Below are 72,089 nucleotides of genomic sequence, written 5' to 3' on the forward strand. Positions count from 1 at the left end.
GACAGCAGGGACTACTTCCTCTCCTTGCCCCCTCCCCCACCCCTTTTGTATCTCTAGCACTTAGGATGATGCATGTATAACCATTAATAAAGGTTACTTGGTTTAACTATTTACTATTAATTACCAGCACCTCTAAAAATAGTCATTTCTAAGTGTAATTAAAACATCCCCTTTGTGTATGTGTGTGTGTGTGTGTGTGTGTGTGTGTATGGATTGGGGGGGTTCTTCATCCATAAGTTTTCCCCTAAAATGTAAAAAGAAAACTCCATGTATATTTCTGCTTCTCTTCCAGCTGCATCTTCAGCTTTTGCAGTCTGGCCAGAGACCAAAGACAAACCCTAATTTTTACCCTTGAGTATAAATTAGCCCAGCACACAGACTGCAGGATGCCAGAGCTCAGCTCACACTTAGCTTGCCTGAAATCCACCATAGACTAGAGCCAGCCAGGTCTCTTAGGCCCACAGTCCAATTAGGAGAATGTCCTGGATGTAGGATTTTAAATATGAAATGTGCAGACTTTGTGTAATAGGTATGCATACAGGGAACAACTGAGAGGGGATGTGGGTAAATGTGCTTATGGAAAGATTTAAACAAGGGGCACAGTTATTTTATTTGGGAGGAGAGACAACATGGTACAGTAGGTAACATGCTGGACTTGGAGGCAGAAAGGCCTGAATTTGGATCCTACTTCTGTGCCCAGCAGTATAACCACAATCAAGTCAATTAAAGGTTCTAAGCCTCAGTTTCCTCATCTGTAAAGTGGAGACTCCAACACTTTACTTTATTTACCTTAAGGTAGTACTTGCCTTACAAGATGGTTGGAGAGTGCGAAAGAGATTTTAAATGTACTTTGTAAAACTTAAAGCATTATATGAATATCTGCTATTATTATTTTGGGAACTTATCTTCTGCAGGATATTTTTAAGCTATATTCATCTGACTCAACCTCAAAGCCTTCAGTTGAGTTCTGTTTCTGTTATGAGTCAAGTTGTGAGTAATCTCAGTGATTATTCATCATCTTTGGGATGCTCTGGCTGTTCATTTTTTTTTTCAAGGCATTTGAGGTTAAGAGACTTGCCCAGGGTCACATAACTAGTAAGTGTCCACCTAGCTGCCCCCTAGCTGTTCATTTTTAGAAAGAAACTGAGGCAGTTTTGGGGGAAACATAGTGGTGTTTAGACCTGTGATTTCTTCAATACAGAGAAATCCCAGTGTGAAAACTCCCTCTACCAACTCAGATGGACAGTTCATCTATAACTTAAAAGCTGGGAGTTGCCTGGGAGTACTGAGACATTGTGATTAGTCTAGGATCACCCAGCTAGCATGTGTCAGAAGCTGAGCTTGAACCCCAAACATCCTAATTCCAATACTGGCCCTCTATACACTGTGCTCTTTTTCAGGAAGGCAACTTTCTGACATTAACTGACTTATTCAGGCAGTGTAGACAGATAATAGAAGAACTGCAGTTCTCGGAAACACACAGAACAAAGTGGCAGAAACTGGCACACTATGAAGTAATTGAATAGTTAGTATGTAGAAAAGCAGTGTGGTGCAGGGGAAAGGGCAAGGAACCCAGGGTCATGGGATATGAGTTCAAAGCCCACCTTTGCTAGCTACTGCCTGTGCAACTGTGTACAAGTCATTGACTCTCCCTGGACCTAAATTTGCTCATCTATAAAATGGGGTGGAGGGGGTTGGAAGAAGGATTCTTTCAGCTCTGGAGCTATGATCCTTCTAGGAAATGTGGAGAAGAAAGAATCCTAGAATTACAGAGCTCAAAAGCACCTTAGAGATTAGTTAGTCCAACGTCCCTGCTCCCCAGTTTTGAGGAACCTGAAACCCAGAGAGGTTGTAATTTGTCAAATTTCACCCAGCTAGTAAGTGACTAAGACAGGACTAGACATCAGGAGTCCTGTTTCCCAATCCATTGTTCTATCACCATGCTGAAAAACTCTGTCCCCAGTTTTAATTAATGGAGGCAGGGATTCACAAAAATAATCATCTAGTTTCCATTGACATAATGATATGTTCAGCAAATAAGTAGAACTTAAATGCTACATTTATTTGTATACTGGTAAATGTTTAATAACTGACTTTCTAAAAGAAAAAGAAAACATATTGGACACACTTTTAAGTTTAATCTGAATGATTAACGTTTTTCTATAACTTTGTTAAGTTTGGAAAATCAATAAAACAATAAATCAAACCCCAATTTGTAGCATTTGCCAATTTTTGAGGTATAAATGCTCATATTGGCAATTTAACAATTGCCTCTCAAGAGCCTGTATGAGCTGGCTACATTACTCATGACAATGTCACCAGGGAATGTCTGAAATAGGCCTTGGACAGACCTTAAAGTGAACACACAACTACACAAAAACTGAACAGGAAGAATCATTAGTGATTTGGTGTCAGTTTTGGGATGTACTGAAGGACAGGCAGGCCCAAGAATCTACCAGGTGCCAGTCTAATGAAAATGGATTTTAATGGCTCCAGGAGCACATCCAACCATTCTGCCCATGGTGACAAAAAGAAAAAGGCAGAAACAAAACTCTTCTGTAGAGAATATGGTTAAATATGGTTTGCACTTTGAAAAATTAGAGAAACCAGTAAAATGAGATGACAAAAAGACAAATGTAAAGTATTCTTGTAGGAGAGAAAATCAGAGTCACAGAGGAGCAGTACTCAGCAGGGCTAGGAAGAAAGAACTGAGATTTATGGTGAATAATAAATGGAATACATGTGAATAATAGCATCTGACATGGGCACCAGCTCTGGAAGGCAGCAGTGAGAGTGATGGTGATTTTGTGTAGTGCTTGGCTAACTGAGGAGCATTCCTCTTTATAAAAGTTATAGACTGCATGGGGCGAGGTGAAAGGACAGTAGCTAACACTGTTTAAAAAAAAAAAAGTCTATAAATACAATTCCAAAGAAAAGTGAGGAGGAAATGGATATATTCAACCTGGAAGGAAGAAGGCAGAGTGGTATAGTGAGAGATTGCTGGACTTGGAGTGAAAAAGATCTTAGTTTGAATCCTCCATCAGGCACTGACTAGCCTCATGACCCTGGGGAAGTCAAATAACCTCTGTTTGTCTCAGTTTCCTAAGCTGTAAAATAAAGGGGTTGCAATCAATGACCTCTAAGGTCTCTTCTAACTCTAAATCTGTGATCCTGAGGAAGCTTACAGCTGCTTCTGGGCAAAACATACAGGCAGCTAGATGATGTAATGGATAGAGTACTGTACCTGAAGTCAGGAGGACCCAAATTTGAATCTTGCTTAAAATACTTATTAGCTGTGGGTGAGATGCTGAGCAAGCTACTTAACCCATCTTAGCCTCAATTTCTTTTTTTTTCTTTTCTTTTTCTTTCCTTTTTTTTTAGGCAATCAGGGTTAAGTGACTTGCCCAGGGTCACACAGCTACTAAGTGTCAAGTGTTTGGTCTGAGGCTGGATTTGAACTCAGGTCCTCCTGACTTCAGGGCTGGTGCTCTATCCACTGTGCCACCTAGCTGCCCCCTCAATTTCATTATAGGTAAAATAGGAAAAAACAATAGTACTTATAGTATCAAAAGGTTATTGTGAGGATCAAATAGCTGTCTAGGACCTTTTACTCAGGGTTGCTCTTGCTAGGTACTGCTCTATACTCTAGAAGGATCCCATTCTCCCTATACACCCACCAAAACTTATAAGTCTCTAGTTTTTTTTCCCCTCATGGCCTATTAGGTGACTAGGCCATCATTCTAATTCGTTATAAAATAGTAAAAAGCAGATATTTACTTATATTCTTAAAAAAGGTCTCCTGGAGAAAAGAGAGTCTTCACCCAAAGGAATACATCTCTTAAACGCCAAGGCAAGTTGGTAGATTCCATATTTAGGCTCAAGTGGGCCTCTGGTCTGCACCCTTCAAATAGTACCAAGTGGTCTCTGCATAAGCCTGGCTGGTCCTACTGACAGAAAACCTGATAATCATCTGCAAATTTATTAATCAGGGTGGATGAAAAAAACTTTGCTTGAATTCATTGAGTGCGATCATGCTTTTGTTGACTGCAGAAACATGTGCTAACTTTGGGAACTATCTTTGACCCGGAAAAAAAAGAAAAGAGTTGGTGAGGTTCCCAGCCAACAGAGAGAAGAGCCTGATTCATACTCATTGAATACCCAGACCATCGTGCTCCCAGGCTTTGGGCAAAATTGGAACTTAGTCTGACTTGGTCTTTGGCAACCTCCCAGGACCCTGTTCTAAACCCTCATTTCCCCTCTTTCATTGTGCCCACCCAAGATAGAGGCCGTAGTTCCTCTCTATGGTCACCCATATTGGGAAGTGTTGGTCAGGGAGGAGGGGGTGCTGAGAGTTTCAGTCTTAGACAGGTAGGGGAGGGTCAGCTTCAGTTAATTTGTCAGGAGGGGAGGGAGGAAGTGGGAAGGATTCCCCTAAGATTCTTGAAATGCACATCCTATTTAAAATTATAGCATTGTTAAAAATCGAATTCCAACACTTTAACAGCATTAAAGTTATAGAACATAAAATTAAATCACTCTCATGGAAAATTGGATAAAATGAATAAAAAATGCAGCATATTCTCAGGACTAACCTTCCCTGTTCTGCATGGGTTTTTGTGGATAGATATGATTTAAAAAAAATTCAGTTTGGTTTTTCAGAGTTCTATGCCTATAATTGATTCTTCTACTAGAAGGAAGCAAAGGAAAATGAGAGGGAGACCAAGTAGAGGACCATTTCCCTCCCTTAAGCTGCAAAGTTTATACTGTTCTTGTAGAGTTGTGCTTGATATTTAATCTCCACATCCCTAGTTGCTATAAAACAACTAAGGTCCTTCACAGTTTCGTTCTAGAACGTTCCCATGGTATGCTCAAAAGGGATTTGTCAATAACTTCCAGCTCTGTAGTTCTCTGATTCTCTAGGTATGTTCTTTCTCTTTGTTAATTTACATGGAGGATTCTGCTCTATACCAATCAGTGTACTCACACCCTACAAAGTACAACCTGCCCCTCCAAAGAGCGGTACATGTTAACCTGCCTACACATGCAAGACCTCTTCCCAGTGAGCTTGCAATGTGGAAAAGAGGAACAGTGGAAAAATGAGTCAATCAATAAACATTTATTAAGTGTCTATGATGCTCCAGATATAGAGTATTTGTGCCAAACCTATGGCAGAACCTTTTGAGCTTGTATTGGTTTGATCAGCCACAGTTGGACACATCATACATTGACCCCGACATAGTGATGTCATTTCGGTCCTCTTTGATTATGAAGGACAACAATGAATGAATGAGGGATGTGCCAGGTACTGTGCTAAGTGCTAGAAAGGATACTTGTATTGGCATAAGGAAACCTAAATGGAAAGCCCTGGTTCTTACACTTTTTACCTGTGTCACCTTGAGCAAACTACTTAACACCTCTAATCATCTTCTTCATCTGTAAAGTAAGGATGCTTGTGCCTGGACTATTCACCCCACCAGGCTGCTGTTCTTGTTTTATTGATGTCTTCTATCTTTACATTACAATCATTTCAAACCCCTTCCCCTACCTCCAAAACATTGAAATCTCCCTAGTGATAAAGAAAAATAATCGAGCAAAAACATCACCATCATCACCACATAATGTAGCTAGCATTTATATAGCTCTTCAAGACTTTACAAATATTATCTCATTTGATCCACATAACCACCCTGGGAGGTTGGTACCATCTTGATCCCCATTTTCCAGATGAGGAAACTAAAGCAGACAGAGGTTAAGTGACTTGGCCAGGATCTTGAGGCTAATGTCTGACACCAGACTTGAACTCAGGTCTTCTTGATAGCAGTCTAGCACTCTATCTACTTCACCACCAGCTGCCTCATCTCATATAATAACTATGTCTGAAAGTGTATCCAATACTCTGTCCTTTGTCTTATAGTCCCCTGCTTCTTGACCATGAGAAGGAACATCTATTTCACGATCTCTTCTGCAGAACCTTCAATGCTTATTCCAAGACCCAGATTTCAACTTCCTTTGGATGATCTCATTTTAATTATTGTGTGCAAGGGGCAGGGGGAGGGGATAGGGTCCAAATATCTTAGTGCCATTTTAAGCTTTAATAGCTTAAAACTTTGATGACTTTTAGAACCCCCATATGTTCTCTTGATTCTGTTTATTTTGTTCTGCATCCGTTCATAGGAATCTTCCCAAATATGTCTGGATTCTTCGCACACTAACAATATTAATAATAACAGCAGACAGATAACAGCCTGCAAAACACTCTACATATGTTTTCTCATTTGATTCTCACAACTCTCTGAGATAGCTACTATTGTTAGTTTTCAAATGAGGAAACTGAAGCTGAGACATTATATAATTTGCTCAAGTTCATATAGCGAGTAAGTATAGGAGGTGAGATTCAAACCCTGATCTTCTTGACCCCAGGTTCAGCGTTCTATCCCCTGTGTCACCTAGCTGCCCATCTTTGCCTTTTTTTGAGTAATGATATTCCATGATAATCATATACCATAGATTTTGCCCAAGGGTACCCACTCTGTTTCCACTTCTTTGTTACCACAGGGTGCTGCAATGAATACCCACACACACACATGCACATACATTCATACATTTACACAACATTGTAAGGTTTTTAAAGTGTATCTCTCACAGACTTGTGAAAAATAAGTCCTTTCATATAGCTGTATGAACAAGCACACACATATATATTTGTAATATGTACATATATACATAGGTATATGTATATACACATGAATGTGAGTTTTTCTTTTTGTTATTTCTGTGCTCTGAGGAACATAATTTTTACTTTGAAATAAGAAAGAGTTGCAATGGCTCCTCAATTCAGGTAGACAGTTTCAACTGAGTCCTGTCTGAGTTTATAGATGTGGATGCAATGACTTCACGAGGTCTTACTGCATTTCAGTATTTGAAGGAGAGTGATTTTGTCAGCCCACCAAAAGAGATCATACCTCCCACACCTTAGTAGATAAACAGTAAAGTATGGCCAAAATATTCATTATTCTTTGGCCAGCCTTGTAATAGGAATTTTTTACCTTGGTTATGATGGTCCAGACTAGTAAGGCCTGATAGGTCTTGTGCTGTGCTGGAATAGCCTTTAAGAACTCAAAATCACCTCCATACATAAAGTATCAGAGTAGAGTTAATGGAGGTGAATACCACATGTCAGTTACTGTTATAATAGTATTTTTTTCCCTTGGCATTTGAATTTATTAGCAAAAGGAACTCCTAGAGAGGAAACTCCCTCTGCCATTGCAGACTGACAACAATTCTGAACCTTTGCTGGTCTGCTAATTAAAGTCTTAGAGAGTTTCTTAGAATCACTTTGCGGTTAAGTGACTTGCCCACACAGCTATGCAGGAAATCTGATCACGAATCTATGTCTTCCTGACTCTAAGGCTAGTCTTCTAGACACTTCATCTTATTACCTTTCAGTGGATTATTAATAGGGCCATGGCACACTTGAATCATTAATAATGTCTCATTTGTATCTGTTTTTATTCTTTAGTGCAGGGAGTTCTCAACTAGTTAATCAAGAGTTCTTAGTCAATGTCTAAGCTTTATAAGTTTGGGTCAGAATGTCAGCCAGTTGATGATTTCATATGCTCTTCTCTGTAACACGTGGAGAATGGGAATGCAAAAGCTGCATCTCTAAAGGCAAGAGGTAATACTGAACATTATCCACCAAACCATGGACTCCCATAGAATCTCAGAGCTAGAAACAGTCTCAGGACCCATCTCTTCCCATCTGACCCTGACTAAGTGCCCCTCTATAACACCTCCAAGAATGAAGCTAAATTAAACTAAATCCATTTCAATTCACTTCAACAAACATTTATCAGCTAGCTGCTTGGAATACAAAAATCAATAGGAAGCAATCTTTACCCTCAAGGAGCTTCCATTCTCCTGAGAAAAACAACAGGTACACAGAAAAGCAAAAGCAAAGCAGACAAAAAACCAGTTTTGGGGGAGCTCAGTATGAACAACTGTTGCTATTGTTGTCCTTCATTCTCGAACAGGACCAATGCCATCATGAGGGTGACTTCTTGACTTGCTGGTGAATTTGATTTAAGTGAGGTAGACTCACTCTCTCCTCCAAAGTCATTGAAGTCTAGCCACGAGACAGGAGTCAAGATAATTGGCAATGGCCGAGGATGCAATTGATGGCCTTGGCCTTGCAAAGTCAGTGGTACTTGAACTGAGGTTTGATGAAAAGATTTGGAGGTGAGCAGGGAAAGCGTTTCAAGCATGGGGGAGACAGACTGTCACGTACGACAACAGCAAGTAGGGACATAGTCACTTTAGAGTTACTTTTCCAAAGCTGCCAATGATCTCTGACTCACCAAATCCAATGGCCTCTTCTCAGTCCTCATCCTTCTTGACCTCTCTACAGGCTTTGACTTTGTCAATCATCCCCATTTCTTGAATACTCTCTCTTCTCCAGGTTTTTGCGACACTACTCTCCCTTGGTTTTTCTTGTCCCTCTCTTACCATTCCTCAGTCTCCATTATTGGATCCTCATCCAGGTTGCATCTGCTAATCTTTACTTGAGGATTTCAAGGATGGAAGAATCCATCACCTCCCAAGGCAGCCCATTCCATGACTGACTAGCTCTCAATTAAAAAAAAAAGTGCTCTCTGTATATCAATCCTTGATAAGCTTCTGAGGCAAAACAGAATAAATCTAATCATCCCTTAGAGACAATGATCATGTGTTCCTATGACTACCCTTCTCCAGACTATACATACCTTGTTCCTTCAACCATTTTTCCCATGGCATGATTTCAAGGCCTTTCATTATTCTGGTTACTTTCCTTTGGGTATTGTCAATGTCTTTCCTAAAGTGTGGCACCTAGAACTGAGAACAATTTGCCAGATGTGGTCTGACCAAGGCAGAGCACTAGGCACATGATTTTTATCAGGTCATTTTATCAAGTTGTCCATGAGTGTGACTTAATTTTGTGTTCTATAATCTTTAGTGTTGTTAAGCTGTTGTAATCAGATTTTAATAGTGCTTTAACCTTTTGTTGGATGTGAATTTCAAGTGTCCTTGCCCTTTCTGAATCTCCATTACACCTGATACACATTCCACCATGATGGTATCAAACATGTTCTTCCTCCTGGTGCCCTCATGAAGCACTAAACAGATGGTTGCCACTGTGTGTGCAAAGCACAGAAGACAGTGGGAAGCCTGGAAGCTGAACCCAAGTCTCCCACCATTCCAAATTGGTTGTCATTTCACTGACAAGAACATTCTGGCTTGGGCTGACCCTGTAGGGATTTGGTCCCAGATCTTTATGGCTGAAGCAGCAGCACAGCAGAGGAGGAGGATGTCTGTAGTCTGTGGGAAGAAATGGCATTAGTCAACGTTTGCAGGCAATGTAAATTTTATAGGCTGTGTAGAATTTTTGCAGACTGAGTCTTTTTTTTTTTTTTTGCAAGCCTGATATATAGTTTTTCATTATGTAGGAAGACCGTCTACATAAAGAAGGAAGTTATTGAGCTCACATTCAGTGGCTATACTGTTGGCTGCTGGCAATGATTTACCTCACTTATAAACCCACATATAATTTAACAATGTTTAGTCCTCTTTGCATTAGTTTGTTAATCTTCTCATTATCCGTGCATGGTGGAAAGAAATAGCTCACTTCCCAGATGAGGTGCAGAGAAGTAAAAGAAATTGCCCACTTTAGAGGAAAAGGGAGTTTCTGAGCTAAACCATAGACTCAAGCTTCTCCGTCTCCTAAGCCAAGGTGAAATCAGCTAGATCAGTGATTGCCAGCACTGGTTTTACAACACCCCAAGGTGTCTCCAATAATTGTAAGAGATGCCATAGAAATCCCAAAGCAGAATTAATTTCAATGCAATTAATTTAAAATACATATAATTTAAAATACATATATATATATACATGTATACAGATGTGCTTATACACATATATTTATATGTATATATTATAACATATATATATATATAGAGAGAGAGAGAGAGAGGTACTTATATGCACTGTACACATATATTTGCATATGTATATATACTCATTTGCGGGCCCCTAGATGGCACAGTAGATACAGTGCTGGGCCTAGAATGAGTAAGACCTGAGTCCAAATCCAGACTGACACTTACTAGCTATGTGGACTTGGACAAGTCACTTAACCCTGTTAACCCTCATCTGTAAAATGAGCTAGAGAAGGAAATAGTAAACCACTCTACTATTTTTGCCAAGAAAACCTTAAATAAGGTCACGAAGGGTCAGACACAATTGAACAACTAAACAACAATATATTCATCTATAGATGTGTGTGTACATATGTTTGTGTGTGTGTGTGTGTGTGTGTGTATGCATGGATTGGGCCCAGTGGTTCGATCTTGGGGAATTCCTAGGTTTCCTGTAGAAACATTAGCATTTACTTCTAGATTTCTACAATAAAAGGAAAAGACCATCAATGTTAATATAAGCATTCAGGCCAAAATAGCATTGAATATGGGATAAACTTTATCTAGGAATCCAAAGAAAATACAGAGGCTTTGTACTTCAACCTTAAACAATTAAGAAACCTTTTTTCCTTTGCTGGAGAACCACATATATACCCAGGGACACAAATAGTCCTCCAGACTTATAATAGAGTCCCCTGAGGGCAAGAAAAAGCTATCAGAGTCATTATAGCTGATGTCACTTCACATCTCCACATAAGTTGTTATTTGTCTTTGTTTTTGAAGTGGACCATTGACATCATGGGGTGATGTTTTGACTTGCCCATGAATTGGATTCAAGTGAGGCAGAGCTGCACAAAGTCATCAGCCTCATTCTCTCTTCCAGAGTCATGGAAGTCCAGTGGCAAGACAAAAGTCAGGATGACTGTTGATGGCCTGGGATGCAGTGGATGACCTCAGCATCTTTGATGGCTGAACAGGCTTTAAGCCTCCAAAGTACCTGTTTCAGTCACCTTCGTGGCTGCTGGAGCAAATTGTTCTCATCCGCCTATTCACCTGGTAGAAGTCTTCACATGCTTGGGGTAGACATCCCCCTAACTCACTGATGGGTTTGAGGTGTGTTGGTTACCCTCAACTTGGTTTAGCCCATCTGTCAAGATGGTTTTGCCAGGGTGTGGCTGCTGGGCATGCTACAGCTTTTTGGAGCCACACAGGTGAGAGTCGGGTGACAGGTAGACACCAAAGGTAGGTGAGCAGCCCTCTTACGAGAGGTGCTGAACACTCCAAATAACATACATAACTTGTAGTACAATGAAGGTCGAACTCCTTGATGTTGTGGTTCTGTGCTTTTGAATTTTATAATTCTAGCTTCCACTTGGTTTTATTGCTACTCATTCCTTGTCAAAATTGAGCATCATTCTCTACATTGGCCTCTTCTGCTGCGGCTTAGAGGTGCTGCTAAATAGAGCTGGAGAAAGTCACCCAACTATGCTAATTGGTCCCATTCCAGATTTTTGTAATATAATCTCAACTGGGCCCTCACTGCAGCAGAGTAATCCTTTTATTTAATTTTATTTATATCTCAGAGGGAGGGAGAGAGAGACAGAGAAAGAGAGGGAGAGAAACAGAGAGACAGATAGAGAGACAGACAGAGAGGAGACAGAGAGACAGATGAAAACAGAGACAGAGAGAGACAAAGAGACAGAGACATAGGCAAACAGAGAGTGAGCAGGTAGGTAGCCTGATTGCTACAGCCTGGCCTGAGCCCAGCATCCTGGTTCAGGTTTGAACAAGTTAACAAAAGGAGGTTTACCTAGCCCTCAAATAGAGAGGATATGCAACAAGGATACAGTGTCACTTAGTTGTTGTAATAGACCCTTGCTCCTTGCATGGAAATCCATCTATTAACAGGGTAGGGTGTACTGAATTGTATGGTCCTCAGACATCTACCAGACTGGGGGAGGGTATGCCCTCAGTTGGTTAGAGAGCTATGTCAAGGGAGGCCAGGGGCCAATCAGGTCTCAAGCAGAGCTTTCTTGTCTTTTAGGGAAAAGTAATCCCTAAAAGTTAAGAGGAAAGTAGGGGCAAGATGGAGTATACCCTGGTCCTTTCACACTGACTAGTACCCACAATATATTACAATATTAAAAGGAAAGCCTCTAGTGCAGTGAGTAGAATTTCTATGAAGCTTTATATTAATAAGAGTCACAGAGTATAAAAACGCATAGATGGTGGGATAGGCCTTGTCGGAGGGAATGAAATTATTAAGAAGATCACAGATGGTTAAAGAATATCACTGGTGCTACTGGTATGTAGCATGTTGCAGGGAAGAAGGTTTAGGCTTGTTTCACTTTTCTTGAGTCATGATGAAAGTTACTGGAAAGTAGAAATTTTATATATGTATATACATACATACATATGTGTGTAGATATATATCCTGAAGCATTTTTAAAGGTATATGTTCATGTGTGTATACACATACACACACACACATACACACACACATATGCACTTTACAAACAACCAAGTTTGTAATGCCCTGGCTTTCTCATATATATGTTTTTAAAAGTATGTGCATGTACGTGTGTGTTTGTGTGTGTGTATACACATACATAAACATATACCTTTAAAAATCAGTTTTACCTGGAGGAAAGGTTTAGAGGAGAGATCATAAGATCATAGATTTAGAGCTGGAAGAGATCTTAGAGAGTTTTTAGTCCAATTCCTTCATTTTGTAGATGAAAAAACTGAGGCTCAAGGCAATTAAATAGAATGATTAGTGTCTTTTAAAAAATGTTTTATTGATTTTTTAAACATTGATGTCATTTCCCAATGACTTTTTTACCTGTTCCCCTTACTCCACAATAATAATAATGATAATAATGATAATTTTAACATGTAAACAGTGCTTAATATGTGCTAAGCATTTTATAAATATCATTTCATTTAGTTCTCATATCAACTTGGGAGTTAGATGCTATTATTATCCCCATTTTATAGATGAGAAAACTGAGGCAAACAGAGGCTGTGACTTGCTGGTAACACAGCTAATACATGTCTGAGACCAGATTTGAACTCATGTCTTCCTGGCTCCAGGCCAAGAGCTCTACCCACTGTGCCACCTAGTAGCCTCCCTTATAACTAAGAAGTAGAGTAAAGCAAAACCAAATAAGACATTTTGCACATATGAGCATGTGTCTCATTCCATACTTGTAGGACAAGGCTAGTAATGCCTTCAAATGTTTGGAGAGGGGGCAGCTAGGTGGTGTAGTGGACAGAGCATGGGCCCTGGAGTCAGGAGCACCTGAGTTCAAATCTATCCTCAGATACTTGACACTGTATGACCCTGGGCAAGTCACTTAGCCCCAGTCGCCTCTTCCCCTCCCCCCAAGAAAATGTTTGGAGAGTTGCCCTGGGGAAGAAGGCTTAGACTTTTTTTGTTTATGCCTTGAGAAAAGAATCATTAGCTATGGGTGGAAGTAAGTAACTTGGAGGTAAATTTTTAATTCTATAAAAGGAAAAATTTCCCAACAAGTTCAACTGCCCCCAAATAGAAAGGGCTATGTCATAAGTAGTGAGATCTTCATCACTGGGGGTCACCCAACAGAGGCTGGATGATTGATTGTAGAGTCTTTGGAGGGGGAGGGGAGACTTTTTGTCCTTCTGGGAGGGAGTGAGTATATATGTCCCATAACGTGCCTTCACCTTCTCAGATTCTGTGACGAGGGGCCAGCAGAAGTGGGACGGCCACTCGGGTGCCCTGACTCTCAGGCTAGTGCCCTCTCTACCACATTCCATTACCTCCTTCCACAAATAAACTTTGTTGACTTTTAACTGCTGACTTAAAAAAATAAAAACCTTTAGTACAAGTGCTTTGAGAAGAAGAATAAAAGGTCAGTGTGGCAGAAAGAAAAAACTTGCTGGCTCTCAAGTCAGTGGATCAATATTTAAATCTCACTTCTAGTGCTTACTGTCACTGACTTTAACCTCCTGAGGCCTCAGTTTTCTTATTTGTAAAATGAGTTAGTTGGACTAGATTGTCTCAAAGATCCCTCCTAGCCTTAAAGCTGTGATTCCATGACCCTTTATGTCCATTCAACACATGATTTTTATGCCTTCGTATTCAAATTACTTGCAAGTATTATAGGAGGCACTTATATAATAGGTAATTAAGCAATGCTGCATAGGTCTTCTTCTTTCTGTAAATCATCAAACAGTCATTGCTCTCCATTTACCCCAGCTCTCTGCCAGATAACATGAGAGAGGTGGGGAAAAGCCAGAGACAAACAACGATTGACGACCACAATTTCACCAGAGTTGGGAATCATTGTAGTAAACCTGTCCCGACTTTTTGGCTCAGTGCCTCGTGAAGTGGGTGGCTTTGTGGCCATTATTCTGGGAACTTGATTCCTTGGGATGCCAGAGCATGTGAGCTCTCTACGTCACAGCCTGTCTCAGGATTTTTGTTTGAACTTTCTTCTGAAAGTGCCTCCTTCTATTTCTGCAATACAGATGAATATATAAAACACTGGGAAATATTTGACTGTAGCATAATCACTTCACTGTTTTCTTATAACTTTGGGGGCCAAATTCCTCCCTCTGATGCATAGACTTGAGCTTCCTGAGAGCTATGGGCCAGCATCTTCTCTGAGATCACATGGCAATGTATCATTGTCTCTCATGACAAGATGTGGTAAAGGAGAAGTCCATGAGAGCTGATGATTCATAAATCTATACTCTCAGGCCACATAAATGCTGCTCTCTGTGTGCTGTGGACTGCCTCGTTTGTGGAAATAGCCCTGGGGGAATGCCACATTGCTTTGAAGAATGGGAGGCTCAGCTATCTGGATAGTTATCCTATCTGGACAGTTCCCTACATTTTAAAAGACACCATACAGATTCCAGCTTACATGGTCTATTAAAAGCCAGTTTGCCTGCTGGATAATGCACAGGCTGTTTAGTGTGGAAATCTTAATTGAGGGGCAAGAGGAAGAAAAAAGCAAATCAACAGGGTATAAGCTCACAGGGCAACTCCTAAGCTGACCAACTTTTCAACGGAGCATTTCTTTTTAGTTACTCAGGCAGCTTTCTTCTATGTGGGATGCACAGAGGGTAGGGAAATCAGATTGCTTACCCACTCAGAAGCCCAACTGAGAAATGCTGCCAGGGTGGAGAAAAGGAGCACTAGGAGATTAAAAAAAAAAAAAAGACTTTTCTGTCACAAAAGTTCCTGATTCTCACAGAGAAAGGCCCCCACAGGCTACAGGAAAGGCCCCTAACAGGAAAAATACAACAATTAGAGGTTCTTTTGCCTCCCGGCCAGTTACCCAGGGTTTATTGGAGTGGGGCTATTTGAAGCCTTTAATATTCATGATAGATTTATCAATAAGCACTTATTGATCTCTTATTATATGCCATGTACCATATTAAACCAAAAACAGTCCCTGACCTTGAGGAATTTACATCATGGAACTTGAAAAAAAACTTGGTAAAATTTCAAAATATGCTAGTAAGTGATTAAATAGCTGGCTGGGATAGAGTGCTGGGCCTAGAGTCAAGAAGACCTGGGTTCTGACCCTAGAAGCTTGTTAGCCCTGTGACCTTGGCCAAGTCACTTAACCTTGTTGGCCTCAGTTTCCTCATCTGTAAAATGAGCTGGAGAAGGAAATGGCAAATCACTCCAGTATATTTGCCAAGAAAATCCAAAAGAGGTCGCCAAGAGTAGGAAATGACTAAAAATGACTAATCAAGAACAACAAGATTAGATAGAGAGATAGCAGACTGGCAGAAAGTTATATAGATAAGTAGATAGGTAGGTAAGTAGGTAGGTAGATAGATAGACAGATAGATAGAAGTATTTATTAAGCATTTACTATGTGCCAGGTACTGTGCTAAGTAATGGAAGTACACATACATTCAAGCAGGGTAATCTTTATCTTCTCATGGGGGAAAATGGCATGTAAAGGGAAGTTTGAAATTGGTTGGAGGAGGAGGAAGAGGATCTACACTGGCATAATGGAGCTGGTCAAGATGAAGAAGTCCAGAGAAAAAATTCAGGCATGGTGAAACATGGCATCCTCAAATGGTGGTCCTTGAGAGGGAGCCATCAATCAGAAGGGGAGAGAGCAGGGGTTAAAGGCAGAGAATTCTTCAGGGTAGCAATGCAGTCTGGGAGAAAAAAGAGGATTCTGGAGAAAGAGGATGATCATGATTCTTCAAAGTTGAAGGGTCGTAGATAAGGTGGAAAGATTGCTGGCTTTGGAGTCAAAAGACCTGGTTTCAAATACTAGCTATATAGCTTTCACCCTATGTCACTTTGAGAAAACTACTTATTCTCTCTGGACCTTTTACCTGTAAAATGAGGAGGGTGGGTTCAGATGAGCTCTAAGGTCCCTCTGATCCTATCATTTCTGTACTGGTGTCCAGGACCTGATTAATAGAACAGGGACAAAGGAAGTGAGGAATTCCAAAGATGTTTGAAATGTCAGGGACCATTACCAACAGGTACAATTTATGCCAATTGCCTCAGGTAGAACACAATATGGGGACCTGAACTGTTGGTAGATGCATGCCCTCCAATGTTAACCAAACTGTATCAGGAGCACCAGTATCTATTGATAGTCAGAAATCCTGTCCGTTGTGGTTCCCATAGGGTGGACAATGTTACCGCCAAAGTCGTCAAGATTATTAGGGACTTTATAATTAAAGGGTCAAAGATCACTCAAATTTCAAGATGGAGCTGGAAGATGAGGATTTCAGGATTTGTAGTTTACATTTTGAGGTAAAACCCTGACCACAAATTCAATGTTTTCCTTTGGTGTAAACATTTCAGGGAAGGTTTGGCTGTAGGCAACTTTAAGTAGCAGGCATTTTTAAAGAATGTTTGAAGCTAGAGTACAGCTTATAAGCAAGAACTACACAAACAAAAGGTATTCCAAAGGTCACTAGATGCTGGAGAGTGTCCAATTGCATTTTCCTCTTTTCCTTTTAGAAAAGTAGACTATTTTACTGGGGGTGCTCAGTAAACAATGATGCTGGGAGAGCTGGGGCTAGAAAACAGAATTCTGTCCATAGACTTAATCTCAATGATTTTAGTAACATGGAGTAATTGAGAAAGTCATTACTTTAAAAAATAATGGAATTTAAGGAACAATGACTCTCCATTCTATTCATGGTATTGTCATCATCCACCTTAATAGTTTAGGGGATTCTTCTTTAGTAGCCAGACATTCTCCAAATTAGAGTTTAAATGTAAGAAAACAACTTCCTTTAATTAGTTGAATGTTTCTGTATATTTTCTTTCCTGTGTTTTCTCTTGGGAAAGCAGGGGATGATTTGTGGTTTTTTCATTTCATTAATGAACACTCCAAGCTCACAACTGTGGTATGAATTCATTTAGCACACCTTTTAGTTAAAGAAGGCCCTGAACTTCCCTCTCAGCATCAAGGTGTCTGCCAGAAAGTTCATGGGAACTGGATCTTTCTAGGGAGCCTTTGAGAGCTTTAAGAGCTAGCTGTCTCTCTCTCTCTTTCTCTCTCTCTGTCTCTCTCTCTGTCTCTCTCTCTGTCTCTCTCTCTCCCTCTTTCTCTCTCTGTCTCTGTCTCTCTCTCTGTCTCTTTCTCTGTGTATGTCTCTTCTTCTTCTTCTTCTTCCCTCCCTCTGTCCTTCTCTGTCTCTTTGTCTCTGTCTCTCTGTATGTCTCTCTCAATAAGCATAAATATACTTTTCTTCCCTCTCTACTAAATACAAAACAAAACAAAGTCCTTTTAACAAATATGCATAGTCAAGCAAAACATATTCCTGCTTTGGCCATGTCCAAAAAATGCGTTTCGTTCTATACCATCAGTCCATCACCTCTCGGTCAGGACTTGGATAGAATGCTTATCAGTCCCCTGGAACAGTGTCTGGTCACCGCACTTGTCAGAATTCTTAAGTCTTTCAAAGTTGTCCATTTTCACGATATTGTTGTTCTTTTACAAATTGTCCTGCTCACTTCACTACATATCAATTCATACAAGGCTTTTCAACATTCTCTGAAACTCTTGGAGGTATCTCCTTTAAGAGAAACTGAACCCTGAGCTCAACTCTGTGAATAATAAATGCCCTAGCTCAGTGCTAGAGGATGAGAATGTAATTACTTGCAAAAATGTTGGTGATAATAGCATTTGTTTTGTTTGTTTTTTGTATTTATTTTATTTTAAAACATTACACATGTTGTTGATATCTTCTGTTTTTACACAACCTTCATGAGCCACCCCTTATACCAAAAAACAAAAAAGAAAAGAAAAGAAAATGAGAATAGTTCAGTAAAACTAACCATTATATCAATTGAGTCTGACAGTGTATGCAATGTGTGGTGCCCATAATCCTCCACCTCTCCAGCAAAGGAAAGGTACATCTCTGCTTTGGGAACAAACTGAAGCCTTTTTCTTGACCAATGCCCTCTCTCCTGACATCTTTCCCTTCTGTTTCCTTTTCCACAGCCTACACATCAGACATCTGAAAATGATCACCTGACAGCAACTAGCCTGAGCTGGTCACTAGCAAGTTATCTGGGCCAGGGTCTGCTCCTGGGAGAGGAAGGAAACTGACTCCACAGGAAGGCGAAGAGGTTCTCCCTATAAGATCCCCAGAGGGAACAGAGGCAACTTCAGCCCCCATGTCATCATTCACTGGCCTGGATATTTGAGCAGCCCAGGCAGCGGGGGATCCTGGCCAGCCCTGCAAGATCTGGGAAAGACCCTGATGAATTCATCAAACGTTTTACAGGCCTTCAGTTTCCTGTGAGGCTCTCACTCCTCCCTGGCAGTACAAAGATATGAAGTCACTGTCATTCTCTTCTAGAAAAGCAAAAGGAAGTGCAGATTATAACTTTATATTGTGAAAATGTGGATCCTTGGAATTCAAGCTGTCAGTGAAGGGGGGCTGAATTGTTATTCTTTGCAGTAATTCATGACCTGCCCCCCTTTTCCTTAACCTCCAGGTGTCCTCATTCTTTATGGGGTGGGGGGGAGTACTTTCATCTGTCTCTACTTCCCTCTCTTTCCTGTCTGGTGTCTTCTCCTCCCTAAAGGATTTTGCTTATGTTTGTGTAAGCACAGAATAGTCCTTCTGCCACCTGGAGCCGTCTCTCTGCATCTTTTCTCTTTGTTTCATTTTGGATCATAGCAGGAAGCCCCTGATTTTTCCCGTTTGGTTAATAAAAATTAAGCAATCAATTTCCTTCCCCTCTATTACTTGCAATTTCCCTCTGTAATTCAATTATTAGCACAGCACTGAAAAATTGCTTGGTGCTGCAGATAGCACAAAAGACACTTTACCAAATTAAAGGGCATTGTTCTCAGTGGAATATTGTTTACTCAGAGGAGAGACTAACTTGTTTTCCTTCTGAGAGAAGCTGTCTTTCCGTTAAAATCAAATTCATATAATTTAATTAGCATGATAAGCTTATGTAAAGACTGCCAAGATAAAGGGAACCATAGGTAATAGGCAACAATAACTCCTAGAAGAAGCATTTATTTATAATCTTGTTTCTTATCGGATAGTCAGCAGGAAGGGACTAATTAGGCCCCTTTTGTCTTTCTAGAACTATTAAGGTAAATATTTTTTGCATATGCATAAAGCTTTCCATAAAGCATCTTGAATTTCTACATACTGCATTTATCAGAATTTCTAGCTCCTTAAGGGATTTTGAATAATCATACCTTAAAAGACATATTCTATGCCTAGAGAAAGAACCTGGAGCTTTTGACATATATTAGTTCATACATGACTGTCAGGCAACATTTAAGTAGGAAGTAATTTTACAAATGGTTAGATTGCAGCCCTGACTGCTTGAGAGCTCTTAAGTGAAGGCAGGTCATGGGTGGAACCTGGAAAAGACTTGCCGGGGAACAGAAATGTCCCTAGGGGGTTCTGCCAGAGGCCAACCTCTACCTAAGGCCCTGATATTATCCTTCTACACCCAACTCCCCTCCGAAATGCCTGGATACTTTTGAAACCTGGTTAAAAGACTCACCGAGGACAGATTTTGAATGAGAAAGACAGGAAGCAGCTGGTCCCAAGGGTTCTATTTGTTTTAGAGGTTTGTTGGGGGTGGGAAGCTTTCAAACCCCCTAGATTGCTTCAAGGCTCACTTCAAGTGTTCTTTCCTGATTCTCCCAATTTTAATTACTTCCCTCCCCCCCCAACTTTCAATTTGTTGTGTTAATTTATCTGTGTGCAAGCTGTGGCAGCTAGGTGGAACAATATAGAATGCCAGGCCTGGAGTTAGGAAGACTCATTTTCCTGAGTTCAAATTCAGCCTCACAGTTAGTAACTGTGTGACCCTGGTCAAGTCACTCACCCTTGTTTTCCTCAGTTTCCTCATTTGTAAAGTGAGCTGGAGAAGGAAATGGCAAAAAACCCCAAATGGGGTCACAGAGAGTCAGACACAACTGCAGAAGGCTCAGTAACAAGTGAAAGTGGTGTCCACTACCATCACCACCATCCTGACTCCCACCACTCCTTCCCCAGTGCAATGGAAGCTTTTTGAGGGTTTTGCTTTTTCTCTCCTTATATGGCCAGTAGCATAGTGCCTAGCACATAATATAATAAGCACTTCAATGAGGCGCCTAGGTGGCCCACCAAGAGCTCAGCTTGGAGTGAGGAAGTTAAGACTAGATGACCGGAGCTGAAATCCAACCTAAGACATTTATAAGTTGTGTGACCCTGGACAAGTCACTTAACCTCTACCTGCATTGGTTTCCTCAACTGTAAAATGGGTTAAAAGCACCTACCTCTCAGGGTTGTTTTGAGAACTGGTACTTAGCACAGTGCTTTGCACATAGTAGGTGCTTTATAGCTTATTTCCTTCCTTCAATTCAACAAACTTTATTTTTAAAGTACCTATTACAATGACAAAATGAAACTGACTCTACCCTCAGGGAGCTTACATTCTTTTTTTTAATTCTTTTTTTTTTATGTTTAGTTTTCAACATTGACTTCTACAAGATTTTGAGTTCCAAATTTTCACCCCATCTCGCCCCTCCCCCCACCCCAAGATGGCATGCATTCTGAATACCCCTTCCCATAGTCTGATTTCCCTGCTATCTCTCCCCCCCTTCCCCTTCTATTTTCCTGTAGGGCAGGATAGATTTCTGTACCCCATTTCCTGTATTTCTTATTTCCCAGTTGCATGTGAAAACATTTTCCTTTTAAACATGTGTTTTTAAAACTTTGGGTTCCAAATTTTCTCCCTTCCTCCCTCCTCACCCACCCTCATTAAAAAGGCAAGCAACTCAGTATAGGCTATACATGTGTAGTTATGCAAAACACTTCCATAGCAGACATGCTGTGAAAAACTAACTCTATTTCCCTTAATCCTATCCTGCCCCCCTATTTATTCTATTCTTTCTTTTGACTCTGTCCATCCTCAGAAGTATTTGGTTTTGATTACCCCCTTTCCCAATCTGCCCTCCTCTCTATCATCCCCCTACTCTCTTGTTACCTTCCCCTCCTATTTTCCTGTAGGGTAAAACAGATTTCCATATCCAATTGAGTGTGTATGTTATACCCTCCTTAAGCCAAATCTTATGAGAATAAGATTCACTCATTTCCTCTCACCTTCCCCCGGTTCTCCTCCACTGTAAGAGCCTTTTCTTTTCTGTTTTTTTGTAAGATAATTTACCCCATTCTACCTTTCCCTTTCTCCTTCTCCTAGTATAATCCTCTCTCACCCTTTAATTTTATTCTCCAGATATGACTCCTTCATCTTCAACTCACCCTGTGCCCTCTGTCTATCTATCTATCTATCTATCCATCTATCTATCTATCTATACATACATATAATTTTTCCCCTCCAACTACCCTAATATAGACAAAGGTCTCATGAGTTACAAATATCGTCTTTCCATGCAGGAATGTAAACAGTTCAACCTTAATAAGTCTCTTATAATTTCTCTTTCCTGTTTACCTCTTCATGTTCCACTTGAGTCTTATACTGGAAAGTCAAATTTTCTATTCTGCTCTGGTCTTTTCATCAAGAATGCTTGAAAGTCCTCTATTTCACTGAATGACCATTTTTTCCCCTGAAGAATTATACTCAGTTTTGCTGGGTAGGTGAATCTTGGTTGTAATCCTATCTCCTTTGCCCTCCAGAATATTATATTCCATGCCCTGTGGTCCCTTAGTGTAGAAGCTGCTAAGTCTTGTGTTATCCTGATTGTGTTTCCACAGTACTTGAATTGTTTCTTTCTGGCTGCTTGTCATATTTTCTCCTTGACCTGAGAACTCTGGAATTTGGCTACAATATTCCTAGGAGTTTTCCTCTGGGGATCTCTTTCAGGGGGAGATCGGCAGATTCTTTCAATTTCTATTTTGCCCTCTGGTTCTAAAATATCAGGGCAGTTTTCCTTGATCATTTCTTGAAAGATGATGTCTAGGCTCTTTTTTTGATCATGGCTTTCAGATAGTCCAATAATTTTTAAATTCTCTCTCCTGGATCTATTTTCCAGGTCAGTTGTTTTTCCAATGAGATATTTCACATTGTTTTCTAATTTTTCATTCTTTTGGATTTGTTTTACAGTGTCTTGATTTTTCATAAAGTCACTAGCTTCCAATTGCTCTATTCTAATTTTTAAGGAAGTATTTTCTTCAGTAAGCTTTTGGACTTCCTTTTCCATTTGGCCAATTTTGCTCTTTAGGGCATTCTTTTCTTCACTGGCTTTTTGGACCTCTTTTGCCATTTGGGTTAGGCTATTTTTTAAGGTGTTATTTTCTTCAGTATTTTTTGGGGTCTCCTTTAGCAAGCTGTTAACTTGCTTTTCATGATTTTCTTGCATCACTCTCATTTCTCTTCCCAGTTTTTTCTCTACTTCTCTTACTTGCTTCTCAAAATCCCTTTTGAGCTCTTCCAAGGCCTGGGACTGATTCATATTTTTCTTGGAAGTTTTGGATGTAGGATCTTTGACTTTGTCTTCTTCTTCTGGTTGTATGTTTCGATCTTCTTTGTCACCAAAGTAAGATAATATAGTCTGACTCTTTTGCACTGCTTGCTCATGATTCCAACCAATTACTTGAGTTTTAAACTCTTTGTTAAGGTAAGAATCTGCTTCCAATGTGGAGAATGTACTGTCCCAAGCTTCGGGGGTTTGTACAGCTGTTTTCAGAGATACTTCTAGGGATCTGAAAAGTGTCAGTTCTTCCAAGGTGCTATGATAAGGGGCGAGGTGTTTCCTCTCCACCGCCACGCCCCAGAACTGCCCCTGAGAACTGTGACCCAGATCCAAGCATGGGCAAAGCAAAAGATTCCTGCCTCAGCCCTGGCAAAGAGATCTCTTCAATCCCCCTCTGATCAGCCACTCGATTCCCCCTCAGTCTGTGGGCTGGAAGTTCCGAAGCCAGCCGCTGCCCTCGGAGCGGCTGAGATCTAGCTTCTTCTCTCACCACAGTCACAGACTTTTCCCACTGACCTTCTAAGTTGTCTTTGGCATTTGTGGGTTGAGAAGTCTGGAAACCTCCACAGCTGCCTGTGATTCAGTCCTCTGAGGCCTGCTCCAGGGTCGCTGCGGCCTACGCGCCCACACCAACCTGCGCTCCTCTCCCAGCCCGGGGCGATATACCTTTCTGATCAGCCATCCAGGTTGCCTTGGGACAGAAATTTGTTTTACTCTGTTTTTTTGTGGGTTCTGCTGCTTTAGAATTTGTTTAGAGCCATTTATTATAGGTATTTGGAAGGATTTGAGGGAGAGCTCAAGCAAGTCACTGCTTTCCCTCCGCCATTGTGGCTCCGCCCAGGGAGCTTACCTTCTATTGGAGAAAACATGTACACATGTAAATAAATGCAAAGTATATGCAAAGTAATTTGGAGAGGGGAGGGCATTGGTGTAAAATAAAGGGCAATTTATGAATGATAGAACAGAGGTTCCAGAAGGACTCCTAACCAGTGGCAAGATAGGGGAACATGGGATAGGCCCCATCCACTTAGTAAAATGATTTGTTCTGTGAGGTTTGGATTCAGTCAAAGGGCTGCACTTGAAGACCTAGAGGGCCAGATGTAGCCTGGAGGCTGCAGATTCCCCACTCCTGGATAGGGAAAGTAGAGGATAAGTTCCAGGGATGGGTATGAGGAAACTGGGGGTGCTGATCAGGGAGGGGAGTTTAGGCTGAAGCCATTGTGCAACTCAAAAGTACAGGAATTCTAGATGGGGCTATAAAACAGGAGATCATCAGACCCTTCACACTAGTAAAGGCATTGTCAATGTGTTCATTTGATTCTTAATCCCTGAGAAAGGCTTGGAAAGTGGGGGAGAGTTAGATACAGGATAGAGCAGCTGTCCAGAAACTGGGTTTGTATGGCTGGAGAGAATTGAATTAAATTGAGTTGAATAGGGAGTTAGATTCTTAGGGGGAGGGGGATGAGGAAGGAGGTAGGTATGTTCCGATGATATCTCCTAGGTAAAGCCATACTACACAGCCATGGGATAGATACCATAAATCACTCATGAAAATTTATCACATCATGCATACTACCATTTCACTTCTTTTGTATTTTTAAAAACAATGCCTTCTACTCTCACAACCCATGGACTCCATGAATGTCTGCCTCCTCAACAGCCTAAGACCTTACCAACCCACCCACCTAGCCATCTAGTCATCAGGAGGAACAATGGATAGATCTGGGTTCAAATCTGACTTCAGATATTTACTAGTCTTGTGGCCCTAGGCAAGTTGCTTCACCTGTTTTCCTCAGTTTCCTCAAGTAAAATGAGCATAGTAATAGCACCTATCTTCCAAGGTCATTGTGAGGATCAAATGAGATAATATTTTCAAAAATGTTTAGCATGGTGCCCGGCACATAGTAGATGCTTAATAAATGTTTACTTCCTTTCTTCTCCATTCCAAGCAAGGGCTCCATAAAACATGGGATCATAAGTTTTAGAGTATGACAGGTAGGTGGTACAACAGATAGAGTGCCAGGCCTAGAGTTAGGAAGACTTATCTTCTTGAGTTCAAAGATGAATTGGCCTCAGTCACTTACTAGCTGTGTGACCTTCAGCAAGTCACTTAACCCTGTTTGCCTCAGTTTCCTCATCTGTCAAATGAGCTAGAGAAGGAAATGGAAAACCACTCCAGTATCTTTGCTAAGAAAACACCAAATGAGATCGTGAAGAGCTGGACACAACCAAAAACAACTGAACAAGATAGAGATATGCCAAAGAGAACGTTTTCTAATTCAGATTTTCCTCCAATCATGTGTGTGTGTGTGTGTGTGTGTGTGTGTGTGTGTGTGTGTGTGTGTTGTTTGAATCCTGCCATTGTCCAGGTACTGAGTCAGGCTGGGTTAGCTTTAATTTTATACATGTGGTTTGCTTGTTTTCCATTTCCTAAGACAGCTGGGAGTTCCAGGCATTTGGTGCTGTTTAAAAATAATACTTAGTAGTACCATCATTAGCAGGCTGACAAACTTTCACCAGTATTTCGATAATCTCCAACATTTATACAGCTATTATCATACTCCGCATTACAAATTAATGGCCCTAGGCTTGAGATGGGATTCAGATGTTCCTTCACTTGAGTAATTTTCATAATTTATTTTAGGAATTTTTACTCAATATTCAAAAAGCCAAATGTTCAAGTGCTTTCTTTGCCAGGCTATTATGAGCCTGTCATTCCCTGTGAGGCCTTTGTGTCAGCTTCAGAAGGGGCTCCCTGCTCCGAAGCTTAGAGCTGCACAATACAGGTAACAGTTCCTTCCTTTGGCTCGCCTCCCAAAACCACAACACACAGATGGTACCAAACAAAAGGATGCTGAGTCCACCACGTTTCAGCTGTTCTCTTAGCCCCACTCGCTCGCTGTACCTCCTGGGTCCACTCACTCTCCTCGCTCCCCTCTAAAGCTTGCCTTTATCATTCTCTAGTTAACAAAAGGTAATCTTTAAAATGCCCAAAAGGTTGGTCCAATATGTCGAACACAAAGGAAAGCAATTTCATACTACCCAGCCTCCCTATTAGTGCATTCTCCTCACCCTCCTCTCAAATGCCAGAGAAACTGGGTCCTTCTAGGTGCCAACCAATACTCCAGATAGAATGGCTACTATGGCAACTGCAGAGGGGTGAATTGAACAGTTGTGCACAAAGTTAGTAGTTGTGGTCTCTGGTTTCTATGGGTGCTCTACTACCTCCTTTTGACTTGAGATTATCTCTGTCTTTGTGCGTCTGGTACGTGTAACTGTGTTTTAGGCACAATCCTTAGTTAAGCTACTTGGTTTACTATGGAGCAAAGATTCCTGGGTGGTAGGGTGGGGCAAAAGCAGATAAAAGCTTGGGAAAATGCAGCAAATGATAAAAATAAATGTAAAAAAAAGGAAGAAAAAACAGAAATAGTACCAACTTATTAAAAGCCAGGTGCAGAAAACTAGCTTAAATACTGTGCTCAAGGTTAGACTGAAACTATGTCAACCTTGTTAAACGTATGGGTTGGTTTGAAATAAACTCCATAGTATTATTAATCTAATCCCTGTTTTGTAAGTGATGGCAGGTAATTGGGTAATTAAATAATTGAATGAGTTTGCAGACATAAAGCATGTACAAAGGGCATATTCACTGAAGGCATTTCACATCAAATATTGACTTAGTCTTTAATATTAATGATGGGAATTCAAGGTTATATCTTGTATTTACATATACAGCCATAACTGAAGAAACTTCACAATAAAGTATTTCTAGTTACAGGTAGAACTACTAAAGCCTAGATAGCTAGAATTGCCCAAAGTTAGAGAAAGAACAAAGACATAAAGAACATGAGACTTTCTTGTTCTCTTCTTATGTTTTTATCAAGGCTACCCTGGATAGGTGTGTAAATCAACTTCATAAAGATTTTAAAGAGGTGAGCACGTAGGCATACGGGTTGCTAGTTCACATCCTCTCCACTGATGATTTTCAGTAGTTAACCATATATGATTTTTCTCATTTATTCAGTGTTATCTCTTCTTTAAGTTATCTTAAGAACTGATTTCTCAATGTACTTAAAACGGTTTGATTTCTGGCACATATTTTCTCCAAGTTGAAAGGAATTTATTGATCCTCACCTAAAAATAGTTAGGGTTTGAGGGAATTGTCACTGTAGTGCAAGCAAAACAGTTGAAAGGCCTGATTGGTCTTCATGCTCTCATTCTCTTGACTGGGTACAGTTACGGGTCTGATTCATAAAAGAACTGAAATATCATTGAAGCTCTGGGCTTGACACACAAAAGAGCAATTAGCACTTCCTTGTAGAGAAGAGATAGATGCAGTCCATCTGTTTTTCCTGTCTTTAGTTTAGGGTTTTTTACATTTTTTCATTTAGTACATCAAAGACTAGAGTCCAAAAGTAATGGTTCCAATGTCATTAATAGAGAAAAAGTTTATAATGGAAAGCTGACATTTCCATTTTTTGCATCTATTTTTATTCTCATTCCAGTTTCAACTTTAAATGGTCATGGGATGATCTGCCAAACTTTCTACAAACACTCTTTTCACCTACCAATTTTTTCTTTTTTATAAGGGGATACTATCTATAATCTACTCTCTTGCTCTTTAAAATTTTAAAAGTGAGTTTATATTTTAAATCAGTTTTGTTATTGGGTACCATTTCTCTCCATTTGACAAAGAGGAGAATCAAGTATCTATTGGATGAGGTCGTTTCAAGGCTCTTTGTTGATCCTCGTTGTGTAAATTGCTTTAAATTGGTTAGACTTCCCTAGGAAATAGAGATTGTTGGTGTCAATGTCTTTTCCTTGTGATATTTATATTTATATTTGTACACACAGGGTGTCCCAAAAATTTTAGAGCAGTTCAATACGGTTAAAACTGCACTAAAACTTTTGAAACACTCTGTATGCATGCATGTCTAACAAAGCTCTAAGCTCTCCACAGCCCCCGCTTCAGTCACCTTTACATGGCCATTGGAACAAATTGTTCTCATCTGCCCATTCTACCAGGGGAAGTCTTCACATGCTTGGGGTAGACATCACAATGAACTAAAGGTCACAATGAACTATATTTTCCATTTTGGTGGAGGGGGGTGCTCTCTTATTCTACGTCAACCTTTTCATCAAAGTCATGGAGTATCAAAGTATTTGTTAACTTAATTCACAGTTTCTTGCTGAATTCTAAATAGCACTTTCCTACCTCTTCATCTTCTGCAGCAGATGTTGCTATTTAAGTAATAACTGTCTTCATTGTGACCTTTTTGCTTATAGTCATGAAATTCATGAGTCCTACAAGGCAAGATGGCTGCATGCCATAAAATGATCATGATCCGTGAAATGGGCATATGATGTAAAAGCTCTGCTGACGTTTTCATTTTTGTCTCCAAGAAGAAACTGTGGGCCATCTTTGCCTCAGCTTTTACTTTCTTATCTCTTCCAGCTTAACAATAATAAGAGCCAATGTTTATATAGCACTTTGCAAAACATTTATCTCATTTGATCTTCTCAGTACTCTGGGGAGGTAAATGCTACCATTATCTCCATTTTATAGACGAAGAAACTGAGAGTGAGAGAGGTTAAGTGACTTGCCCAGGATCACATATAGGAAGTGTCTGAAATAGGATTGATTCAAGCTTTTCAATTGCTGTTGTTCTGCTGTTTGTGTTGTGTCTGACTCTTCATAACCCCACTTGGGTTTTTTTTTTTGGTGGGGGGAAGATAATGGAGTGGTTTGCCATTTCCTTCTCCAGTTTGTTTTACAGATGTGGAAACTGAGGGAAACAGGCTTAAATGACTAGCCCAGGGTCACACAGCTAGTAAATATCTGAGGCTGGATTTGAACTCAGGAAGACTCCTGACTCCAGGCCCAGCACCCTATGCACTATGTCACCATCTAGCTGCCCACCAAACTTGTCTTCCTAACTCCAAATCCAACCCTCTATCTATTATCCACCTAGTTGCCTAATAATTAATAGCGTGGGTGTCAGTATTTATATGGCTCAGCATGTTGACTTCTTAAGTGGTTAGACAGTGATTTCACATTGAGAGGACCAAAATTTAAACATTTATAACTATTTTAAAAACCACAAGATTCTTAGAAACCTCTGCCTTCCTTTTTCTACCTCTGTACCAATATCACTGTGACTAGGCAGAAAGTAAGTAAGTTAGTAACTTTCTGAGTAATCAGAAAGGGGATCACTGTAGGGAGCTATTGTAACACCAGGTATCAGAGTAGAATAAATGATGGACCTAATACAAGTAAGACTATATATGTACATGTATATTTATGTGTGTATGTATATATATAATATATAAATGTGTGTGTATATATACATATACATATATGTATACATATATGTATATATATGTGTGTGTATGTGTGTATATATATATATATATATATATGAGCTTTCTTAGCTTGTTAGGATACAGTTATCAAATACAGAGCAAAGATAAGTGGTGATAGTCTTGGTAAGTATTGGGTCTTTCCATTGCCTCCACCCCCTTCTGTCTCCACAAAGCTAAATTCAAAATAGTGGCTGGTTGAGACGGTGGATGAGGAACCAGCCATGTCTAAGTAGTCCAAGAGCTTCCCATGCTGGATACTTTATATGTCTGGGTTTAGGACTAGCATGTCCAATATCACCTGGGCAAAACCTTTTCATAGTCTTGAAACAAAGAAATTGTTGTGCTCTAGCTACCTAGCTACCTACTTGGCAGGGCCAGTGGCCAGTAGTATTTCCTAGTTTCCATTCAACTGTAATTCTGCCTGTGCCGTAACTCAAGATCTTCCCCTTTGAAATTCCATCTGTATCACAGAGTTGTTCTCTCTCCTCTAGACATGTCATGCTGTAGCTTGCCCCAGGGCTGTGTAAGACTAAAGACCATTGAAAAAATTTATTTCTTTCAGATATGGCCATGGATATGGAATTCCATCACATCCTAGTGATGAGCTTCTCCATTCTGGGCTGAGCTGGTCCTTGGAGAGTAGGTGGAGCCAGCTGCTCACACGGTGCTGGAGACTTTCCCAGTGTGGCAGAATCTGCCGTAACTTGGGCTCCACTGGCACAGCTTTAGATGACCCAGAGTTGCTGGCATGATACAATGAAGCATTGAAGAAGGGTTTCTATGGAGGGTCTGTTGTCATGTTGTGCAGTCCAGTTAAGTACTCTGAGGCTATTAAGGCCCATATAGCTGCTTGTCCCCTCTACCAAATGGCCCTCATGCTGCATTCTCTGAGTTCTTATGTCTGCTCCCATGTTTGTAGGGGGGTAGAATGGTGTAACGAATAGAGTGCTGGACCTGAATCCAGGATTCAAATCCTGCCTCTGGTTTTTATTGGCTATGTGACCTTGAACAAGTCATGTAAATCCCATGATCCTGAGGAAACTCTTAAGACCAGAAGTAAAAAGTGGGTTAAGATTTGTCCACAAAGACAAAATTACAGATCCTTGATGTGGTAACATGTCTATTCATAAAAATATTTTTCTCTTCCTTTATTGTCATGTCAAATGTTTACTTTTCCTGCCTTTAGGCATCTGGTGGCACAGAGCTCTAGACCTGGAGTCAGGAAAACCTAAGTTCAAATCCTGTCTCAGATACTTACTAGCTGTGTGTCCTGGGACAAGTCATTTGGCCTCACTTTCCTCATCTGTAAAACATCTTATACCTCTACAACTAAGAGAATTTTAGTTCTTAGGTCATGCGCTTTAGCCAAGGGTTTTTTGTGCGTACTTGTGTGTGTGTGTCTTTGAAACGGGAAGTAGCTTTAGTGAGAAATTGAGTGGATGCTTTGCAGATTGTCATGAGGATCAAATGATATGATATATTAAAGCACTCTACCACCTTTGAAGCACTATATAAATACTAGTTGCTATTGTCGCTGTCATCACGATAATGTCTGCCTCTAAAAGCATCCATCCCCCTTTCTGATTTGCTGCTTCTAATCCACCGTAGACTGGAAGGAAAACTTGCTATCCAAGCTTATTAGGTAGGAGTGCATGTAAAATTAGAGTAAATAAGCTCTGAATGAGAACCTAAGAAATATTCCTACAAGTGAAATGTAGAGGGTCTCCCAAAAGTCTTAGTGCAATTTCAAGAATCTTAAAACTTCATGTGACATCTATATTAGCTTTTCAAAGGCATTTTCCCCCTGACTACCCAATTCTTGACTATTTTAGGGTATTGAAGTTGCTAGATAAATGATCTCTGAATAAATAAGGGGTTATTGTATCATATTGATATTTAGCAAAAAAAATACTCCCTTCTTGACAGAAGGAAAAAGAGAGTAATATGCTACCTAGAGTTCTCTTTCTTTCCTCCCTCCCCTGAATTTTTATGTAGATTCACAAGGTTAGATGGTGGAGTCTCATGTCTAGTAGGTTCCTGTTGCAGAGCCTGGCAGTATACACTGTGTGTGTTTGGTGTATGGCATGTAGCTGTAAACTGTGTGCATGTGCACATATAAGCAAGCATAATTCACACTCTGGCAATGAATGGGAACCACTGGGGGAGCTGTGCTTCAGACTGAAGGGAAGATCCTGCCCCCCAGGGTGGAATGTTGCTTTTGCTGGTTTCACCACTTCCAGGAACAGCCTGGCAGCTGGTACAGGGTCAGCTCTACCAGGTTCAGCGATTGGAGTCAGGCAGCAGGCCAACTTGCCACCTGAAGGCTGTCTTGCTTCATTGATTTGGCCACTAGCTTCTCTTTCATTTGTTCAAACTTCTCACAGAAGTCTTGGGTTGAAGCTTAGCCAAGAGGGAAGAAAAAGTCTTTGGTTATTGGAAGTGAACATGTTATGTGTATGTGATGGGGTAGAGGGGAGGGTGTAGTCAACAATTCTGAAATCCTCTTTGTGACTTCCTCTTGTGCTTCCATAAACTGTTCCCCAACATGTGTGCAGTGAGCACAGCCAGGCTTTCCATAGAAGGCCTCCAGGTGAGGGAACTGGGATGGGCCTCGTTTTCAGGTAACTGTTGCCTGGTTTCTGGGTCTGGACAACTTCAAAGCCATGGGAGAAGACTTGAGTTTTTTGTTTGTTTGTTTTTTATTAAGTTAAAGGGACATTATCAACTTTACACTAAAGCTACTGCTCATCTCAAACACAAATAAACAAGAAATCCAGTGCCTAAAAAGGGCAGAGCAATCCAAGAATAGGAAAAAAAAGGCTAAAACTCTATTCCAAAACAATAAAACAGATCATAGGCACATAGTTCTAAATAGTAGCTAGATGTCAAGAGGACAGAGAAACAGTCTTGGTGACAGATAAGACCTGAGTTCACATCCTGCTTCAGATATTTATTAGCGGGATGACCCTGGGCAAGTCATTTGACCTCTTCTACCTTCAATTTCCTCATCTGTAAAATGGGGATAATAATAGCACCTACCTCCCCAGGATAGTTATGAAGGTCAAGTAAGATAATATATGTAAAACAATTTACAAACCTTAAACACTGTACTGTATAAATGCTAGCTATTTTTTTAGAACTAGAAAGTACCTCAATGGCCATATCATACAACCCTCTCATTTTGCAGATGAGGACACTGAGTCACAAATAAGGGAGGTGACTTGGTCACAAGGTCACATAGGCAGTGGCAGAGGCAGGATCTGAAACCAGGTCTCTGACTCCAAAATCAGTGATATTCCTGTTCTTTCATGACTCGGTGTTTTTGAACCCAATCAGTTGATGAATGCTTTTCTGTTATTTACAGAAACTTTGAAATCCATATGTATGTGTGTGTTTGTGTGTGTGTGTGTGTGTGTGTGTATGATATACACATTTATTTGTTTCTAATGATAGCCATCTCTAGGGCAGGGGAGGAAGAAAAAAAAAGAAACTTACATGATCACTTTATTATATATTTAAAAGGAATAGCAAATTGTACAGAGTAGACTTGCAGTTTTATGCACAATCATCTTTTTTTGTTATACTATGCTATAGAAATGCCTGTTTTATTCCATAAATTAAAAAAAAAGAAAAAGAAAAGGCTAAGACCTATGCCCCTCAAACATCAATTTCAGTGGCAGAATATGAGAACCCAATTGTTAAAGAGCAGGGGGAATGTATTTACCTCAAACAACTAAAGAACGAATGGACTCTTGTTGCTACAATCTGTAGTGATACAGCTTCCCCTCCCCTTCATGGCTTTAATACATCAAACATCCTGGTCGATCCAAGATTCTAGGCCCTTCAACTAATATCTTCGCAAGAGAAAGGATCTAGAACTTCTCTGCAAACACAATTAAGTCGTCGAAGACAAGAACCATTTTTGAATTAAAAAGATAATTCTTTCACCTGTAACTTTGCTACATCAAATAGTGGGAAAGCAGAGCCTCCCATCCGATGGACAGTCTTAATTACCCTCATGCTGCCTTCTTTGGAGTAGGACACACCTGGTGATAGCTGACCTTGTGCTCTAGTCACAGGCTGGGACAACTTGAAGGGTAAGAGAGTTCCTGCCTCACTGAACACAGAAGAGCATCTTGCCTGGGGGTGGAAGCTACAGACTTTGCCTCAGTGTGTCAACACTGGAATGAACAATATACTTCTGGAAAGATCTTGGGTCGTTGAAGATCCTTTGCTGATTGGTGGGTTCCTCCCAGAACTTCTATTTGAAGGGCCCAGGCCAGCCCTGTCTTCAATCTTCTGCAATCTATATGCTTGGCCATCCTGACAATCTATACTTCTGGACCTTCTCTACCATGTCTTTAGCTCCAACTTTTTTTTTTCTTTTTGGTGAGGTGATTGGGATTAAGTGACTTGCCCAGGGTCACACAGCTAGTAAGTGTTAAGTGTCTGAGACTGGATTTGAACTCAGGTCCTCCTGACTCCAAGGCCAGAGTTCTATTCACTTCACCACTTAGCTGCCCAAAGCTTCAACTTTTGCTCCTCTTCCAGCATAGGTACAGAAGAAATTCTGTTAAGAAGTAATACAGAATTTGGGATCCCTGTCCCAAAGCCCATTGGTATGGGACTCTCTCCTTCTTGGTGGAGATGAACACCCTGCCCTATATGAGGAGCAGGATGGAGTTGGTGAGAATAGGAGAGCTCCATTTTCAGAAGTCCTCTTTGGGACTCTTCAAGGCCAGTCTCTTTCAGGAACTCTTGAAGCTTTGAGTCCTTTTTTTTTTTTTAGCACTTGTCAAATATCAAGTCACCTCAGGCGCTTCTGGCTTCCACTTTTGAGAGAGAAGATGGAAGAGGCCACCTCACTTCAAGTTGCTGAAGAAAAATACTCTGGGAAGATATGAGGAACAGGCAGCCTCCATTGTGTCCCTATCCCCAGGTTGCTACCATAGAGATTTGGGGGAGTTTTCCTTTGGGTGAGATCCAGGACTCTTTCTCTTGGTTGAACAGAGTTACCTCTCTCCCAATGGGAGAGCTCCTTCACTCTGTATCATCTACTATACATTCTCCCATGTATACTTTCTCTGACTTCTTTTTCGCTATAATTTGGATAAATGGGTTTCTTGGCTATTTGTTATGAGTGTTGATTGTGGAACTGGAATTTGATGGGGAAGGGGTCAAACCTTGGACATGAAACTTAGGGTCTTTCCTACCCCCAATAATGATGACAAAGCAATCAGAAGTTAGATCGAAACCAGTCACTTCCCCTAGATTAATAACATTTAGGAGAGCAGAGAGATATAATTCTAGCCTGGAACCTCTCTCTCTGAAGACAGCAGAGTGTTTCTAATTTCATAGCAGGAAATAAAATCTCCCTTGGAGAAGGGTGGGGGGAGAAGACGTTAGAGATGTCTATTCTACCTCCCTTCTAGTTACACAATGACAGCCTTCACCACAAGCAGGTCTCTCTACCCTTCCCTACATGTTGAAGAGAAGAAATGCTGCAAATGAGTGATAAAGAATTTGAATGAATGAAAAGGCAGCTTATGAAGGTCTTTCTTTTCTGTTCCAACCCACAGTTGGAACTTGGCAAAGAGATAGGACAAGAGTGCAAAGGATTGAAGGATAGCTAAATGTATATGATTGAATTGCTGAATTATTGTCTAAGCTGGAAAGAGAAGGGAGTGAGGCCCAAGCAGGGAATTAAAAAGGTGGAGAAAAATTGGAAACACTTCAGGTTCTCAACTTGTTTTTTTGAGTCCCTAAACTTGTTTTTGGTTTTTGAAAATATTTTGCAAACTGCATTTTTCCTTTCTAATCCTATATATTTTATCCTATGCATTTACAAATATTAGAAGAGAAGCACAGCTTTAACCAGGCTGCCAAAGGGGTCCATGTCAAAAAATAAAAATTAAAAAAGGTTAAGAACCTCTGAATTGATCCAACCGTTACAGAGAACAATCTGGAATTATGCCCAAAGAGTTATTAAACTGCCTATACCCTTTGACCCAACAATACCACTAGTAGATCTATTTCCAAAGATGATTAGGGAAAAAAGAAAAGACCTAAATGTTTTAAAATATTTATAGCAGCTCTCTTTGTGGTGGCAAAGAACTGGAAATTACAGGGATGCCAATCAATTGGGGAATGGCTGAACAAGTTGTGGTATATGATTGTGATGGAATACTACTATGCTATAAGAAATGATAAGATCAATGATAGCCTTGCATGAAATGATGAAGAGTAAAATGAGCAGAACCAAGAGAACATTGTATACAGTAATAGCAATATTGTTTTAAGAATGACTTTGACTGACTAAGTCATTTTTACTATTATAAATACCCAAATTAACTACAAAGGACATATGAAGGAAGATGCATCCAGAGAAGGAACTGATAAATAGAAGTACAGAATGGTTTTATGTATTTATACATATTTGTGTTTAATGGTAGCCATCTCTAAGGTGCGGAGGGGGAGGGAAGGGAAGAAAAAAGGAGAAAAAAAGGAAAGTTACATGATGACTTTAGTATATATTAAAAAAAGGAATAGCAAGTTGTACATAAATGATTTTCAGTTTTATGTGCAATCATCTTTTTTTCTATTCTACTGTGTTATGGGAATGCTCGTTTTATTTCTTAAGTTCAGAATAAAATAAATAAAAAAAATTTTTAAAAAAGAACTCCTGTTCTAAGATTCTAAATTGCAGACAAGGCCTATCAGCAGAGGAAGTTTCCTCACCTGGAATTCCCTATCCCAGCAATCACAGGCCGAATCCCTATCCCTATGCCACATGCAGACCGATGGTTTAAAACACTTAATTGCATATACTGAGATAAGCTCCAAATGGATATGTGGCCTAGATAGAAAAGGTCTCATCATAAATAAATGAGAGGAACAAGGAAGAATTAACTTTTCAAATCTATGGATAGGGGAAGAGTTTCTGACTGAAGGTGTTAGAGAGGATCACAGAAAATGATAATTTCGATTTCATAAAAATAAAAAAAGGTTTTGTATAAAGAAATCTAATGTAGTTAAATTAGAAGGAAAATGGATAAAGGGGGAAATCTTTGCAGAAAATTTCTTCAATAAAGGTTTTATTTTCAAGCTATATTAGGAACTGATTCAGATTTATAAAATCAAGTCACTCCCTATAGATAAACAGTCAAAGGGTAAGAACAAGTAGTTTTCAAAGGAAGAATTCTAAGCCATCAAAAACCATATAAAAATGCTTGAAAATACTAATAATTAGAGAAATGCAATTTAAAACAACTTTGATGTTTTATATCACACCCATTAGACCGACAAATGACAACAGAGGAAAATGACAAATGTTGGAGTACCTTCAGGAAAACAGGTACACTGGTACATCATTGGTGGAGTTGTGGATTGTACCAATCATTCTGGAAAGCAATTTGATACTATGGTCAGAAAGCCATATTACTATGCATACCCTTTGACCCAGCTATACCACTTCAAGCCCTATATTCCAAAGAGATCAAAAAAAAAAAGAAAAAGAGCCACATGTACAAAAAAAAATTAGCACCTCTTTTTATTTTGCTGTTGATGTTTAGTAATTTTCAGTCATGTTGAACTCTTTTTGACCCCATTTAGGGTTTCCTTGGCAAAGATATTGGAGTGGTTTGCCATTTCCTTCTCCAGCTCATTTTATAAGTGAGGAAAATGAGGTAAACAGAGTTAAGTGACTTGCTTAGGGTCATGCGGTTAGTAAGTCTCTTAGGCTGGTTTTGAACTCAGGTCTTTCTGACTCCAGGCCTAATGCTCTGTCCACTGTACCACATAGTTGCCCCATGTTTTTTTCTTTTTTCTTTCCTTTTTTTTTTTAGGCAATCAGGGTTAAGTGACTTGCCCAGGGTCACACAGCTAGTAAGTGTCAAGTGTCTGAGCCTGGATTTGAACTTAGGTCCTCCCGACTCCAAGGCCAGAGCTGTATCCACTGAACCACCTAGCTGCTCCTCTCATGCTTTTTTCATAGTAACCAAAAATTAAAAAAAAAAAATGGGGGCAACTCTTCTCTTGATGATTAGTTAAACAGATTATATTACATGAATGTAACATAATATTAAAGTGCCATAAGAATCAATGGACAATTTCAGAGCAAAGTAAGAAGACCTCTATGAACTGATACAGAGTAAAGTTAGTGGAATTAGGAAAATAAATTTTAATTAAAAATAAAATTAAAAAGACTAATGGTTAATGTTTATTAGCGCTAAAAATATGTTAGTAAATTTACTACTCAGGATTCTTTTTACACTTCACTCTTCAATTATGATCATTTTTGTTTGTTTGAACCAATCGTCCTCATATAATAGGTGACTATCATTTGACAGCTACCTGATTTTTATAAGCATGCACTAAGGGCACCTTGTAGACTTCCCAGCAGAGGCCCAGGCTCACTCAATATTTTCACATCACAGTCAGTTGTTTAGGTACTGTGTAGTATAATGAAAAGAATACTGATTTGGAAACAGAGAACCAGGTTTTGGATTCTGGTTTTGTTACATAGTGCCTGTGTGACCTTGAGCAAATTACTTAACCTTTTTGAACCTCTGTTTGTTGTTGAATCATTTTTCAGTCATGTCCAACTCTTCGTGACCTCATTTGGGGTTTTCTTGGCAAAGATACTGGAGTGGTTTGCCATTTCCTTCTTCAGTTCATTTTACTGATGAGAAAACTGAGACAAACAAGTAAGTGGCTTGCCCAGGGTCAAACAGCTAATAAGTGTCTGAAGCTGGATTTGAACCTAAGAAGATGAGTCTTCTTGACTCCAGGCCTGGTGCTCTATCCACTGTTCTATCTAGTTGTCCCTGTTTCCTCACAGAGCAGAGCACAGAAAAATACACAATAATTATAACTGTGCATGTGGATGGAATGAACTTATCCATCAAAATGGAAGCAGATAGCAGAGTAGATTAAAAACCAAAATCCTACTATATATTGTTTACACGAAACATACTTGAAGTAAAAAGACACATACAAAGTAAAGGTAAAGAGCTAAAAGAAAATCCATCATGCTTTAGCTGAAGTGAAAAAAAGCAAGGGTAGCAATCATGATCTCAGACAAAGCAAAGCAAAAATAGATCTAAAAAAGAGATAAGCAGGGAAACTACATTTTGCTAAAAAGGTACCATAGACAATGAAGTAATATCAGTACTAAGGATACATGTACTACATGGTATAGCATTCAAATTACATTAAATTAAAAAATTTTGCCAAACAAAAGCAATGAAGCCCAGGTTAGAAGGAAAGCAGGAAACTGAGGAAAAATTTTTATAGCAAGTTTCTCTGATAAAGGCCTCATTTCTCAAATACGATAGGAAATTAAGTCAAATTTATAAGAATACAAGTCAAAGAATATGAACAGGCATTTATAAAAATATAAGTCAAAGAATATGAACAGGCAGTTTTCAGAAAAAGAAATCAAAGCTATCTATAACCATATGAAAAAATGCTCCAAATCACTACTGATTAAAGAAATGCGAATTAAAACAGCTCTGAGGTATTTTTCCCACATTTATCAGATAGACTAACATGATAGAAAAAGAAAATGACAAATGTTGGAGGAGATGTGGGAAAACTGGGACACTAATGCATTGTTAGTGGAATTGTGAACCAATTCAATCATTATAGAGAGCAATTTGGAACTATAACCAAAAGGCTATAAAACTCTGCATACCCTTTGGCCCAGCTACACCACTACTAGGTCTGTATCCTGAAGAGATTAAAAAAGAAAAAAAGGAAAAGTACCTTTATTTACAAAAATATTTAAAGCAGCTCTTTTTTGTGGTGGCTAAGAATTGGAAATTGAGAGATGTGCATCAATTGGGGAATGGCTGAACAAGTTGTGGTATATGATTGTGATGGGATATTACTATGTTATAAGAAATGACAAGCAGGGTGATTTAAAAAAAAAAAAAACGTGGAAAGACTTACATGAACTGATGCAAAGTGAAGTGAGCAGAACCAGGAGAACATTGTACATAATAGCAGCAGTATTACACGACAGTCAACTGTGAATGACTTAGCTATTCTCAATAATCAAAGATCCAAGGCAATTGGGAAGGACTCAACAATGAAAAATGCTACCTGCCTCCTGAAAAGGATCTGATAGAGTCTGAATGCAGATCAAAGCATGCTTTAAAAAAAAAACAACTTTATTTTTCTTATTTTTTAAAATTTGTGTTTTCTTTCATAATATGACTAATATGGAAATATGTTTTGCATGACTGCATGTGTACAACCTATATCAAATTGCTTGCCTTCTCAATGAAAGCAGAGGAGCGGGAGGGAGAGAATTTGGAACTCAAAAATAAAAAAAAGTTTAAAATTGTTTTTACATGTAACTGGAAAAATATTTTTTAAAAAAGAAAAGAAGCTTCAGAAATGCAAGTGAGAAAGGGCTCTCAATACCTCCAAATAGCTTTGAAAAGTCATTGAGTTCCAAACATTTTGATGTTTTCATTAGTTCTGTTCATGTTCATCAATGCCTCACCCTCACTTTGAGAGCTCCATTTTTATTTACAAGAATGTTGTAGCAAATATACTAATGATTCTGATTTGGGCTTGTGGCTCTGCCCAAGGGAAATCTTTTGAAGTCTGAAACGAAGTGAACACCAGAGCCACAGCTTACTGTATACAAAAGACTGTTTCACTCCCATGGACTGTTTCCTGTACAAATGCTCAGCCCCAGCTTGACTATTCTCCTGGGCATGTAGAGGCATGTTCTGTTATCTAAGCTGTAGCACTCAGGCCTGAACAAGCAAGTGTTGAAGCTGGTTGTCAGGCTCCCATGACCTCTGATGCTGGCATACCCAAAGGGAGAGAAAGTGACTCAGAAGCAATTTCTTAAAAACTTTCATTTCATTTTTTCAATTAACAAACATTTATTTCTCCTCTCCCCATACCAAAATGGGGGTGGAGAGGGAGAAGCAAATCAGATCCCTTATAACAAATATCTCCTTAAGTAAAATAAATTCCCACATTGGCAATGTCAAAAAATGTATGTCTCGTTATGCACCTTGAATCCACACTGCTCTGTTAGGAGAGGTTCCTTATCAGTCTTCTCAATAGGGCTTCCTTATCATTCTTTGGAATTATGGTTGATCATTACATTGATCACAATTCTTAAGAATTTCAAAATTGTTGTCTTTAAAATGTTATTATCATTGTACAAATTGCTTTACTCTGTATCATTTCATACAAGTCTTCCCAGGTTTCTCTGAACCCATCCCTTTCATCATTTCTCATGGCCATAATAGTATTCCATTACATTCACAGATGACATTGTTCAGCCATTCCTGGATTGACAGGCATAAATTTAGTTTCCAATTCTTTGCCACTACAATAAGAGCTGTATTAATATTTTAGTACATATGGGTCATTTTCTTCATTTAGAAGGAATTTCAATAGCAAAGCTTTTGCTATACTTCTAACATGAATTCAACACTGCCAGATACCTTCAGTATTTTCTGAGCCCAAGACCTCAGGCAACTGGCAGCACAATCCAGCACACAAGATTTCCAGGAAGACACACACAAGATAAGGCAACACAAGTGAAGAAAGGGAAAATCAGACAAGAATGTCAAATCTCTGTGACAGTGCTATTTTTTTAACCAATCCTAGCTGGCTGTCACAATGCCCAGTACCTCGTATCATCCTATTGCCTCCACCCCTACCCTACCCCGCCAAGAGAATATGTCTGAAACTGAATCCAGGAGGGAGTATAGAAGACCATAATTCATATGCCTTTCATTAAATGGATTCTAATCTTCCAGGTTTTTATCACAGTTCCCTCTCTGATAGTATATACTCCTTGTGAAGTTGGGGATAGAGTGATGCCTATAGAGAGTAAGTCAGCCCTACACCCATACATGGACTCTAGTATCATTTCGCTGGTTTCAACACATAACCTTCTAAATACTCCACCAAGGGTTCCATTTGTCCTTAGTGACCCTTTAACTCTTTTGTCAATCCCAAGCATTCAAACATTGCAATCATTCTCTGGACCCCTCTTTTCCTCACTCTAATGCCACCAGAAGGCATGAACAGGACACACTCTCATCACAACTGCCAAATGCCTTCCTTATTACTACAACCACAGCTTCTCTGAAACCATCAACTGATAGACACTAGCTTTGGGGTTACTTCCAGACATTCCTAAATATACCCCTCTCTCAGAACTATACCTGCTCCCTCCCATAGGCAATGAGTTGGTAGAGTGGATAGATTGCTGGGCCTGGAGTCATGAAGATCTAAGTTCAAATTTGGCCTCAGACGCTTACTAGTTGTGTGACCCTAGACAGGTCACTTAATCTCTGCCTCAGTTTCCTCATTTGTAAAATGGAAATACTAATAGCACCTACCTCTTAAGCTTGTGAGGATAAATGAGATAATACTTGGAATGTGCTTAGCACAGTACTGGCAAATAATAGGTGCTCAATAAATGCTTCTTCCCTCCTCTTCTTCCCTTCCTGTAAGCACTTTCTGACAAGGTAGAAGAGGGGAAGGAAGTCTTCCTGTAATGGACCATGACTATTTCTCTTTTTAACTTTTAATTTTACTGCATCCCAGATTCCTAACACTGGCTTGCTCTTTTTCCTTCCAAAGAAAAGAAGTCCTGCGCGGGTACTCTGTGTTGTCAGCCTTCAAACACCAGTAGAGAAGCTTTATATATCTCTGCTTTTATATGCTGGTTTCAGGAAGCCCCAGTGTTAGAGAGAAGCTGATGCCTTCGTGCTGCTACTGGCAACAGCTGCTACCTTCTCCTTCCCACAGTTCAGTGGCCTTGCCTTCCTTATTGTCACCATAGTAAGAGGGTGGGGAGCCGTCCAAGCAGAGCAGATCTCTCATGACATGGAGCTTTGTTCTTAACTCTACTAAGGAGACAACCGAGGGGCCAGAAGAAGCTTGGAAAATTGCTACTTCCTGGTAGGTAGACAGAAGGGGAAAGAGGGTGGCCCTTCTCAAGACTCTCATTAAAATAAAACAGCATTCAAAAGGGTGCTGCTATTCCAGGGAGCAAGGGACCAATATACGAATGTACCTGTGGGTAATTCAGCCCGCAGGAGTGGATGGGGCAGTTGAGAGGATCATGGCTGCAAAGAGATACTAGTGATTGAGTAATATCATCCTCCTGAAACAGACTATATAGAACCCAGTGATTTAAGAAAGAGAGAAGTAGAGGGAGTTGGTGTCTTTATGATCTACACAAGTGGCCGTAATGTCTTCTAAGGGTCAGAGTTCACCCTACCCTTACTTAAACTAATTCTTTGCCTGGCTTGAGGCTTAATTGGACACACATGAGGTGTGTCTGTATTCCCCTTGGACATAGTGGGATCTCTGGGTTGCCACTGACCATGTCTACCTCAGATGACAGAGGCCAGTTCAGGGATGGGTGCACTGGTATCACCAAAGGCTTAGGAAAGTAGAATGATTATATACTTGTCTGCCAATTTTGAGATAGATCCTGAGAAATTATCTTAGTCTTGTTGTCTTTGGCTCCACTTAACTTGTCTTTGGATCTGAGCTGAGGGTAATATGGTTACTTTTAAGGTTGTCTCCAAGTATATTTGTTGTTTTATCTCTAGATTCAAGAACTGGGTATCTAAGTAGAGCAAGGGAGCATCCTCAGCTATTCAGGCATGGTCATTGTAAAGTAGTTCTCATAGATCCATCTATTATTGGTGCATATTGGGTATTGAGTTCTATGGGGGTGGGGGGTGGAGATCAAGTCCCACATCTGACAATTACTGGCTATGACCCTGGGCTTAGCTTAGCTTCTCAATGTTCTAGGCAACTCTCTGCAGAGAAGATGCTGACTTGCATTAGTAGAAAGAGTTTACTTAGGTGGAAATTCCCTATACCAGTGAAATCATGGGTCTACTTCCTCTCCTATCTCTATTCCACCTTTGGCAGGATAAATCTATGGTGTCTTAGGGTACCTGGAGGTTCTCTGCTCCCCCAGTTCCTTCTTATCCAGAAGCACTTCACCTCACATCCTAAAATATATTACCACTGCCAGAGGCCAGCTTCTACTTACTTTTCTGTCCTATTCATTATTTTCTCTGTATTGTCCCCAGGAAGCAGAGGTGCAAAACTTGCCAGACCCCAGGAGGTGGCAAGGATTCCTTGTTCTGAATATCTGAGTATGGCAAGAGGGACCACAGATACAGTGGAAGCACACACATAGTAGGAGAATATCCTAGAGACAGAAAGCTCATAGGTGTGGCACAGTGATGATGGAGGAAAGAGCTGATACGTGGGAGGATGCCACCCTCTCCTCCTTGCCCTTACTGCTTGTCCATCACCTCCCCCAACACACATGCCCCACTGCACACGCACTCACCATTCTTACCATCTGTTCAGAGATACAAAACCTTAAATGCTCTAAATAGCTTAAAAATCTCTAAAATGCCTAATAAAAATGCTTAAATGTATAACAGATGAGCAGGACACCTTGTGAGGAAAATGTGACTGGCATAGGACTGTCATCATGTCCCTCATAATCGCATTCTTGCACCTGCTCATCTGCTCCATACAGTGCTGCTGACAGTTGGCAATCCACTCGGGTGCAATTTGAGCAACTCAAATGTTCCAAGCAGACTTCTATCTTTCTACCCACATGTCAACCCTTTTGATTAGTCTCCAATCCTTCCCCCTGGCTTCCATGTGATCTTATTTTTTTCATCACCTTCCCTAAAGCTAATTTTTATCTGTTCTCATTTAAAAGAGAAGTAGGAGATAAATACAAGAGTAGAAAGGAAAATCCTTGATATGAGAACAAAAGCAGACACCAAGGACATTGCGATTGGGCAGCAGTGGGGAACATACGTCCTGTCCTCAAGGCCACATGTGGCCCTCTTGGGCCTCAGATGTAGCCCTTTTACTGAATTCAAACTTCACAAAACAAATCCTCTTATTAAGTATTCAATATTTATTAATGTTAATAAAATTGATAATAATTTAATAACATTAATTATTAAATAAAAGGATTAAGTATTTAATATGTATTGATGTTAATAAAATTGATAATAATTTAATAACATTAATTATTAAATAAAAAGATTAGTTCTGTGAAGTTTGGATTCAGTCAAAGGGCCACATCTGAGGATCTAGAGGGCCACATGTGGCCTCAAGGATGCATGTTCACCAGCCCTGGTTTAAGACTTTTAGATGGACAAGTATGTTTATTCTCTAATGGTCCATCACTATATTACTTGAATAAAAAATTCTGCTTGGATTGAAAATCAAATAGCAAAATGCAGGTCTGTTTAAGGATGCAGTGCTAGATGTCAATGCTGAAGCCTCAGAGTAACAATCAGATGCAAGCCTTGTGTTAAATCATTCTTAAAGAACCCCCTTACAGGAATATAATTAGGGGACAAAATAAACATAAAAAGAACTGTATTCAATCCAGAGAAAGGATGATGCTCTTAATATTTGGTCTATTCCTTTTCATCATTTCTTTCAAAGAAAGCTTCAAATTTCAACGCCGTGACAAACCTGTAATATTGGCTGCATGGGTACTTCCTCTACCTGTACAGACCAAAAGTCATTTTGTGCTTCTCATCCTGAGCAATCCTTGTGCTAAGTAGAAAGGATGTTGGACTAGGACTCAGGAAGACTCGGGTTCAAATCCTCCTTCAAACATTTACTAGCTATGCGACCTTGGAAAAGTTAATAAACCTCTCAATGCCTTAATTTCCTCATCTGAAAGTAAGGGAGTTGCAGCTGATGGCCTCTAAGGTCCCTCTCAGCTGGAGACTTCTGATCCTATGTACTTTTGTAAACACTCCATAAAGGGTTTGCGCCTGATGTGTATCTTTTCATTGTAGTATTCCATGATTCGTTTTTAGGCCTAGAACATCTCTCGGAAACTCTTATTGTATTTTTTAATGGTGGACTTTTTAGTAAGAGCAAGATTGGGAACACAGAAAGCACTATACAGTTTTTCGAATGGGACACAGACCAGTGTCCTCCAATCCAAATCTAAGCCTAGTTCAGTTTCCATCTTCAGTGACTGTCCAGAGTATTTCGTACAGATGGTCTAACTCAAGGGACTGCCCATTATACTATACGCTGCAATCTGGACAATATGTGTTTTCTATCCATTTTGTTTTTCCAGTGTAGATGATACCTTCTGTCTTTTTTAATGCATATGATCTTCTGCCGAGGCCAGTCTAAACATATAGTAACCAGACAACCAATCCATTGAACCATTGCATGATTTTGAACTCTAGGCTGTAGCTATCCTGCCCCCCCTACCCCTTTGCTTTTCTAGAGGTGATTTTATAAGTAGGTAAGAGTCACTCTTGTTTAGAATTATTAAGCTCCAGATTTATTTATTAAGTTAATTTGCTTTGGGAAATTGTGACAAGAAGGGAATCTACTAATCATTGGATTTAGCAAGATTTTTTTCCATGCCTAGAAGTCCTCTGATTCCTATCTTTAGCTTCATTCTGAATTGGCAGACAGATGGTATGACTTTGTTCTGCCACACTATAAAATAAACATTTTCTTAGGGAAAAGAAAGCTTTGTAGTTCAGGTCAAGCCTAATCTTTGTCTGTACCAAACTGAGCCCAGGTGCCAGCAATGTGCTTTCATCATCATGAGGCTTTGAAGGATTCAGAGTTTCCACAAGTCAATGAAAATGTATTTCCAATCAGTCCCTCTTGTATTTGCAACAGAGAATATTTTATAAGCCCTGTTTTTCTTCTTTGTGGGCAAAGATGCAAGTGCTTACAATTTCTATGGCTATAATTCATAGGCTTTATACTTATCTGGTCCAGGATATCTGAGGAATATTTTCTACTCACAAAAACAGTTAGACAGGAGAGAATAGAAATGCTGATGAAAGAGATGCTTCAAATATTAAAAAATTCCTTTTGAAACTGCGTAGAAAAATAATTCATCCTTATAGGATGGAATCACAGATATACAGAATTTCAGAGTTGAAGGTCCATTTAATCATCTAGTCCAGGCATACCTGAACAGAAAGCTCCTCTGCAACAGCCCTGATAAGTGTCTATTCAGCCTGCACTTGGACATTTTTTGTGATGGAGAACTAATTGTCTCCTGAAGCAGTTCAGTTTATGGGGTAGTGAAGAAAGTATTGGATTTGGTTTAAGAAAGGTCTATATTTTACACTTACTAGTTATGTGAACATGAGTAAGTCACTCGAATTCACTAAGTGTTAGTTTCTTCCTATATAAAATAGAAGTTGTAATACTTGCAATCCTTGCCTTGCAGAGTTGTTATGAGTATCAAATGAAATAATTGATGTGTATCAGCGTTGAGAGGTTAGTCGGTGACAAGGATTGTTAAACCGCTGCTATTTGCCCTTAGCTTTCTACTGTTTAATTGCCCAAGTGGGTTTCCCAGTATAAATACTTTTCCTTCAATCTAGGAAACAATGTCAAAGGATCTACAATTTTCTTTATCTTTTTGCTAGCTCCAAGCCCCCAGTCAGAAGTAGAATTTTAAGCAAAACATTTCAGTGTTAGATCCACCTTTGTTTTTTCTCTGAGGATGTTTCTTTCCCCTTCTGTTAACACATTATCTGTCCTGATACACCTCATCCCTGATTGTCCCAAGCAGTTTCACTTCCTTACTCTCGGCTCCTTTCTTTGAGGTGAGTGCTTAGACCTGCATTTTTTCTTTCTCAGTTCCACATTGTTTCTTAAAGCTTATCATTTTCTAGCTCCATGAGTCTTCTTTTTCTCTAAGAAGCTGAGTTCCTCTTCAAGTCTATTTCCTAAACTCAGTGTACTGACTTTAAAGGACTGACTTATTTTTATCCTATTGTATTGCTTCCTTGGTGATTCAGTCAAGGGACTATTTCATACCTCAGAAAAAGGATTACCTGGGGTGGCCTGAGCTTTCAATGACCATTCTCTTACAAATGTAACACAAACTTTAAAGAGATAGATAGATGGGTGGACAAATAGGTAAATATGCCAGCTATTATTATTATTGTTTTTGTCCAGTCCAGTGATTTCTTTTGTGCAGGAATCTCACAGTGAGAAGACTTCCTCTATAAATGCATATTGGTCACCTTTTGCAACTTTTGGTCTTAGAGAATTGCTTGGGTCAATGAGAGATCAAGTGACCTGCCCAAAGTCACATAGCCAGTATGCATCAGAAGTGGGGCTTGAATCAAGGTCTCTCACTCAAAGCCAGCTCTCTGGTCACTAGACTACATTGTCCCTAGGTGCTACTGATGTTGCAAATGCTGAAATTTCTCTTAATATCAAGCTGAAATCTGTAACTTCTACCCATTTTTCCTAGAATCTAGTTAAACAAAGCAAATATAATCCCTCTTAGATATGGTAGTCCCTCAAAAATATTAAGATAACTATACTTAATTCTCTCTCCTAAACTTCTCTTCCAAGTTACCAATCCCTTCAGTTGATTCTCATATGGTATCATTTTGAATCCCCTCACTGTCTTGATAACCCCCCTCTGGATGAACACTCTGCAACTTGACAGTGTCTTCCTTAAAATATGGTACCTCAGACTGAAACTAATACTCCAGACATGCGATGACTTGAGTGACATACTCTATGACTACCATTCCCCTTTGATCTAAATCTGTGTAGCTTAAGTTTGTATTACTTGGGGGGAGAGCTACCACACCACGTTACTAATAGTTATTGAACTTGCAACCCACTAAACCCAAGTCCTTTTCACATTAACTGTTACCTATCCATGCCTTAGCCAAAATATACCTGTATAGCTGACGTTTTTGAACCTAAGAACCTGTAAGACTTTATAGTTACCCCATGTCATTTTATCTTATGAGATCTAGCCTATTGATCTAACCTGTTAGGATCATTTGGACCTGAATTCCATCTTCCAACATGTTTTGTATTTCTCCCAAATTCATATAGTTCTCTAATTTGTTAAGAATTTCCTCTGTCCTTTCATACAAGTCACTGATCAAAAAATAGTAAACTAAACACAGTTCAGGACATATTCCTTGGTACCACTTTAGAATACATTCCAGGTTGACACTGATTTATTCAATTCATTCTGAATCTACCTAATTATACAGAAAACATCATGTGCTCCCCATCTAGTACCTATCTCTCCACTTTGACCATGAGAATATCATAAGAAACTTTGTCCAACGGTTTGTTGAATTTCAGGTAGACTTCGTCTATAGCATTACCTAGATTTTCTCATCTATTAACCCCGTCAGAATTGAAAGTGAGGTTAGCCTGTCATGATCACATGGCTATTTGATGAATCCATGATGATCCTGAAGTTATCACTGCTTCCCTTTCTAATTTTAGGATTTTTCCAGGAATCAAAACAATACTTACTGTACTAGAACGTAATGAATCCTCACCATCTTCCCTTAAAAACTGGAAGTTAGCTCATAAATTTTTGTGAGTATACCATGTGTACTTGAAAAGAATGTATATTCCCACACCTTATACTGAGATAAAGTCAAAATGGGTACATAATTTAGATATAAAGACTGATACTATAAGCATACTAAGAGAGCAAGGACTTCCCATGGAGGGGCCGCTATCTCTTCACTGGTGCCTTGCCTGCTCTCAGACCTGTCGTAAAGCCTAAAATTGTTAAGAAGTGGACCAAGAAGTTCATCCGGCACTAGTTCAACAGACATGTCAAGATCAAGAAAAACTGGTGTAAACCAAGAAGCAATGACAACAGGGTGCAAAGACGATTCAAGGGCCAGATCTTGATGCCCAATATTGGTTATGGAAGCAATAAGAAGACAAAACACGTTACCAAGTGGATTCAGAAAGTTTTTGGTACACAACGTCAAAGAGCTAGAACTGCTTCTGATGTGCAACAAATCTTACTGTGCAAAGATTGCTCACAATGTGTCCTCCAAGAATCGGAAAGTCATTGTTGAGAGAGTGGCTCAGCTAGCCATCAAAATTACCAATCCAAATGCTAGACTGAGGAGTGAAGAAAATGAGTAAAATACTTTGCACATTTTTATTTGTGTTAAATAAAGCTTCTAATCACTACCAAAAAAGAGAGAGAGAGAGAGAGAGCAAGGAATAGTTTGCCTATCAGATATTTGGTGAAGGGAAGAAGTTATAGAACATTATGAGATACAAAATGGATGATTTTGATTACATTGAATTAAAAAGTTTTTGCACAAGCAAAGCCAATGCAACCAAGATTAGAAAGGAAGCAGAAGGCTGGGAAACAATTTTTATAGCCAGTGTCTCTGATAAAGGCCTCATTTTTAAAATATATAGAGAACTGAGTCAAATTTATACGAGTCATTCCCCAATTGATAAATGGTCAAAGGATATGAATAGGTAGTTTTCAGAGGGAGAAATTAAACTATCTATAGTTATATAAAAATGCTCTAATTCACTATTGATTAGAGAAATGCAAATGAAAACAGCTCTGAGGTACCACATCATACCTATCAGATTGGCTAACATGGCAAAACAGGAAAATGATAAACGTTGGAGAAGATGTGGGAAAATTGGAACACCAATGCATTGCTGGTGGAGCTGTGAACTGATCCAACCATTTTGGAGAGCAATTTGAAAAAATGCATGTCTTCATAGCCCAAAAGGCTATAAAACTGTGCATACCCTTTGACCTAGCAATACCACTTCTAGGTCTGTATCCCAAAGAGATTAAAAAAAATGGGAAAAGGACCCACAGGTACAAAAATATTTATAGCAGCTCTTTTTGTGGTGGCCAAGAATTGGAGATTGAGGGGATGTCCATCAACTGGGGAATGGCTGAACAAGTTGTGGTATATGAATGCAGTGGAATACTATTGTGCTATATGAAATGATGAGTAGGCAAACTTCAGAAAAACCTGGAAATACTTACATGAACTGGTGCTGAGTGAAATGAGCAGAACCAGGAGAACATTGTATAGGGTAATAGCCACCCTGTGTGATGACTGACTTTGATAGACTTAGTTCTTCTCAGCAAGGCAAGGATCTAAGACAACTTCAAAAGACTCACAATGGAAAATGCTATCCACAACCAGAGAAAGAACTATGGAGTCTGATTGCAGATGGAAACATACTATTTGCTCTCCTTTTCATTTGTTGTTTTGTTTTATTTCTTTTTTCTTGTGGTTCCTCCCATTAGTTCTAATTCTTCTAGCATCATGACTAATGTAAAAATATGCTTAATATAAATGTATAAGTAGAGCCAATATTATATTGCATGTCTTAGGGATATAATGTAAAACTCAAAATCTTATGGAAGTGAATGTTGAAAACTAAAAATAAATAAATTAATTATTAAAAAAAAAGAATGTATATCCCCAGCCTCTCCCATTCAGTTCTCTCCCTAGAGCTGTTAGTTACAATGTACTTATTAAGTAGTTCAGATCTGTGATTCCCTTATTAATCTTTTTTAACTTGTTTTATTTGGAGTAACAAAGTTCCCTATTATTATATTTGACTATTTTTCCTGGGTTGTTGTTAATCTTTTCTAATGTATTTAATTATTGAATTGCCTAGTGAATGGAGAATTACTATTACAAAGTTTAAAACAGCAATAAATTAAAAGTAAATCAAAGGAACAGTTGAAAAGTAAAACCAGGAGTTGGCTTATTGTAACGGCACTAAAGTTGGTGTTACTAGCAAATAACTGAAAGATAAAAAAAACCCACAAACCAGCAAAGTTATATAATAAAAGGAGGGATCATTACAAACACAAATAACTTAAGAATGTTATTAGGGATTATTACACATAATTATATATCAATAAATTACATAACAGGAAAAACAGGAAAAAATGCCAAAATTGATGCAACAGGAAGTCAATAATTTAAGTAGACCAATTTTAAAAGAAGAAATAAGACAAATCATCCAAAAATTGCTTATTCACACATTTGCATGCTATACGCATGTGTGTGTGCGCACGTGCGCGCGCGCACACACACACACACACATACATCCTAGCCCGGAAAGATTCAAATATAAATCCTTTCAAATTTTTCATTAACAGATAATTCTTATATAAGGTAAGACTCCCAATACTCATTATGAGGCAGATATCATGTTAGAATCTGGCAAATGAAAAGTTTCCACTTTGCTGAGTGAAATGAGCACTGAAAAGAAAATTATGGATGAATTTCCTTAATGAATATTGATATAAAACACTAAATCAAATATTAACTAACACAATACAGCAACACATTTAAAATTATTCATCATGATAAAGCTTTTCTATTCATGATAAAAACACTAAAAAGAACATGAATAGAGGTATTTCCCCCTCAATATAATAAAAAGAGCAGCCTGGTTTAGTGGGTAGAGAGCTGACCTTAGAGTCAGAAAGACCTGGGTTCATTTTCTACCTCTGATATACTGACCTCAAGTAAATCACTTAACCTGTCAGTGCTTTTAGCCACCCTCTAAGACTGTAACTTGCAGGAGAATTGCCAATCTTCATTAGTGGAGGAAATTTTCTAATCAGACTAAGGAATCAATTTCCTAGACCAGTGAAATAACAGGTATAGTCCCCATTCTGTAATGAAAAAGTTGGTGTAACATGCAATGGACAAACATTGAAAACATTCCTACTTAAAAACAAATCTAGAATATTCATTTTCAGTGAGTTTTTTAAATGCAGTGTTGGTAATTCTAGCAACTGAAAAAATAGGAAACATATTAGAGAGATCAACATTGGAGTTGAAGTCAGAATACCATTATTTGAAGATGACATAGTTTTTAGACAATTGAGTTGTCTCAAATAAAATTTTAAAGGAGAAAAATGATTTCAGACAAGTCACAGGATATAAAATTAGTCACAAAAAATTCTCATTCTTATTTACCAGAAATAAAAATCAAGAAAACATTTGAAAAAAAACCATCTTTACTATTTACAATAATAAGAAAAAATAAACTATTTAGGAATTAATTTAACTAAAAATGCATGTTACTTGTTTAAGGGCAATGATAAAACTATAATGACTTAAATGAAAGAAGAGCTAAATGAATAGGCATTCTATTTTTATGGGTGGGTCAGAAAAATATAGTAAAAAATGACAATACCCCCTAAATTCATATGTTCCATGTAACAGTAATCAAAATACCAAAGGTTTTCATCATAGAATTATATAAAATTACAATGACATTTAGATGGAAAAACAAATGGCTAAGAATATCAAGGGGAATACTAAAAAAATTGATGAAGGTGGTTTTGGAATCCCACATTTTATAACATATTACAAAGTGATTATCATCAAAACCATATGATGCAGAACAAAATTTAGAGAATTGCTCAATAAAATAGAAGAAAAACCACATATCCAACTATATATATGTATATATTAGTGTTTGCTAAACCCATTAAAAACTCTAGAGAAAGAGATGATTAGTTAATAAATGTACTTGGGGAAATTGGTTAACAATTTGGCAGGAAGTAGATTTAGACCCACATCTTATACGATATAACTCAATGAATTCCAGCTGTGTGACTGACTTAAAAATAAGAAAAGAGCTATAAAAAAGATGGAATAAAGTGGAATAATGTACTTAAAAGTAAAATGAAAAGGGGAGTTTCTCTGCCTTGATGCATCATCATCTTGCCATCTTAGCAGTTCTGTCCCTTTTTTGATATTACTTGTATCCTCAATATAGCTTTAAGAAAAATTTCAAAGGTCCCCTTTCATCATTCTTAGAATTAATTGTCAGCTTTGTCTTAATACTGTTCTTTAATACACCTGACACTATTTTCATAGGACTATGGTGCTCTTTTGTATTCATTCTAACTTACTTGCTCTTACTTCTACCTTCTGTGTGAGTCTTTTTTAAAAAAGTCTTTAAAAGATTTTTTTCTTAGGGGCAGGCAGGTGACACAATAGATAGAGCACCAGCCCTGGAGTTGGGAGGACCTGAGTTCAAATCTGGCCTCAGACATATAACACTCACTGTCTGTGTGACCCTGGGTAAGTCACTTAATCCCATTGCCTAGCCCCCTCCCCAAAAAATTCTTATTTAGTATTTTACTTGTTCAGAGTTACATGTAAAAATGTTAACTTTTTTTTAAGTTTTGAGTTCCAAATTCCTTCCCTTCCTAATACTCTCTACCCCGACCCTGTCATTGAGAAGGCAAGCAATTTGACATAGGTTATATATGTATAGTCATGCAAAACACATTTTCATGTAAGTCATTCTGTGAAAAGAACACAGACAAAAAAAAAACAAGAAAAATAAAGAAAGTAAAGAAAAAGTATCTTTGACCTACATTCAGGCTCTACTGGTTCTTTCTCTAGAAATGAACAATACCTTTCTCACAAGCCCTACAGAGTTGTCTGGGATCATTGTATTGCTGAGAATAGCAAAGTTATTCATAATAGATCATCATACAATATTGCTGTTTCTGTGTACAGTGTTCTCCTGGTTCTGCTCATTTCACTTCGCAGCAGTTCATGTAAGTCTTTCCATGTTTTTCTGAGAGCATCTTGCTCATCATTTCTTAAAGCACTATAGTATCTCATCACAGTCATACACAACAACTTGTTCAGCCATTCCCCAATTGATGGACATCCCCTCAATTTCCAATTTTTTGACACCACTAAAAAAGCTGCTATAAATATTTTTGTATATATATGTCTTTTTCCTTTTTGTTTTTTATCTCTTGGGGTAATGCTTGGGTACTGGAAAAATTTTTTTTCACAGTAATGATTACCAATTATGTATTTCCCTCCATCCTATTTCTTCCCTGTTTGTCCTAATCTCTCTCTCTCTTTATCTTGTCCATTCTCAAAAGTGTTTTGCTTCTGACTTTAACCTCCCTCCCTTCTATCAGCACCACTACTTCCTTCTCTTACTCCCTTTACTCCCTACTTTCCTGCATGGTAAGATAGATTTCTACAACTGAGTAGGTATATTATTCCCTCTTTGAGCCAATTCTGATGAGAGTAAGGTTCATGTGCTCTTCTCCCTGCTTCCCCCATTTTCCCCCTCCACTGTAAAATCTTTTTCAGGCCTCTTTTATGTCAGACAGCCTCTCCTTCTCCCCTTCTCTCAGTGCATTCTTCTTTCTCATCCCTTATCTGTATTTTTTTTAGATAATCATACCATCACGATCAATTCACACCTCTGCTTTCTGTCTATGTATACTCCATCTAACTGCCCAAATAATGAGAAAGTTTTAGAAGTTATAAATATCATTTTCCCATGTAGGAATATAAACAGTTTAACTTTATTGAATCCCTTATTATTTCTCTTTCCTGTTTACCTTTTTTATGTTGCTTTTGCATCTTGTATTTGAAAGTCAAATTTTCTATTCAGTTCTGATCTTTTCATCAGGAATGCTGGAAAGTCCTCTATTTCATTGAATATCCACTTTCCCCTGAAGGATTATACTCAGTTTTACTGGGTAGATGATATGGTTGTAATCCTAGCCCGTTTGCTCTCCAGAATATCATATTCCAAGCCCTCATATCCTTTAAAGTAGAAACTACTAAATCTTGTTGTTATCCTGACTCTGGCTCCATGATATTTGAATTGTTTCTTTTGGACTGCTTGCAGTATTTTCACCTGGACCTGGTGAATATATACTATTTCTGGGAGTTTTAATTTTGGGATCTCTTTTAGGAGGTGATTGGTGGATTCATTCAATTTCTATTTTACCTTCTGGTTCTAGAATAACAGGACAATTTTCCTTGATAATTTCTTGAAAGATGATGTCTGGGTTCTTTTATTGATCATGACTTTCAGGTGGTCCAATAATTTTAAAATTATCTCTCCTGGATCTATTTTCCAGGTCAGTTGTTTTTCCAATGATATATTTTACATTTTCTTCTATTTTTTAAATTCTTCTGATTTTGTTTAATTATTTCTTGATGTCTCATAAAGTTATTAGCTTCTATTTGTTCAATTATAACTTTTAAGGAATTATTTTCCTTAGTGAATTTTTGACCTCATCTTCCATTTGGCCAATTCCATTTTTTAAGGAATTCTTCTCTTCAGTGAATTTTTGTTTATCTTTTTCCATTTGCCTATTTCAAGGCATTCTTCTCTTGATTCAATTTTTGTGCCTCTACTATTTGGCCTATTCTGTTTTTTGAGGTGTTCTTTTCTACAATTTTTTTTTTGTGTTTCCTTTACCAAGTTGTTGAAATTTTTTCTCATGACTTTCTTGCATCACTCTTATTTCTCTTCCCAATTTTTCCTCTACCTCTCTTATTTGACTTTTAAAATCTTTTTTGAGTTCTTCCATGGCCTAAGACCAATTTATATTTTTCTTTGAGGCTTTGAATGCAGGAATTTTGACTTTGTTGTCTTCTTCTGACTGTGTGTTTTGATCCCTTGTCACCACAGCAACTTTCTATGGTTAGAATGTTTTTTCTGTTATTTGCTCACTTTTCATCCTGTTTCTTGACTTTAAACTCTATGCTAAAGTGGGCTCTGCTTCCTAAGTGGAGGGGGCACTGTCCCAGTCTTCAGGTCTTTTGTGCAGCTGTTTTCAGAGGTAATTCTGGGGACTGGTAAGTTTTTGGCTCTTCCAAGGAGGCATGATTTAGGGAGAGGTGTGTTTACTACACTCCTATACTGCGCATTGGTTTGTGAGCAACCAAAGCACTCTTTTCAACCCTGAACTGTGACAAGGGTCCCTTCCTCTCTGGCCACAAGCTCTACTGTTCTAGGGCTCCTCCTCACACTGTGACCTAGATCCAAGTCTAGGTAATGCAACAGTCTTGCCCCTGATGCCAGCAAAGGGACCCTTGTAAATCTCCTTCTGACCCATTGTCTGATACCTTTTCCATCTGAGAGGTCTGAAAACCAACACTGCTGCCACTGATTGAGTAACCCCAAGGTCTGCTGCTGGTTTGCTGGGGCCTAGTTTGTACTGACCTGTCCTTTACTGGACTGTGTTCATCTCTTACCCTGGTGCAACAGACCTTTCCCGCCAACCTTCTAAGTTATCTTGGGCTGGAAAATTGTTTCACTCCACCTTTTTGTGGGTTCTGCCACTCTAGAATTTGTTTAGAATAATTATTAAAAGGCATTTGGAAGGGCTTGGGGGAGAGTTCAGGTGAGTCCCTGCTTTTAGCCTGTCCTAAAAAAGTCTCGATGTGTCCAAATCATTCTCTCCAGACAATTCCACCTTTGCCTCATCAGAATCTTTGTGTTTATAGCATCAGAATTTTGTTTTTGAGAATATCCCATTTGTATTGAGACAATTTCCCCATCAAACTTTAGATCATAGGACTATGCCCACATCTTCTCTGAACTCTTCGAAATTTGAGCTCCCCAAAATGCATCTGATTTTTACTTTCCTTATCTTTCATAAATTCTTAAATGGTGTGGTAATGTTTCTTTAAGTTTCTAAGAATTTTGACTTCAGCAACCATTTTTTATTAGGCAGAATTAGGTCAAGAGTAACACTTCCACTTGATACTTCCTTATATATTGAAGAGTGAAGCAATCACAAAGACAGGTAAAAATGTATCATCAGCTACATAGAAAGGATTTATGGCAGTGACTTCTGTTGTAGCAAAGACCTGGAAACAAAGTGGATAATAATAATAACTAGCACTCACATAGTACCTACTATGTGCCAAGCACTGTGCTAAACACTTTACAAATATTATTTTAATCCCCCTTGACTGGAGAATGGCAAAGAAAATTGTGGTACAAGAATCAGGGACAGATTTAGTTGAAGTCTTGGTAGTTAAATTCAAGTACCCACTTTCCTTGTAAATTCATCCTGTGGCACAGCTTCCATTCTACATGATCTCTCGAATATTGCTGACAGTGTACAGTGATCAGATCTGCCAGTTCATTCAACAAATCCCTTCATTACATTACATTACATTACATTACATTACATTACATTACATTACATTACATTACATTATATTAAGGTGTGGTTTACGTGGGCCGGATGATCAAGAGCTCTCTTACTATCAATCCACTTACCTTGGACTTCAACTCTATTAGCCATTTTTGTTCTAAAATTGCCAGTTAAAATAATTATATTCTCCTTGCCAGAGAAGCAAAATAATGGTGGTATTTCTTCCTTTTTTCTGTCATCTGTTGTCAATCAATTATTAAACACCTATTATGCACTGGGGATACAAATATGCAGAATTCTTCTCACAAGGAACTTGAATTCTTTTAACATTCTTTTTTTTTCTTTTGAGTTCCAAATTCTCTCCCTCCTTCCAGCCCTTCCCCCAATGAGAAGGCAAGAAATAAGCTACCTATTATACATGTGAAGTCCTGCAAAACATTTCCATGTTAGTCATGTTGCAAAAAAAAAAAAAGCAAGAAAAACAAAGAAAGTGAAAAACAATATGCTTCAATCTGCACTTAGAGTTCATCAGTTCTTGCTCTAGAGGTAGACAGCATTTTTCACCATGGGTCCTTTGGAACTGTCATGGATCATTGTACTGATTAGAGTAGTTAATACTTTCACAGTTGATCACCATTCCATATTGCCATTGCTGTATACAAAGAGGAAGTTATATTCTAATTATACACATATATACAGAATAAATATAAAGAGAATATATACAAGTAATAGGAAGGGCACTAACATCTAGGAGGATGGAGACAGGCTTTATGTAGAAAATGGTGCTTGAGTTGAGTATTGAAGACAGGGATTCTGTGAAGGTGGAGGTGATGAAGGAATATGTCCCTAGTATAGGAGAAAGTCAGTACAAAGTTATGGAGACAAAAGATAGTGTGTTGTATGTAAAGATGTGTTTGGGCCAGCTTACATCTGCTCGTGAAAGCCAATCATCAAATTTTCAATGTGAATATTTACAACTCTGAAATTGACAAACACTAAAAATCAAGATTTTATTTATTGTTTTCTTGATTGATGTCAGAATAGAAAAAGCATTGATAATGCATATTAAATTTAATGATGGGTCATGTGTACTTAAAAGAAAGAAGACCAATTTGGCTGAATCATAAGGTATAAGATGGGGAGGAATATACAATGAGCCCAGAAAAATAGGTGGGAGCTAGGTTGTGAAAGACTTTAAAAGAGGGGTTTATATTTTATCTTAAGGCAGTAGGGAGTCACTGTTTTGTTGTTTTGTTGTTTTGTTTTTTATTTTATTTTATTTTATGTTACAATATGTGACATGGATCCATATGTCAGGAAAATCACTTTAGCAGCTGTGTGTAGGAGAGCCTGGAGTGGGCAGAGGCCTGAGGCAGAGAAACCAATTAGGAGGCTATTGTAATAATACAGGTTATATGTCATCTGGGTTTCTAGCCAAGCCTAGGGCATTTTGCATGAGACTCTCCTAATTGCTGAAGAGAATACTAATTTGACCTTTTGGAAGGGAGAAACTTGCTTCATTCCTTCTTCAAGAGAGACACATGTGGCTCCAGACTCTCCTCAGAATCCATTCCAGGGAGGAGAAAAGTGAGATTCTCTTGCCGACATCTAGGGGAAGTCAGCTCTTCAATGTGACTCTGATTTCCAATGTTCCTCCCCAGAGACTTGAGGGAATTTCTCCTTTTGGTGAGATCAAGGACTTTCTTGCAAGACCTCACCTCACTGTCATCTAAAGAGTTCATTTGCTTTCTATATTTTCTGATATATTCTAACCTAGCTCTTCTGATTTCTATTTGCTATTTGATTGCATGTAATTAACGTTTGGTGGGAAGGAATAAAACTGGCAAGTGTAAGCTAAGGATTACCCTTTCCCCTTTAAGGAATTATAAATAGGAAAGCCATTGGCTTTTTGTTCTGAATGAAATATGCTCCTAGATCATCAATATTGTGTGTGGAGAGGATGCAGATAAAAATAGTTCTAGTACAATACCCTTCCCTCAGAGGAGGCCTGCTCTATCATCTCTTCTTCCACTCTCCTCAAAGTAGTAATCAGTCTCCCTGGGAGAAGAGGGGCAAGCTTCCAGATATATTCATCAATGCGTCCCCCTTAGCTTATCTGTTTATTCATTTCGGCATTCTATATGGATGGGACTCTAAATGAATGGAAGGAGAGGAAGTGGAGGCAGTGAGTGTAGACAGCCTTTTCAAGGAGTTTGGAGTTTTTCAAGGACTTTATGAGTCTGTGGAAAGAGAGATAAAAGATGACAGCCTGAGGGGACCCTTGAGTGGAGAGAAGGTATTTTTAAGGAAGAAAGAGAACTTGTCATGTTTGAAGGCAATAGAGAAGGAATCAGTAATTGGGGGGATGCTGAAGATTAACGAGAAAGAAAAAGGATGATTGAGTGAGAGGGCTTGAGATCAGGAGCTCAGGCAGAGGTGTTTAGCCTTGGCAAGGAGAAAGGTCATCTGACTGAGACCAGGAGAGAGAGTAGGAAATGATGTTAGAAGTGTACTGAGATAAAGAGAAGGCATTCACAGTGAATTATCTCACTTTTAAAATAAAGAAATAGTTGTGCTTCTCAGCTGAGAGAGTGGCTGGGGTGGGGTGGGGTGGGGTGGGGAGGCATGGTGTGATTGAGGACAGAAGAGAAGGTTTGGGAAAGTTTTGTGGGAAATAAGGATTGCCTTGATGCAATGAGGACCCAAATGCAATTGGATAATATGAATTTATAGTATACTCTGTAAGCTTTGTTGTGTGACTACCCCTGGCTCCATTCAGCAGGGTTTGGGAAAATCACAACTATAATAGGTTAAGTAGATGATGGAGTTGATGAGTGTTGATTTGAACTGATTAATCACAGGGTTATGATTAGCAAGTCAGAGTATGGTAATGGCCACAGAAAGTACAGAAAGGTAGAGGGATTAGAGGTCACAATAAGGGTAAAGAATAGGCTTAGGAGGAGTAAAGCATAGGGAAAGGTGGAATGATAGAAGAATATGGTCTTCTATCAGGGCCATAAGGGGTCGTGACCCACAGTTTAAGAGATGCTGAAGAGGAACCTCAGGAGTTTTTGATTAAGGAAGTAATGGTGAGATCCAGAGATGTGATCATTTTGAATGTGACTGAAATAAAGTGAAGGTATAGGATTATGGAATTTAAGGAAAATGAAGAATTGAGAGTTTAGGGAGTTTGAGGAAGCATCATTGTAGATGTTGAAGTCCCCTATTATATGGGCAGGAGTTGGGAAGGAGAGGATGTTAGTGAGTCAAGTACTACATTCCTTGAGAAAGGAAAGAGGATGACCCGGGAGCTATAGGACATGGAATAACATCCCATCGACTTTCCCCAGCCACCCTACTCCACATATGATACTCCACATTTCTCAAATATGGCTTAATCACATACTCCTATATAGTTTTTTAAAATACTGTTTTATTTTTTTCCAATTATATATGAAGACAATTTTAGCTTTTATTTTTGCAAGATTTTGAGTTCCAAAATTTTCTCCCTCCCTCCCCTCCCCCTTCCTAAAATGGTAAGTAATTTGATATGTTATATATGTGTAATTATGTAAAACATATTTCCATATTAGTCCCAATTGTGAAAGAAGAAACAGACCAAAAGGAAAAAGAAAACATGAAAAAAATAAAGTGAAAATAGTATATTTTGATTTGCATTTAGAGTCCATCAGTTCTTTATCTAGAGGTGGGTAGCATTTTCTATCATGAGTCCTTTGTAATTGTCTTAGATCATTGTATTACTGAGAAGAGCTAAGTCATTCATAATTGATCATCACATAATGTTGCTGTTATTGTGTACAATGTTTTCCTGGTTCTGTTCATTTCACATTGTATCAGTTCATACAAGTCTTTACAGGTTTTTCTGAAATCTGTTTGCTTATCATTTCTTATTGCACAATTTTATTCCATCACAATCATATACCAGAACTTGTTCAGCCATTCCCCAGTTGATGGGCATCCCCTCAATATTTTTGTACACGTAGTTTCCTCCCCTTTTTAACTCTTTGGTCATATATAGTTTTTTTGTTTGTTTGTTTTTTGTTTTTTTTTTTTTAGTGAGGCAATCGGGGTTAAGTGACTTGCCCAAGGTCACACAGCTAGTACATGTCAAGTGTTTGGTCTGAGGCCAGATTTGAACTCAGGTCCTTCTGACTTCAGGGCCGGTGCTCTATCCACTGTGCCACCTAGCTGCTCCTCATATATAGTTTTTAAAGTTTCCTTGTGGTATTTTGGGTTAGACAGGAAAGAAGAAATACATTAAATTCATAGACTAAACTCCAGCACAATGAATTGGTTCCCAAAAGATATTACATTGGTCTGGAAGCCAGGAGAACTAATAACAATATTGGCTACATCATAGACTCTTTGTATAACCTCAGGATAGTAACTTTACCTCTTAATGCCTCAGTTTCCTTATCTACTAAATGAGGATTTAGAATAGATAATCTCTAAGGTCACTTCTAGTTCCAACATTTTATGAATCGTGAAAATATTCCTAAGCCCTAAGCAATGGGTCTTGGCCATAGTTCATTTTTGACTATTTCACAATAAAGCACCAAACACTGAGCATTCTCCCCCACCCTAGTCTTTTTTCACTAATAATCATCTGCCATATAGGGGAAAAAAATCTATTTTGTATATATGTATATATATACACACACACACACACACACACACATATACATATATACACATATATACATATATATACATATATATATATGTATATATGTGCATGCATATCTACGCATACATATACACACATCTATTCTACAATGCCTCAAGCTTGGGGATCTCATTTTTGCCAACAGTGACAGGTCTAGCAGCCCTCCCGAGGATTCCACCCAGACCTCTTGCTGCTGTATTAAAGCTTAACAAGCAGAGCTGGAGGCTCAACCAATGTAGATTGTAATGAAATTTCATAACCACCAGCAGCCCACCACTTCCAAACAGGATTTCACCTTTCTAAAGTACTTTACCTTCCAAAGCATTGTCTCATTCAATCAAGTCAATTATGCAGGTGTATGGAGGACAAGAATGGTATAGATATTAAATTGAACAGACAATTCCCAAATCTCATTTTAATGACTGCATGCAAATCCCATTTTATAGAATACTAGTCTACAGGAAATGCTGGTTTTATGGAAGGAAAGTATCTGCAGCAAAATATAATTTCCAATCCACCCAATACCCAGTGTCAGCAGCTTTCTGTCATTTAAAATGTGTTCATATGCATATGCATCCCTTGTCTTGTGGTCCAGCTTCCTGTTTAACAATCTCAGCACCGTAACTGCTGCCTTCCCATCCTCCCTGGAGGGCATGGGACTAAGAAACCTGCTTTGGTTTTCTTCCCTGAGGGTATATCTCTCTCCCTCAGCCTTCTTGTTCTTCATTTCATAGCAAGCTAGGAAGTTGCTCTCATTTCCCTGTCAGGGTGATTCTCTCTCCCACCTGCCTTCCTTTCTGCCTGATCTATGACAAGAGGTTATTTTTTTTTTCTCTTGGATGGTCAAAATTTATTCCACATTGAAATGTAAGGTTTCTGAATTCTCACCCATTTCTTTTTATGTTATCCCAGAGTACCCTCTCAATTTCCATTTTTATGGAAAAATCATCCTTCTCTTTGCTCCCCTATTCCTCAATTATCTTAATCATGATGTCACCTCTAAAACTATGGGATTTTCCAATGTTTCAGTCAATCACATTTATTGAGCCCTCACTAATGGCTTGGGGCAGGGGGCCAATGAATGCTACAGAATAGAAAAGGTGGGAATGGAGAGAGAAAAGGGGAGCAAGGATGGGGGGTGGAGAAGGGTGGTGAGCAGAAGCCAGTGAATAGGTAAGGGAAAGGAGAATGAAGAGAAAAGAAGAAAGAAAGAAGGGAAATAGGAGGGTGGGAACAGAAAACGAGAGGAGAAAGTAAAGTGGGAAAAAGGGAAAGGGGGAAAGGAATGATAAAGAATGAGTAGAGGAGGAAAAAGAGTAAAATAAGTTCAGGAGAGGAAACAGGAGGAAAGAGAGACACAAGGCAAAGAAAGAAAAAAGGAAAAGAGGAGTAGGAGAAGATGGTTTAGTGAATCCAAAAACTGCAAATGGTCAACCCTGTGAAAATGAAAAACTGATGATATTTTTGGCTTTTTCAATGCCACAGTCGACTACAACATATTATCAGAGTGTAAAAATCTAAATCCATAAACTTCACAGTCGACTTTGTTGTTGCAAATTCTTAAATTTCTCTAGAAGAACCTAGGTTTTGAGGAATCGTCTTTGAAATACTAAAATTACATTATGTGTCCAGTGTAACTTTTATAGCTTATCTGTAACACCTAATATTTTAAAGAACTTTCTGATAATTTTTAGTATTATTGCCATGATACCCCTTTGGGGGATGTCAGCGTTATTACAGATTGACATCATTACAAGTATTCTGTCACTCACTTGTATATGGGAAGAAAGTAGAGAGAAGTTACTTAACTCACCCATGGGACACCATTAAATCAGAAACAGAGCCACCATCCAGATTAGCCAATAACTGGGGTGGATTGTGGAACGTCCTTTCCTAGGAATCTTTAAGAATGGAACACCATGCGTGGAAGATGTGCTAGACAGCCAGGCTATTTCCCTGACCACAGTACAATGGCCCCAACTGCCTTTCTATATGAATTATATCCCTTCTTTATAACCTGCCAAAGCAACCAATGGGTATTCATGACATGTACATTTTGCCATATGCAAGTAAGTGCAATACTTCAGTAACAGATGCAGACATTAAAAAGCATAAATGGCCTTTGCAGTATTAAAGGTGGTAATGATGGGGAAAGTAGGGCCTATTTTAAAGACAAGAAAAGAGACTAAGAGACTAAGTTTTCATCCTCATGTCTAGGTGGCACAGTGGCTGGAGTGCTGGACCCGAGATCAGATATACCCTGAGACACTTCCTAGCTGTATCTGGCAGGTTACAAGCTCAGTTTGTCCCAGTTTCCTCAACTATAAAATGAGCGTAATAATAGGGCCTACTTCCCAATGATAATAATATCTACTTCGCAAGGTTGTAGCACAGTGCCAGGCACATAGTAGGAACTTAATAAATGTTTTTTTCTTGACTTTCTTCTTCCTAGTTGAGTTTTGGAAAGAGCACATTTTTCTGTCCTTGAGAAATATGTCTTGTATGCTTTACATGTTCTAGAGAAAATCTACCTGGGAGGCCCCATTCGACTTGGCACTGTCCCACTCTGAAGAGGGCCAGTTTTAAAGACCCATTTTTCTTGCAACAGATGCTGGGATTTGAGGCCAGATGCCTTAGACATGTTTTTGATACATATGCAGTGCTTAGGCCTGGGAGCAAATGTGGCCAAAAAAGAAAGAGATGAGTGGATGAATGCTCCCTCTTTCTCTTTGCTCATGTAGGTGGAAGTTTGTTTTCTTCCAGAAACTTGGCTGGCAGAGAAAAGAGAGCGAAGCTAGGGAGAAAAGGAGCTGAGCCCAGAGGGCTGGAACTATTAACGATGATGTCTTTCCCATGAAAAAAAGCCGTTGAGCTGCTCTGCAGGACGTGCTGAATTTGTATCCCCAGACACTTGCCTGGCTTGTCTCTTATCACTGGTTTCTTTTGGAAGCTTCTTCTCAGTCCACCTCCAGGAAGCTGGAGAGAGCCCTAGGTCTCCTATATGGTTGCTTGCTTTTCTTTGTATGTATCAGAATACATCACTGTGACACCCCCTCCTGTGAGCTCAATAATCATTGGTACCCAAACAGCTAGGCAGTGCAGTGTAGAGAATGCTGGGCCTGGAGTCAGGAAGACTCATTTTATTGAGTTCAAATCTTACTTACACACAACTTACTAGCTGAGTGACCCTGGGCAAATCACTTCACCCTGTTTGCCTCAGTTCCTCATCTGTAAAATGAGCTGAAGAAATGGGAGGCCATTCTAGTACCTTTGCCAAGAAAACCTCTAATTGGGTCATGGAGAGCTGGACCTGACTGAAACAACTCAACAATAGCAACCCAGACAATGTAATTGAGTGTTCCCTTTTGGATCAACTTGTGAACCACCCTCTGGCTATCAGATGTAGTAAACTAGGTTCCTTGTAGCCAACTGAAATTTTAAAATGGAAGAGACTAGATATTTGTAATGTACTTTTTATTTTATTTTACTTTTTTCAATTAACAAACATTTATTTCCTCTCATTTCCACCTAATCTCCTTCTCCCACACCCCCCCAAAAGAAAAAAAAAACAAAACTCTTGTAGCAAAATGGATAGCTAAAAACAGAAAACAAATTCCTGACTTGACCATGCTTCAAAATGTAGAGACATAACTTGTCTTTGGAATTTCACATCATGTACAGTCTATGTGAAATGTTAATCTATTTCAAGTGTGTTAGTCTTGTCTCACCAAACAGGAAGTGCATACCTTCAGCTGCCAGGCCATCTCACCATGTTTTCTTTGTTCCCTCATTGATGCAGCTCCTTAAATTTTATCTCTTTCATGAAGCCTAGCAAAGGAGTCCAGGTAACCTTTCCCAGGCCTCACCCATCTAGGCATGGGAGGCCATGGAAGGTAGAAAGAGCACTAGGTCTAGGACTAGAAGACCTAGCCTCAAATCCCAGCTCTGTCATTTGTTCTGTCTATCAGAGGTATCAAACACACAGACCCTCAGCATTCCTGGTACAGCTGGAACCAGATGAAAGTATAATTGGGAATTGGATATTGAGGGGATGAATTGGAAATTGAGGGGATGCTCATCAATTGGAGAATGGCTGAACAAGTTGTGGTATATGATTGTAATAGAATATTATTGTGCTATAAGAAATGATGAGCAGGATGATTTCAGAAACACCTGGAAAGACTTACAAGAACTGATGCAGAGTGAAGTGAGAAGAACCAGAACACTGTATACAGTGGCAGCAGTATTGTAGGATTACCAACTGTGAATGATTTAGCTATTCTTAGAAATACAATGATAATGATCTAAAACAAACCAAAATTTTAATGATGAAAATGTTATCTGCTTCCAGAGAAAAACTGATGGATTTTGAATACAGACCAAACTATACTATGCACACTATTTTCTCCTTTTCTTCCTTCCTTCCTTCCTTCTTTCCTTCTTTTCTTCCTTCCTTCTTTCCTTCCTTTCTTCCTTCCTTCCTTTCTTTTTCTTTCTTTCTCTCCTCCTCTATCTCTCTTTCTTGTTTTCTTCCACAAAATGACTAATAGGAACTATGTTTTACATGATTGCACATGTATAACCTATATCAAATTGCTTACCATTTAAGGAAGGGGGGAGGGGAGGGGAGGGCAGAAAGAGAGTTTGGGACTCAAAATTTTTAAAAAAACCCAAATATTAAAAATTGTTTTTACATATAATTGGGGGAAAATAAAATATTATTTTTTAAAAATATAATTGGGAAATACTTAAATAGAATTAAATAAAATATAGGTAATATTAATATGTGGTTTTCTAAGTCACTATTGTCACAGGCGGGAATTCTTATGTATGGGTTAATGGCCCTGAGTTTGATATCAGGATCCATATAACTTTGTGTAAATCATTTAACATCTCTGTCTTGGTTCGTTTACCTGTAAAATGAGAAAGTTGGACTAGGTGACCTGTAATGTCCGTTTTAACCCTACATCCTAGGGAATGCAATAACCATCACTAGTACCAATCACTTTGCTTATTTATAAAGTCAGAGTTTTATTTATGTTATGGATATACCTCTCCATGACCTTTTCTGTACCTCATGTTTGCCCACGTGAGTAATGTTAAATCTTAAATCATAACTCCTAGAGTCATAGAATCAGAGATTTAGAGCTGACGGAGACCTTACAAATCATTGAATCCAACTTCCTTGTTTCACAGATGAGGAAATCGAGACACGGAAAAGTTAAATGACAATTGAACGCAGGTCTCCCTGTCTCTAAGGCCAGTTTCCTATCTCCTACACCATGCTGAAAACAGGCCTGTGTTTGTTGTTTTGTACAATGTCTATTGCACTCTTATCTGTAGATAGATACTTATAAAATTACTTTTAAAATTTCATTTTTTATTATGAACTTAATAATTCCTTATAAAGACAAAATTTCTGATATACAAAGAACAAAACAGATGATTATATATGATACTGAAATTCTATTGCATACGTTTTGTTTTTGAAAAGTGTATGTTGGGGGCAGCTAGGTGGCGCAGTGGTTAGAGCCCCAGCCCTGGAGTCAGGAGGAACTGAGTTCACATCCAACCTCAGACACAAAACACTTACTAGCTGTGTGACTCTGGGCAAGTCATTTAACCCCAATTGCCTCACTCACGCACACACACACACACACACACACACACACACACACACACACACACAAAGTGTATGTTACTGTGCATACCCTTTGACAATAGGTCTGTATCCCAAATAGATCAAAGAAAAGGGAAAAGGTCCTATATGTACAAAAATATTTATGGCAGCTCTTTTTGTGGCGGTAAATAATTAGAAATTAAGGGGATGCCTATCAATTGGGGAGTGTTTGAATAAGCTGTGGTATATGATTGTTAAGGAATACAATTGTGCCATAAGAAATGACCATCAGGATTGTTTCAGAAAAACCTGGGAAGACTTAAATGAACCAATATAAAGTGAAGTGAGGAGAACCAAGAGAACATTGCATCTAGTTACAACACTATTGTAATGATGATCAACTGAAAGACCTAGCTACTCTGAGCAAAAAGACAATTCCAAAGGACTCATGGTAAAAAATGCTATCCACCTCCAGAGAGAAAACTAATGAACTCTGAATGCATATTGAACCATGGTTTTGTCACTTTTTTATTTTCTTGCTTTTTTCATGACTAATCTGGAAATTTTTAGTAGTGTATGTTAAATTTAACAACTTAATTTCAAAATTGCCCCATTTCTTTGCATCATTCTCCTCTGAACTTTTCTTTGTTTGCTTCAATGTATTTGTTTTGTTGGCAATAATTTCTTTCTTTTTTAATTGCATTGCTATTACTTTTCACTAACTCACTCAACCCTTCCCCTTTCCTCATATAGGCTTTCCCATATAACAAACAAATCAAATATAGTTAAACAAAATTCAACAACATACAAAATGTATGTTTCATTCTATACATCACTATCACCTCTATGTCAAGTAAAAATGACATGATGATGATGATGATGATGATGATGGTCATGGTGATGGTGATGATGGAAATCATAATCCATCAAAGACCAGAATAAAATAATGATAGAATCAATCTCTGGGTCCAAGGTCAGAGGCTTGAGACACTTTCTCTAATGAAGTTTCTCCATTAACAAAATGCAGTTAACTTGTAGGTAGATAAAATAGGGTATAATCTGCTAACTATTTCAAAGACATTATTAGATCTAGAAGAAGGCACACACATCTCACACCCTGTAATGATATTGATTTCTTCCTTTTGCTTCAAAAAAAATAGTAAATTCTTTGAGAATAGAAACTGCTGTATTGAAACTCAGTCAAGGAAATAAGCATTAATCCACAAATCCAGGGTCTAAAACAGGGATTCTTAATCTTTTTTTGCATCATGGGCTCTTTTGGCAGTCTGGTGAAGCTTGTCAACTCCTTCTCAAAATAATGGTTTGTTGCTTACATTCATAATGGAAGGAAATGCTAAATTTCAGTTAGAGATTAGTGAAAATAAAGCTGTAATTTTCTTCCTATACAAGTTCACAGACCCTCTGAAGTATCTTCATGGACCCCTTGTGGGTTCATGAATTCAGGTTAAGAAAGTCTGGCCTAAAAGAAACTGAATGTTATCTTCCTTTCCCTTCTATTTCTTTTCTTCTGGGTTTATTTTCACAGGAAATCTCTCTTGGCATTTGAACATCAGCTACTTTGAGTGAAAAGCAGCCCTGCGGTCCAGACATATTAGTTTCTTAGTTTCTAAAGTGCACTTGTAGGTGAGCAATGAAAGCTAACTAGCTCGTGATAAATCTTTACCTGTGAAAACACAGCTATCAAATGAGGCAGAGGTACCAAAGTGAGATGGGGGAGAGCGGTGGGCACTACAGGTAGACTACAGTTGTGTTCAGGTTAGGCCTCTGTTAGCTCTGCTGCTGGCTTGGTTTGATAGCTCCCAGCAGCTCAACTCCATTCTCTCTGCCTCATCGGCAAAATAGTAAAGGGTACTGGGATGTCAGAACAACAATCTGAAGGAAGGAGGAATCAATGCAACTAATCTGATTTTAATAGATACTTTCAGAAAGCATTTACTATGTACCAGACCCTGGGCTAGGCACTGGGTAAACAAAGAAAAAAGAAGAGAACGTGTTACGGTCAGTAACTGAGCTATGAAATGGAATATTCAACTCTCCAACACAATTGTTATTTTGGGAAAAATGTTTTCTGCATTTCAACAGTCATGTTTTTCATGATTTAAACACACACAGAGAAACATACATTTTTCTTTTGAGTTTTTTTTTCCAGGCTGCTTTCCAATTGTTAGTTTGCTTTCAAAGGTCATTTTCTCCAGGTGTTTTCTAATTTTGCAAAATCTCCAGTTGAAATCACTGCTCAGGAGAGCTCACAACATCTCAGGGTTGCCAAGTTGCTGTGCTAACCTCTCATCAAGGCAGCCAGTCTCCATGAGTAACCTGCTGAAGATTTGGTCCCACTGACCTTTTCTTTCCCCCTATTTTTTTGGAGGGGGGCTAGACTAAAACAATCCATTGTTTAATTATCACTCCCAGCAATAATTCTTCTACAAAACATTTTAATAAGAAAACTGGCATTTTTAGGATCAGCTCTGTAGCATTAAATCACACTCTTTAAAAAGAATCAAATTCCCCTCAGAGACAGAAGGTGACTTCATAGCATCATGCTGGGATTTAAGCTGACTACATTTAACTTGAAAACACAGGCCTTGCTCTTGATTTTTCATGCTGTGATCTGTTTTTTGATGGGCTGGATATGCACAATCAGACATGCCAAAAAGGGGATCTAAAAAGTCTTGTTTCATACTGGAGGCCCACTTCAGTTTATTCTCATGTACTTAATCAAAATGTCTTATCTTGTTTGATGGACTCAAATTCCATTTTAGAAAAATGTATCTGTCAAGAGGCCATCAAATGAGGAGGACAGGAGGATTACCCAGACCCATTACAGATCTATTCTCCAGCTAAAAAATCCAGACAGTGGGAACCCTGTTATGATACAGGAACTAGAGCACAGGACTAATCCTATTATATATCAGGCTTTCTCTGCTGTAGGTGAAGGGGAATGCAGAATTTCCTTCTCTGGTAAGAAGTAAAGACCTTGTCCTGGGGATGGACTAGATAAAGAGTGTCTTCAATTCCCTTTCTTACCTCCACCTTTCCCTTTTCCTCTTCTACCTCTACCTGTATTTTAATTCCTATATCTATTTCTGTTGAAGCTGGTGCAAGGAGACATTGAGGTTTCTCACTTGCTAAAATATAGCAGCTGTATGAATTATGATAGAAACAACTATCCATGATTTCAGAGGACCAATACGATGACCAGCTGATGGGGTATAGGCCCAAACCGAGACTTTTGCCCCTTTCTCCAAAAAGAATTTGACTCCCATTTGTCTGTGGGCCCCAGAAAACCCTTATACTTCATTCAACTGGCCTTTCCTTATGTCTTATTCTGATCTTTCCCTATCTCTCTAAGAAGCCTGTCCTTGAAATCCTAAGGAAGAAGCCTAGTCTTTGATCCCACCTTTGATCTTATCAACGTCTTCCTACCAGTTCTTTATTACCCTGATAAAAGCCTAGTCCTTCATAGTCTATTCCCAGGTGACCCTATCTGGACACTCCCATTCTCCCTAAACTCCTCCCCCAGTCACCCAGATCCAGTTCCCAGCTCCTCCTCTGGTCACCCAAAATTACTTGAGTGTATATAAGATCCACCCTAGCCCCCATTTAAATGCTGAGACTTTCTCATGCCCTCTCAATCTTATGGGCATCACCTGGCCTGTATGGTTTATCTCTAATAAACTTTTTCTCTGGCTGAAAGAAGATTTGGGTTGAATTCATTCAGGCAGGGCCTGCGTATTGTGATCTCAGGGTCCCAGCACCCCTAAACCTCTAGACCTCATCACAGCCATGATTCCAGAGTACCAGTGATGAAATGTGTCAGGGATATGCTGGAGCCAGCTTGAACCAGCTCTACAGATTGATTGTTAGAATATTTAGACCTCAAAAATCAGCAAATGATACAAATCAGGGTTTCATATTGTTTGGCTAATTGTCTAAATTTAAATGATTGAGAAGATGTTAGTAATACAGATTAAACTTAAAAGTGTGTTGTGCATACACTTTTTTTTTCAGTAGGCCAATTGTTAAACATTTATGTCAGTATACCTGCATACTTTCTACCTCCTGAGAGGGAGGTGATAGATTTAAGGTACAGAATGAAACACATATATTTTTGCATATAACCAACAAGGACATTTATTTTATTTGACTGTGTATATTTGTTACATAAGGAATTTGTTTTTCTTTTGTCTCTTTTTCAATAAGGTAGGAGGAAGAGAAAATAGAATTATATTATCTTTTTGTTTTGTCTTTGATAGGCAGTAGGGTTAAGTGACTTTGCCCAGGGTCATACAGTTAGTAAGCATCAAGTGTCTGAGGCTGGATTTGAACTCACATCCTCTTGACTTCAGAGCTGGTACTCTATCTGCTGTGTCACCTAGTTGCCCCAATTTTTAAATACAGAGGTTGAGTTGCTAAAGATGTGGAAAGTTGGATATACTTTCAGATGAGGTCACTACATTGTTATTTTTCCTTAATTGTCTTACTTTGTTATAAGAGAACTCACAGAGAGGGAGTAAGCTGTAATTGTTTGTAATTTGAAAAATAACATATCAATAAAACTTTAAAAAAAAATAAATTACCCTACCAAAACAGGGGAGTTCTTAGCAGATATACATATTAAAAGGCAGAATGTGGAGTTGGTGGGTGTAGAACCTTGCCTCCAAAACTTACCTTTTGTTTTGACTCAGATTCATTTGTGTATAAAACCAGAGAGGCTCTTGGGCCTTTC

General features: G+C 38.8%; 1 pseudogene; it reads left to right on the forward strand.

Annotated features, from left to right (window-relative positions):
• Window positions 1-8,155: 8,155 nt before the first annotated feature.
• On the forward strand, window positions 8,156-49,221 carry LOC114044636 (annotated as a pseudogene).
• Window positions 49,222-72,089: the final 22,868 nt, after the last annotated feature.

Source organism: Vombatus ursinus, unplaced genomic scaffold (assembly GCF_900497805.2).
Source record: "Vombatus ursinus unplaced genomic scaffold, bare-nosed wombat genome assembly UNPS02014774.1, whole genome shotgun sequence".
In the NCBI taxonomy this organism is placed as follows: domain Eukaryota; kingdom Metazoa; phylum Chordata; class Mammalia; order Diprotodontia; family Vombatidae; genus Vombatus; species Vombatus ursinus.